Here is a 52,129-nt window from a genome sequence, read left to right as displayed (position 1 = left end):
TATTGGCTCCTCTAATACCTCTTCAGCAGCTCAAGTGGGTTGTCAGTGGTGAGTTGCAGGGTGATATGGCTGCTGGCAGTCCTGAGTTTGAAATTTCTGATTGGCACGGTAATAGTTTTGATTTAATTAGGCCTAAGCTGATATGCCCTGCGATATTCAATTATCAGAAGTCATTCTGCACAGGCCAGTGTACAGCACAGAATATGTCAGACAGGCAGAACAAGGTGAGACCTCAGAGTAACTAGAGAGACTGACACTGACTCACTCTGTTAAGGCCTTATCTGTGACTAAAATGAAAGGCAGATTACAGAGCATCAAGCCGTAAACTGAACACACAGCAACTCAGTGACCCCACCAGACTGAAAGGCTGAAACAATAAATATTTGTACTGGGAGATGAATTGGTGTTAATGTACGACAATGCATAGTTAACAATTAACTTGCTTCTGAGTCATTAGGGAGCAAGAAAAGGCCACACCTATCGTGATATAGTGGTTGTTAAACATTGTCTTGATTGTTTTTGTTAAGCTTGGGATTTTTATTGGTTAGGAATTGTACATTCTTTGGCAAGTGTCGCACTGAACTTCCCAGGAAAACTAGTAATCCAGTGCCGACTCCTAGTCCACAATGCCTTCTCCTCCAGCTTTCTCACCTTCACTGCTGATGCAGATAAAGACATTGTTATGGGGATTATAAGCAAGAGCAATCACACAATCTTATACTGTATACCTATGGTGCTTTATTTTGCTATGGTAGATATTATAATAGGTTTATTCCATGCTGAAAAAAAGAAGAAAGAAAACACAACGTTTCGGCCATGGAGCCTTCTTCAGGTGCCACCTGAAGAAGAAAAACGTTGTGTTTTCTTTCTTCTTTTTTTCAACATGGAATAAACCTATTACTTGTTCCTTTGCAGCCTACACATGCTGACGCAGCTTCCCACCTGAACTAGATATTATTATTATTATTATTATTATTATTAATTATTATTAATTATTAATTATTAATTATTAATTATTAATTATTATTTCAGGCTCACACCTGAAGAAGGCTCCACGGGCGAAATGTTGTGTTTTCTTTCTTCTTTTTTTCAGCATGGAATAAACCTATTACTTGTTCCTTATTATTATTATTACATATGATATTTGTGTAAAAATCTGCTAGTTATCTACAATTTACCATGGGCTGTCTTTGACGCCAAGACAACGCAAAGACTTGAAGAGATTGCATCACAGTGAGGGAATCTCCCTTACTTCACAATAACCCGCAGCTCCTCCGGGCAGTACTTCTAGACCTCAGCACTTCGCTGTCAACCTACAGCACATCAGCCGCCACCGTCTGAAATAAAAAAGCCAAAACAAATTATCTGTAAAGAGTTTTGACTGGCGTGCAGGGAGATACCTTGCTATAGATATCACTGTTAAAGAATGAGGGTTACAGGGGTAGTGATTCTCTCGAGAGAGGAATACCGTTGTGTTTTACATTTTACATACAAGTCCAGTGTCTACAACCTTACCATGAGACAGCCAGAGTAAAAAAAAACGATTATCTGATTAAAATCCCCTGTAGAAGAAACAATACCAAAGAGCAAAACCATTTGTTCACAATAGTCACTGACTGCGCAGTTTGTAATTGCCATCTGTTTGGACTCGTTATAGGTTTTTCTTAGGAAGGCTTTTAACTTATCTGGCAAAGGTTATGTTGTGCAGAATGCATCTACAAATTTGGCAGGGGAATTCGTGGTTTATTCTCGCTTCTAAAGAAATTTTCGATATTTGAATAACAGCCACGTCACGGTTAACAACAAAGATGGCCTTGCCGTGATAATGAAATAGGCGAGGCTGTAGTCTTCATTAAATTATTAACTTATGGTAGACTTAGAGAACTGCAGACAGATACTGTATTTATAAAAATGCAAAAATACGTTTTTTTTTTATCCCTAGCGCGGTTTAGTTGTGTCAGAGCCATAAGCCGCAGTGATGTTCAAGTCCAAGATCTTCGTGACTCAATATATTCTATTGACTTAATTCTGGAGTACATTAGTGAAGGGAGAAACCAGCGAAACCATGCACCTCTCTGAATGCATGACTATAACTATTGTTACGATACATTACTTAAAAGTAAAATCTTTTTTTTTTTTAAGATTCAGAGACAGCATGGGTGAGAGTTGATTCTTTTCCATCACATTTTATTTTGCTTTGCTTTCAGCGTTCTGGTAGTGGTCAGTAGCCTCTCTTTTTTCGTCTGGGATGTGATGTTCAGTCTATGAGACAGTTGCTCAAACTGAAACGTCGAGGGAGTGGCGCGAAGTGTTGCCTGGAAGGCAAGTAGGCTTTAACACTTGTGCAGTTTGTAACCTTTGGGACCCTGAAGATGAGTCACGATCCACAAACCCGTCAGTGCTTTCGATCTGACACGGGCTCCCTGTTGTTCACAGGCCACCTACCGCAGAGAGGATAATACGGGCAATAATAATTTCGTTATTAACAAATGTCTGTGAAACGCAGTCTAACAAGGAAAATAGAAAAAAAAACGTCACACGCGTTAATCTTTCACATTTGCCCTTAAACAACATGTTAATGAATCAACCCCTCTTTCACTGTCCTGGGCAGATTAAGTGATGCTGATTCACCCAAGACAAATGACAAATCAGCTCATTGGATTCTCCGCATGTTTCTACCCGGCACCAATAAACACATAATGGACGTCAAAGGTATTTTCATTGGCCCAAGATCTCAACAGGCTAAACATTGACTTGGAACAGATGTGAAATCATAGACCTTGTGAGTCTTTCGTTACATTTGCAGTTAGGATTCGAGTCTAGTCAGGGCCTTAATTATTTAAATGTGTTTGATAGTGCTCAATCAGGCATTGAAATGATTTGTTGGGGGGCAAAACCCTGTGTGGAGCAGACTACTGTACACACTGAGCCTGTTCAATAGAAACCTACAGGATTCTCACTTCATGTGATGTCCTATATCCTTGTGTTCGCCTGAGTTAGACAGCTCTGCTGAGGAGGCCCAGATGTGCCACCTTGAGTGAGAAGAAGTACTCGCAGACATACAGTATAGTACACACGAGAAGTGAAATTAGGACTGTGGACGCAGGGAATTTCTTTACACAAAGAGTTAATTGTAATTGATAATAAAAATGTGTTGCATAGGTCTTCACATAAGCACCTATTTGGTAGTGACCAAGCCCAGCCTTGCTTAGCTCCTGAGATGACGCGAAATGTGGCTGCGGAGTGGTACTGCCGATTGCCTGTCTTCTCAATCATACTTCACCGCCACGATTGTCAGGGAGCTGGGCAAGAATACGAAAGCAGCTCAGCACCATCTCATAAGACTTTTATTTAAACCGCCGAAAAGCAGTAATATATTACAAGAAACCCCCTTTTGATTACTGTAATGGTGGAAACCCAGACAGACAAGACCAGCCCCCTTTTACCTTTCCATAGCTGAGTGCAGCCTGTCCTGCCCCTATCTGGGGGGCAACAGGGGAGAGGAAGCACACAGGTGTCTTGGCCACTAGGGGCAGGCCATTCCAGCAGGAGAGCCGCCAGGCCTGGAGCTACACTGTGCGGAGCTGATCTAGCAAAACCAAAACTTCTAGGAAAAGGCCAGCAGGTAAGGTAGCAGTATAGGAGAAAGGAGTTTACTTTAACTCCAGTCAGCTATTACATGGCCATGAGAAGCCGTGAGAGGCAAGGGTACACAACAGTATGTCTTAGCTTCAGGGAATACTCAGTCATTTGAGCACCACTAGTAAGTATCTCTTTTAATATGTAAACTCCCTGATCTGGTGTTTGAGCCTCAGGCTGCCAAAGTATAAAAGTAGAGTGAGCAGACAGAGAGGAGCTCCAGAACCACACTGTCTTGAAGCAGATCTGTTGTAAATTAAGAGCCTGAGACGTGAGAGAGCCAAAGTCAAAGACCACTTTGTCTTTTCATTCCAGCCGCAAAACATGACACATCCAGCGCCGCGAGCTAATCATTAGTGGACCACAGACAGGGTAGCCAAAGTGCCCTTGTATTTTAAACTTAAATGTCAGTTTTGACCTTTACACTCCTGCTTCCATGTATGTCCCTGTTTGGAGAATTTAAAGCAATCACAAGCTTTGACTGAAAAAGTAACAGTATAATTGTCACATTACAATTTGAAAGGTCTGTAAAAGAAATTATTCCTGCTGGGACAAACAGTTCATTGCTCTGATGTATGTCCTTCTGTGACGGTAAATATGTATACATTTGTAGATATTTACTGAATATAACATTGAAAGCTTATTATGCATTCATGCTATATATGAATTAAAAGCATGGCTCTTTATGTGTTTATCATAAACAAATGTCGATTGCATTGTCATGACCAAACGTCTGGATATTCAGTGCTGGTCACCATGATCAGCCGTTCTTGTGGAAAGTTCAAAACACTGTGACTTTTCTGCTGACACTGTGGCTTAGTATATGACCCCTGAGGAATAGACTGAAGGAATCACAGCATTTAAATACCTCCCTTTTACGGACTTAGCTGTGCCGGATGAATGTGGTCAGATCAGTTCTTGTGATCTACTTACTTCCTGGAAAATCAGTAGGCCTGACAACAAAGCATATAGCCTGTAAGCCTGTTAGCCTGTTCAGGTGACAGATGAAGTGGGTCTCCTCCTGTAAGGAAAGAGCTTGGGGATTCTTTTTCGATGAAAAGCACTCTGTAAATGCAAGAAGTTATTTTTAGTAAAAATAGTTATTTTTATAAGTTCTAATTATGATAATGGATCTAAACCGTCAATCTAAAGGGATCAATTAACTTAACCCACTTTCATACACACTCATAGCGTTCCCAGTTCAAATTAGTTCTTGTGTCTCACAAAAAATGAAGAACAATCAAAAGCAAAAAGTTGGTCTAAAATGACAAAAGGAAAAACAAATATAATAAATAAATAAGCTTTACACTCATATTGCTCTTTTCTGGACACTCCATTTCTAGAGCGTTACAGGTAATGGGGACTCTCTTCCACCACCAATGTGCAGCACCCACCTGAATTCATAGATGGGGAGTATTAGGAGGCCATGATTGGTAAAGGCCAGAGGCAAATTTGGCCAGGACGCCGGGGTAACACCCCAACTCTTTTTGAGAATTTTTAATGACCACAGAGAGTCAGGACCCCAGTCTTTACATCTCATCTGAAAGACGGCGCCTTTTTTAATATATAGACACATGTATAGATGACTGTAGAAAACAAAACAGTTAAAGCTACAGCTCCAGTCAAAACTGGTCTTTCCTTACTCATCAGGAGACTCATCATTCTCTGGGGGAGCCTAGTCATCAGAGGGCAGATGGACAGCTCTTTTTCAACAGCTTCTGTTTCTCATTAGGATTGCTAGAGATACACAATGTTTGTAAACAGCAGAAAAATATTAAGCAACAAACTTGACCGATGAAGATACTTCAGCTCAGAATCACACAAATAATCACAAAACACAAACCTACAATGTGCAGTTTTCATAGTATATGATTGTGCAGCAGTTCCTTTACTAAAAAAAACAGTAAGCCTGTAAGTAGAAAGGGAACTAGTTCCTGCTAATTTCAGGCTATTGCTTAGAAGACAAAATGTAATTCTTTAACACTTTTATGGCTCTGGTAGTTTGCCTAAGTTCTTCATATGTTGAAAATAAGATAAGGTAGCAGTATAGGAGAAAGGAGTTTACTTTAACTCCATTCAGCTATTACATGCCCATGAGAAGCCATGAGAGGCAAGGGAATTTTAAAAATGTGAAGTGACTTTGTAGCTTCATATATACTGTATATATAGTGGGGTAACCAGTACCATGTATATCCAGTACCATATAACCAAGTGCTGTAGTTATACACAACAATAAGTTTTATCTTCAGAGGACAGTCAGTTATTCGAGCACCACCAGTAAGTATCTCTTTTAATATGTAAACTGTGTTTGAGCCTTCTTCAGTCTAGTATTTTTAACAGATAAAAAAATCGAATGGGTAAAATGAATCATTCTCCATCAGGGCCAAATACAAAATGAAACGTTTTGAAGGGCCCAACAATACTCACTGACATTGAAAGATCATACGTGAACACTGAAGACTGGGTTAATATAAAATTCAAGAGCTTCTAGAAATACAAAAGAAACATAACACAATTCTTAAACATTGAGACATCAGACATTTTCTAACATCACCACATTCCAAAAAAGATATTGCTGTTCTGGAGTCTATCCAGAGAAGAGTAACCAGATGTATTCTGAGACTTAAAAGAATTTAGACTTAAAGCAATGTTCTATACAGACTGGCTGAAAGAACTAAACCTTTTTAGTCCTGGACAGACAGGACTGCGACGGGACCTGATAAAACTATTCAAAATCCTCAAGGGCACTGACAAAGTCCACCCAGCGGACTCATTCAAAATGATCAAAAGTAAACTGCGACCCAGAGGTCACAAGTGGCAAGTATGTGGAGGTGCAATTACAAACAAGAACTGGAGGTACTTCTTTACCCAGAGGGGTGTGGGAGAATGGAACAAGCTACTCAGCCATGTTGTTTAAACCGAGACTTTGACTTCATTCAAGATGTACCTGGATGAGATTCTTCAATCAATCACCTACTAATTACCAACCGGCCTATATGTGCCAAATGGCCTGCTCAGAGTTGTAAGCTTTCTTGAACAGAAGCCAGAATAGTTATATAAAATCCGACTTCATGAATTTTTCCTTATCTTTCTTGGTCAAGATAGTGACTTTCAAGAGGAGAAACCCAAGAGTGCATTAGACTGTTCCATTTTCAGTGGAAATGTCTGCAAATGCAGAATTCATATCAGACTTCTGGGCTTTGGGGCTGAGTTTGAATTTTTCTGTGAACAAGGTTTCCAGGAGATACTGGCACAAAGTAATTCCTGGTGGTTTGCCTCTTCACGGTTGACTCAGCTGCCTTGAGGACTGTTTTTAAAGGCTGTTGGCTTATACAAGTAAATTATCCCATGTGCACTTAGTCAGCCACTTTTAAACTAACTGGAAGAATAACTAGCAATAATCATATTTACAGGACTGATTCTACAGTAATATTTTGTGATTGTGTTAAATCGCTCAGTACATTTCACTAAATAGAGCACTTTGTTGTTATTTTTTCAATAGAAAACAATAAATAACGCTGCTAGTTCTAGTTAGTAAAAACTTCACAAGAAACAAAGAAACACTGCAGGAGCGCTTTCTAGACGAAACTATTTGTAATCATGATGTATTTGGAGATAACTAGTCTGAAAATATTTGTGTTCCAATGAGATCCATTCGATGTTACTAATGAACAAGCTGTTGTTTTAGAGCTTTGTCATAGGATTTTTTAAAATCCAATAACAATCTTAGCATGAATAAAATAGTTGAGTCAAATGCCACAGACTACTGCAGACTGAGAGTAGAGCTGAGTGGAGCAAAAAAGCAATTCTCTTCGGGAGCTTTAACACAGCACCTGTCGTACATTAAATAATCACGTAATGCAAGGATCATCATTACAGCACACAATTCAAGCAGAAGGATGAAATCTATCCATACTGATTAAAAAAGTACATTTATCCGATGAGGACCTGTAAAATTCCACTTCGCCAGCTGCATTTTTACCATCTGCATCTGACTATTTTCACTTCCTGATGCTGGGAGTCTAAAATCTCAGTGCACAGGAGATAAAGGATGAAATCTAATGTAATGAGATTTGAAGGGAAAAGCTGTTATGTCCCTTTTAGCTCAGAACTGCAAGGCTCCAGCCAGGACCCGGTATCCAGTCCGCAGGGTGCAGCATGCAATTTCTTAACCAGAACCTAGAAGCAGATGTTTTGTTACTTTTCCAGACCTCGGCCTGTTCCAGTGTTCCTGGAAGAACAGTCTTCTTCAGCAGGTTCAATACAGCTGTGAAACGAACTGTACAGAGCTGTTGACTCTGCTTATCCCATCAATGCAGAGGGATCTTTCACCCTCTCACTGCTACTTTACTTCCAACAACTGCCACCGTCACCACCCCTTCCTCTGAGGACAAAATCCTCCACTTCATTTAGAATTCCTTACTCTTTACTGCTTTTCTGGACACTCCACTCAAAGCGCTTTTACAGGTAATGGGGACTCCCCTCCACCGCCACTAGTATGCAGCCCCATCTGCAACGGCAGCCAGAGTGCGCCAGTATGCTCACTACACACCAGCTCTCAGTGGGGAGGAGAGCAGAGTGATGGAGCCAGTTCATGGACAGGGGATTACTAGGAGGCCATGATCGGTAAAGGTCAGGGGTGAAATTGAGCCAGGAAATCCAGGTAACGCCCCTACTCTTTTCGAGAAACACCCTGGGAGTCAGGACCTCATTTTTATGTCTGATCCAACAGATGGCGCCTTTTTACAGTATAGTGTCCCCATCACTACAATGGGGCATTAGGACCTACACAGACCTCAGTGTGAGCGCCCCCTACTGGTCCCACTAACACCCTCTTCCAGCAGCAACCTTAGCTATCCCAGGTGGTCTCCCATGCAGGTACCTTAGCTTCAGTGGGTCCCCAAATGTGAGTTGCCGGGTGATGTAGCTGCTGGCAACATAATACTTAAAACCAACTCTTCTGCGAGGGCAAAATTATTTAAGTGGTTCCTATATAAAACCAACTACTTAAATACAAGTATCTGAAAGCATTTCTTGTTCACATCTTTGGTCAATAAAAATAATAATACACTTATATAGCACTTTTCTGGACACTCCACTCAAAGCACTTTACAGGAAATGGCGACTCCCCTCCACCACCACCAACGTGCAGCCCCACCTGGATGATTGGGGTTATAAATGAGAGGGGGACACGTATCCTATTTGGCAAACAATAATTAACTGATCCAAGTATCTCGTATAGTAGTTTTTTTTTTAAAAAAGGCCACAGTATTAGATTAGAAGGGACCTCTTCTGAGTTTTAAATGCTGTTTGGCATAATTTCCACTTGTGTCCTCTCGTTTCAGTTTAATTTAGTCTGTTACTTTAAAATCGAAAAGCAAAACATACAGTATAATGAAAATGCAGGAAAATGGCAGAAACAAATAGAGAGAGTATAAAAGATAATAATTTAAGAGCATATATTAAATAAACGTTCACAGCTAAACAGACCAACAGTTCAATTGCTCCTCCTTCTGGACGTAAGAATACTGCAAATGTGTAATGGCTGATTTCAGTGTACTGGCGTGCGTTCAGCTTCTTAACTACATTAGACAGACTCATTTATCACTGTTATGTGCAAAAAGCAACAGTCAGGCTCCCTAATTATTGAGTCATACACACAGGGTATTACTCCCACCACAAAAGTTATTTTTAGTTTTTTTACAGTAAGTGCTTAAATTACAACAATCCTTGGACCAGAGTCCTTTAATAAAAGAGCGTAATAGCTTTGACCTAAAGATCTCACTAGTATGTATCTTTTTACTTATTTTACAGTACATATTAAGGGTCAGTTGGTCAAGTTAATTGGTTGTGTGGCTGTAAAACAAAAGGAAAAAAGGGGCCGTCCTTCTCATTTGTGAGATTCCGTTCAAGTTTTAAAGCGAGCAAAAACGAAAAACTTGTGTAACGTAAATGTCAGTGCAGCCTTTGAGAAACCCCTGTGAACAGCACACTGCAAAATCTTTTTTTTCCCTCCCGATGTCACTCTCGCCAGTAAATCTGAACACGTTGAAAAAAGAAAACAACAGAACATACACTTGAAAATCCCCTGTGTGGTGTAAGTTTACATAAACCGTTCGCATAAACTACGGTTCTTTCAGGATCATCGAGGGTGCAGTCCGAGCTGCAGGCAGGTTTCCAGAAATGGAAACTTGTGCTACCAGAGGAAAGCGATTTTTCTTTTATATGCTGCCAGAGAGAAGTTGGATTCAGAAAGGCCACACAGGAAATACAGCAGACAATTTATTTATTCCAGAGAATGAGAAAGAGAAAGCCAAGAAGGAGAGCCGACCGATAGGTCCCTCTCAAAAGGTGGCTAACTCTATTGCTGTGTTTGCATACGGGAAACACATGTGTCCATCACACAGGCAAGCCTACAACAAAAACAAAACACCAAAATATTGCTGCAATAAACCCAAGACTACCCTGTCAGTACTGTTACGATTCTGAGTGTGTGGGTGGATAAGAATGTATTGTAAGCATTCCTACTTGGAGTAAGGTGATTTTTCTCATCTTTTCTGGCGAGCGTACAAACTGGACCACTGGAGATTTTAACGTTGGTGTTCTGCTGCTTTTATCTGGCCCCCCCTTGTGGTTATTAAGGGGAACTGACCACTAAATCTATCACAATGTATTGCTTTGCTATTGTTGTCACTCAGCTATCAGTTGTTGAGGAATAATAATAATACCTTAAACGTATACTGCGCTTTTCTGGACACTCCACTCCCAAAGCACTTTACAGGTAATGCAGACTCCACTCCACCTCCACCAATGTGCAGCCCCACCTGGATGATGCAAAAGCAGCCAGAGTGCACCTGTATATGCTCACCACACACCAGCTATCAGTGAGGAGAGCAGAGTGATGAAGCCAGTTCAGAGATGGGGATTATTAGGAAGCCATGACTGGTAAAGGCCAGAGGATAATTTGGGCAGGACACCGGGGTAACACCCCTGCTCTTTTCGAGAAACACCCTGGGATTTTAAATGACCACAGATTCAGGACCTGGGACTTACATCTCATCTGAAGGACGGCGCCTTTTTTACAGTATAGTGTCCCTGTCACTACACTGGGGCATTAGGACCCACACAAAGAACAGGGTGAGTGCCCCCTGCTGGCCCCACTAATACCTCTTCCAGCAGCAGCCTTAGTTTTTCCCAGGAGGTCTCCCATCCAGGTATTGAACAGGCTCAAGCACGCTTAGCTTCAGTGGGCTGCCAGTTGAGTTGCAGGGAGATATGGATGCTGGGGAATGTTCACAATAAATACATATATAACTTTACAATCAGAATGTCTAATTGTATAAGAGGCAGACTGGAGGAATACCATAAAATCATTCAAAGTCAGGCGACTGTTTGATCGAAATTCTCCATGCTGCTTAGAAATAAATAAATTAAGCTCCCAAAAACGAACTCTTTGTTTTTGCGACTTTTAACGGTGATGTCATTTATTCATTTTTACAAGTATTCATCTACATTATTACAAAAAATACAGTTGAGAAAAAAATAAAAAAATAAGATTCATTGTTGGTTTAAGTGTAGAGATTACTTTGAGATTCACTGGATTTGACCACTTTCCTGAGGACGTCAATACTAGGACTGGAGTCCAGCTGGAAACAAAGAAGAGGGTGAGATTTAGCAATGCAAATGCAAGATGTCTTCTTCAGAGCTAAACTGAAAATGTCGAGTTTTAGAAGCAAAAGAGGCGCGAAGGAACATGTTGGTAAGCAGGATGACGTTATCCCTGGTGAAGAGAATCTTTTACTCACCGTTACTAACTTGCTCAGACAAGGCAGGGCTGGCTTGTAGGTCTCCATGGTGATGGTATCAGGACTGATGACATCACTGTAGCACTGATACAGGACAGCTGGGATCTGATGAACCTGACAGTGGCTCAGAACTGAAAAAAAGAATGCAGACAGGATCATAGAGGAGTTCACAGAAAACATTCAACTGTAACAGATGCTTGTTAAGGCTCTGGTCTGTCTGGTGTTGGCAATATCACGTCTGACACTAACAGTCCTCTGCCTGTTTTAGAACAGTCCTCACCTTTCCCAGATGTTCTTGAGGGAAAACAATACCACAGAAATAACTAAAAAAGTGAAAGACTAATTTAAGATGAAGTTGTCGCAGAAATGATTATTTCTGAAGAAAACCGGAGGGTCTTGAATCGAGCAGGTGTCCGAGGATGGATGGTTTGAAAAGCCGGGACACTGGCAGTACCTGCAGCAGGAAGACCGGTGACGATGTTGGGCTGCTCCATCACGGGACAGTGTACCGTGTTTTTATATGCACTGGACTTCAAGGCTCTCAGGAAGGGCACTGGACTGGCAGAGACGGGATCTGCCGTTGTGTACTCGGACACAGACGCGTCCGACAGCACCAGCACCTGCAGGCCTCTTGTCTGGATAAAGCCGAAGACCTGCGGACCACAGGGGAACAGAAAGAGTCTCACAGCCCCCTCTTCACCCGCCTGCTAAAGCAGAGGTTTCACAACACCTCTGTGGAAGCCTGAGTAAGTATTTTTCCACTAGCTCTGGCATGTGTCTGAACCACGTGCGAGTAAACACTTTTAAATGGCTTTATCTGCCTTCTGTCATCAGAGACTGGGCACTGAATAACCTGTTCTGTGCCCTCGGACAAGACCGTTTCAAATCCAGCACTCAGTCAGCAGAAGGTCTATGGCTACCATACGTTAGGTCTGTGAAACTCAACTGAACTAAATGTCTGATTGGCTAGACTGGCTAGACATGGCTAAAGACTCACTGTCCCCTCGGCTCGGAAGCGGGCTTAGAACAAACTCAAGTCGACGTCTAAAAGAAATTAAAAAACGACATTATCTTACCTTTTCAGTCCACTGGAATAACTGGTCTTCAGCTACGAAGCACGTGCACAGACATATTAGAACCTTATAACACAAAAGAGAGGAATGCAGAAACGTAAGTGAATGTTACCTGACCAACAAAAAACCCCGTCTTCTTAACTTTTTTAGTTAGCTGAAATAAAACACAGTACATTTTCAACGATCTACACCACGCCATGTAGCCGCCTGACAGTGCACTTCGACTGCACACCCTGACACTATTTCCAGGGCCTTCCTCAAAGCTCGGCACTCGGCCTCAAAGTCGCACTATTCCTGCCATCCCTTGGGCTCCGTCGGAAGGGGACACTCACCGAGGAGCAGCCCGCCGACCTGTAGAACCCACAGGAGGGCTCTCCCGCCGGCTGGCTGGAGCTCCTGCTCCTCTCGTTCCACAGGCTGGCCGACCCCACTGCCTCCCAGCTCCCAGAGCTCAGGACAAAGGCCGAGAGAAACCCTGCAGAAGAGAAGAGACCGCGTGAGCCGAGCCACGCAGCCCAGCCTGCTGCTGTCCCAATCCACCCAACGCCCCTCTGTTGTCCGTGCTTTGGCACAAACCACTCCTGCATCACGACACCGATCCCGCTCACGATGAATCAAAGAGCTGTCTGCACTCACGTGCTACGGTGGCGGACAGTTTGAGACGACCCTGCAGTGTACAAAGTTAGTCTCATACCCTCCAGACCAATGCAAAATCTTCAACAAAGTTGAGTCTAATAGGGTGGATTGAAAGTAAATGATAATATCAACAACTGCAGGCAACAGCTAGTGGGAAAACTGCCTCATATAACGCTAGAGTAAGACATTTCATTTTATTGCGTCAGGAGGCTATTCATATTCATCATGTAGGCCCGTATACTGGAACCTTGATTTAAACTATTTATTTCTGCTTTTCAGCTAAATGTGCCCATCAGAAAAACCCACTTGAAACAGGTGCAGTAACTGGTTTAAGCAAGAAGGGGCTGTTTTGCCCTCTGCTCACCTGTTGCATTGTGTCCCACTGCTATGATAAAGTCACTGCACTGAAAGGGTTTGTCTGTTGACTTTGCGATCTCTGAGCTCCAGTGAACATGGACTTCTCTGCCAAAGCAAAAAGACAACAGAAACTGTTGGTTACTGCAACCAATCTAAACAGGAAAGTTGTTCATATTATTCCCTCTCGGGCTGTAGGTTTGCCTTGTGCCCTGTGTTCATGGGATAAGCTCTGGGCTTCAACTACCTTTACCAAGAGTCTCTCTGATGATGGACAGATGACTTTTTGAGATCTGACATGCCTTTGAACATACAGTAGCTTTGACGGATTTAATCGTCCAGTTCTTAACGCGTTTTTATGCAAGTCGGTTTGGAAAAGGCTGTAAACTCAATATCGATCACTTAAATAATTTTTATTCTATGCGCCCGGGACCGACTCTGCTCCTCGACACGCAAAATCCAGCAGGTATTGTGGTTTCACTTAAATTTCAACGGGTTGGTAAGAACCTGGAACAACCGAGGTGCAATTTAGTTATAGGTCCATTAAATCAGCTACGTTTCATGGTCCTCAAATCAGCCATTAAGAGATATCTGAGGAGTGTGGTAGAAACGACGAGAAAGAACTGAAAGCGAAAGTTAAGAGACCTCACATGTGAGATATATGAATGAAACAGCACAAAAACAACACGGAAAAGCACCGCACTCTGCCCAAGATCCTCCCCACAAAACACCTAACGTACATTAAAAAAACATCCATATTAATGTTATTGTAAATCTCTGTCCATATCGTGTCCATATGTTAGAATTATCATGACAGCGGTTAACAGAATAGCACAGTTAGTGTAAAGCCGTATCAACAATGTAAAATCGTAAAAACACCACGCAGAAGTACGCGTTTTCTCTTTGAAAGGGGGTGTCCTTTATTTAATTTTTTTTTCGTACGCAGGTATCATCTACCTCTTGTTTTCTATTTCTCTCCGGATTTGCATATCCTCTTCGCTTTCATCTTCTAATTCATCTTCATCCTCCTCCACAGCTCTGGAGTACACAGATAAGACTTCCCCGAAAAAGGTGGCCATCGGGAGGTTTTCTGTGTCAACGCAGCAATACACGTTTTTCCACCAAAATCACCGCTTGTTCTAACTTCCCTGCTCAACTCCGAAGGCGGATCTGAGCAAGTAGGCCGCTGGGCTGTGGCCAATACCACACCAGGAACAGCAGAGGGCGCTGTCCGAATGGCTGTGGGTAATTCACAAACTATACCATAGAAACAAATTATGATAAACTGATGACTTGTGTTCTCTCATCTCATCTAGTGGTTTCATGAGACATGGCACTGAACTATTAACGATGTAATAAAATATTAAATAATATTTAAATAATTAAAATAGTAAGATTAAAAAATGAACAATTAAATAAACTCCCGTCAGTTCTCTGATGCAGTGGTGTTAATGTTAGATATATTACGGATAAACTGATGCTTTATAACATGAAAAATTCAAGTATTTTATGTCTGACTGTTTCTGCCCTGCTTTTCTTGTTTCTCTATGAATCCTGTTGTTTTCCAGCGGTGGCTAATTACAGAAAAATGTTTTTTCTTTCATTTTACATAGCGTGTTACTGCCTGATAACTTGAGATTCCGCATATTTGTAAGTAAATCCTGTTTTCATACGTCGTGTGGAGTTGTGCCTAGTGGTATGCAAATCGCCACGTCACTGCCGTTCAACTGAAACTGTTGTCACTTGACTCCTAAAGTGGCCACCTGATTGCTAATAATACATACAATATTTCTGGCCTTGGGAATTAAATAGTCCAGGTTCCTTAAAATCTGTGTAACTGGGCTCGTCTCCACGATACCTTTATATTTTGTATGTAATGAAAATTATTGGTGCGTCATCGGTGACCCTGAAAAAAACCCACACATAACACTAATACTTGAGTATGTGTAGACGACAAACATGCGTTTGCAAGCTCTACACACACACACAAGCCAAAAAGTTCAGTGGAGATAGTAACCTACTATTCCTGAATGACTAAGGCGCTTTCCTACAAATTCATGATGACATTAAGTCGGTTTTGGAGGCTTGAGTTAAGGTGTAAATAATGGACTGATCTGTGCGTGGTGTTTTCTGTCTGATGTCCTTACCAGATAAGAGAGCTCCTTGGCTAACACAGCTATGGTTATGACGTCTGCTGGAAAAACTTTAATTGGCATCAAAGGAGTCGCAACCAACTGTATACATCCTGGAAAAACGAATTCTTCTGGGATACGATTTGTTGACAGAAAGATACGATAACGCCATTACAGAGCAAACAATTTCCCCAAATAAGCCTTCGCCGGAAGACCAACCCTTGTCATTAGTCGTACATGCGATATATATATATATCTTGTTTTGTTGTTGTTAGTCAAAATGTTTAGCAAGGCTAACAGAAATTTAATCAGATTTTTATTGATTGATTCTTAACAAAATTGTCTACTTGTATGTGACCTGTTTTATTGGAAAGCATTTTTCTGTGAGAGACTTTTACACTTAAGGTATAAGCCTTTATAGCTTGACTGAACCGCATATATATATATACATTTCCTTCCTTTAAGGCTTCGTTTTTGTTGGTCATTTTGGTTTTGGTTTCCACAGACAGCAGCCAGAAGACCTAACTTTCACATCTTTCGTCAATTACGGCTACTGTCCAGCAGAGGGTAGCGCGTCGCCTTGTGCGGCTGGCTCGGTGTTCACCGCCGTGAAATAAGGAAAGATCACACCGAATTGTGTTTTTAATCACTCGTGCGCTTGCATATTGCACAAACCACGATGCACAGATACAAGATGTCTGCTGTAGAAGTCTAGTTTCACAGTGCTGTGAACCACGTACGAATGTTGCATTATTTACAGCGCAGGGACACATTTGCAACAAGAGTGGTAAGCATGTAATCGGACATGTTGGAGGTCTGAGCTTCCTCGAGCAGGCTGTCTTAATTTTAGGGACTATAAGGAACATAATACGTCAATTAATATAGCACACGCACATGTCACGTCACCGATTAAAGAGTGTGGTTCAACGACTAGTCGCGTAGCGGCTCGTTGGTCTAGGGGTATGATTCTCGCTTCGGGTGCGAGAGGTCCCGGGTTCAAATCCCGGACGAGCCCGTGTTTATTTTGAAACACTTTGTCATCTGACTTTTTTTTGTTTTAAATATTCCTATATTTAGGCATATTATTTCTTTCATTTAATGTTTTAAGCATTTTGCGATTTTATTATAAACAATTGGTTTATGTGTACCAACATTTAAACGATTATAAATATAGCAAAAGGATACTACAAGTGTTCGACTGACCTCTAACTGTTTTGGTTGAAACCAAATTTTAAATTCACCAGCTTTCCAGAAAAAGGAAACAAAATGACCGGGCTCGTCCGGGATTTGAACCCGGGACCTCTCGCACCCTAAGCGAGAATCATACCCCTAGACCAACGAGCCACTTGCGTAAAGTCCCTCTCCCAGTGCTTGATCTCAATTTCCACGTTGACACGTTTTTTTTCTTGCATTCGTGGTCTATTTTAAACTTAATCTTTTGTTTTCCAAATTTTGCCTGGGACGCGGTTCTTGCGTGACTCTTGAACGAAGTACCACTCAAAATGACAAAAACGCCCGGACTGGTGCGCGGGAGTGCACTAGAGTTTGTTTCTCGACGCGGTTTCTTGTTAAATTAAAAAAAAAAAATTCAGTCCCACCCAACAGAAACCCACAGGAGTAAAAGTTATATTTTAACTTTTTATTTCGACAGCAAAATAAAATACAATACAAGCAAGAGTACATGTAACATAACATATACATATCATCGTCATGGGAACATATTACAGTACAAATACACATTATGAATAAACGTTTAAACAAAATAAATAAAGATAAGGTCCATGTTCATGTTTTTACATTTCGAAAAAGTCTGCAAATACGCCTTTACATCTATTTAAAAATGTTCATAGGACAACATAGGAGTCTTCCCAGACCCCTTCACTTTATATAAATAATAACGTGCATGAATAATAATGAAGTCAATTACAAAGGATATATTCGTGTCATTTCCAATGGAATTGAAGCTTAACATGATGTCTATTTCTTTTAAAAAAATAATATCAATATTAGCTTCTTTTTTTAATGTAAGTTTGCAATTCAGTCCAGAAGGTTTTTTACAATAGGACACAACCAAAATAAACGTTGAATAGTATCAGGGCTACTTCCACAAAAGGCACAGTTATCATCTTTATTAATTTTAAATCTCTGCACAACAGCTTCAAACTCCTCATGCTCACCTATAAGGCTCTGTAAGTCTTGGCACCCCAGTACCTGTCTGATACTATTGTCCTACTCCCCACCTCGCAACCCTCACTCAGCTCACTCTTCTAATACTGGTCTCCTATCTGTCCCCCAAGCCCAACTACACTCTAGGGGTGACAGGACCTTCTCTGGCTGCACCCCAGAGCTCTGGAATTCTTTCCCCAGGGATATCAGAGAGCCACCTTCTCCAAACTCCTTCAAATCCAGACTCCAACCCTTCTTCTTTATTAGAAGAGCCTTAGCTTAACTGGTTCTGTTCTTTACCCCTCTGCTCCTACTGTATCCAGTACCCCCCACACATCTACTGTCTCCCCTCACTATGTATTCGCATCATGCGAATCTTATTGTTATCGTTGTTGTTGTTGTTGTTGTTGTTGTCATTCTGTAAAGCGCTTGGAGAAGCCACCTTCAAAGGCGCTTTACAAAATAAAGTCTATTCTTATAATTATTTACTGTACATAAATACTATTGACCATGCACAGCAGAGTGCAGCAGTCGCCATTTGTAGGGCTCCGGAAAGAGGGGCTGCCAGGGCCTGTGTGATTGGCAGGCCGGAGCGCCTATCGGGCTCCCCCAGCCGGTCAATCCCAATCCCATTCCTATCCATCCGGGAATCCCAATCAGTGCCGGGCACTGTCCGGGATCTCGGAGGAGGACAGGGGAAGGGGGGTGGGCCTTCCTGTTGCCATGCAGGAAGAGCGAGAGAGAGGGGGAGAGAGGAGCGACTGTTGTTGTGAAAGGTGGGGGAGACACACATACACACCAAAAACAGGGACGGGGCGCAGCGTTTTGGAGTCGCGGAGAAAGGAGACTCGCGAATCCCTCCCGTCTTGGCCATGGAGGGCAGGGGCTCGGACCCGCGCTGTGCTTTCGCCTGGATCCTCGGCTCGCACCTTCTGTTGCTCGGTCAGTATCGGCGCAGGTAGAGTATGGCGGGGAGGGAGGCAGATGAGAGAGCAGGAGGGAGGAATACATCTAAAAAAAAAAATCACTGACGAAGAGGTGGTGATGGGGAGGAGGATGGGGGTAAATTTCTGTTTTAGCGGTGGGCCTCCGGCGTCTGGTAGCTTCGATTTCTTTATCGCTTTTAAAAACGCGTTTTTTCCCGGATGAAATGCTTCCGTTTAGTCACGGGCTCTTCGCTGGCTGGTTTCAGCCGCCGGAGCCGATGTCGGTGTTGGCTGCTCCTGCACAGGTGAGGCAGGTACAGCCGCCGGCCCCCCCCCGGTTGAACGGGCAGGTCCCCCGGCATTTTTTTTTTCATTTCTTTGAAAACGAAAGATTCACCTCGACCAAAATCCGAGCATTGCCGTTTACAGTGGGTGTGTGTACATGATCAGAGGTTACCCCTCCACCGCTCAGTAGCAACAGGCAGTGTTGGACGGTGCACACGCTATTGTAAACGTTTGAGACGTGTCTTTGCTAACGAAAATAAAAAGACATACTCTTTTATGGGCGAGAGTCTTGCAATATGGGTGACTCATATGGTACTGCCCTGAAAGGAATTAGATCTGTGCTTCTGATATATATATTTCTACATCTGAACTGGTGCTGCGTCAGTTTCTCGGCGTAAGAAGAGTTCCTTCCTTCCTTTTACTGCGGTTTCCATTAAACTGTTGTTTCGTGAATCGAGCCCGCACACATGGATCGACTTTGTAAGGAAAGCTATGATTTTTCTCTAAATGGACACAATAGCTGTAGTTCTCTAAGCCAGTTACCCATCCTTTTCTTCTGTAATTATTATTGCGCGGATTCTCAGAACAAACCCGCCCGCCTCTAGCATCAGTAAATGCTACAGCTTATTTTTAGAATGGTGTTGCCTGCTGTTGGTCTACTGAGGCTTTATAATCGCGTAGGTCACATGATGTCCTGTGACAAGGTGTCTTTAAGCCTTACACCAGGCACAGAGATGAAAGTAGCCTTTATCCGACTACCCAAAAGCTCGCATCTTTTCATCAAAGCTAGCTTTGATCAGCGCAGGGCTACAGTCCGCTGGGAAGAATACAGTGTATTTGTCAGGAAAGAGCACGAGCTTCTCTGACAATTCTTCTGCAATTTCCCTCACAGGATCAATAAAGTATCTATAACAATGGTGCAGTGAGGTGCTGAGACTCATACACCCCTTTCCTGTGCTGATTCTAGAAGGTTACATTTTGCAAAACGTTCACTTGGATCGGCTAAACTAAAGATACAGGGGAAGGTCAGCATCTTATGTGCTTTTTCAGTCATGTATAGGTTTACATAAAGAAAAGGGGGTTTCCTTGAAGTTCGTAGTGTGCCTCAAAGAGCTGTACAGTAAACTCGTTTACAGTCGACAGTGTGCATCATGTAGTCTTTCAGCAAAGGTGCAATTTCAGGAGAGCTTTGAAGGCTGATACCTGAATCCTTGATTCTGTACCACAGTCTATGCTTTAACATGCAGTGTCTGTAGCCTTTATCAAGGGGGCACATAAAAGAGCAGCTTCAGTGTGGGTTTATTCCATCAGGAGGTCAGAAATATTAGGAGAGGATAGACTTCTTTCATGGCTTTTGTAGTCAAGAGCAGTAATTCAGTAGGTTTACTGCAGGGAGTTCAAGACCAGCTTTGCCGCAACGAAACCTAGTCAGAACTCGGGCTTTGAACGTGCGATAGTTTTTGTAAGATGCTGTTTGGAAATTTGGAGAACAGGCCATTGCACCAGCCGAGACTATACAAAACTGAAGTGTAAACCAGTCTTTCGGGTTGTTTTCGGAATGGAGAAACCGCTGGAGTGAATTGTTTTCAGCTTGTGAACACTGCAAATAACTTCCTCAAATAGGTCTGAAACATCTTTTAGGATACATTTATAGCCTCCTGTTTTATTGTTGTGGAAGATTAGTTTTTCATGTTGAACTGCAGTGGGGGGTATTTTGAACTAATGGATTGTTTCTCTGATTGATACTGAGAACAGGTGGCATGTCATCTCACAACATGAGGAGGGATTTTGGAACAGGCTGCACCTAAGTTGTCAAAACCGATTACATGACACGCCCCTCAGATCACAAGGCTACTAGCAGTCAAACAAGCTACTGTAGATGGACTTAATGTCTTTTTCTCATCTGTAACGTTTCTCATCTGCATTCACTTAAATGTTTATCAAAATGTTCTATTTTGATACTTTGCTACTTATTTAGCCAGACACTAAATCCCATAAAAATCTAACCCTTTAAAATTACTATTTTAAACTGATTATTCAGCACCTCCAGATCCACAGTGTGGGAGAGTAAGGGTAAATGCACAGAAAGAAATGTGCAATCTTGCATCTTCTGGCACATCTCCCAGATGATCATACTGGAATCTTTTAATTATGCTGTGTTGGAGTTTAGGAGTCGGAGGAGTGTCTGCAGTGCTCTGAAAATTAAATGAGCTGTTCCTCATGGGATCTGAGTCATTTCAAATCTGTATTTACACTAAGAGGAATGTTGTTGTTTTCAGTTCCAGCAGTGGTTTTATATGGTTCCTTATTCCACGCTTTTACTGCTGTAACTACCAGCACAGGGGCTACCGCCTTGGAATAAAAACTGGCTTCACTTTATCCTTGGATAAGAGCGTCGCAGACCATTCTAAAAAGTTGTTTACGAACTCGGTGTTACTCTGTTTTGTCAGGGTTGTGATAAGACCAGGCAACAGGGCAGTAAGTTTCTGTATCCTCAGAAGATTAAGTGGATGCTACAATGTCTGGGCCTAAACTAACTGTGTCAGGGTGTTCCATTTTGCATGTGGTTGGGGAGAAGACAGGGAAGCAGGGGGCACAGTTGAAACCGTTTTGAGGAGGAAATAATTTTTGTAATTCTGATCGTCTTATTTCCCGAAAAAGGTGCCATTTCATATGAAGCATGCCTTCAAACCCTGATTATCCAGCAGATTGTTTAGAGGGATGAGGTTCCACCGAAAGGCACTGTGTGGGAGTTTCTGAAAGATGCCTCTTTGCCGTTGCTGGTGAACCTCTGTGTGCCAGCACGCTACTAGCCTTACGAAGGAAGGGACAGAGGTTCGGTCTTACTAACACCTGCTGGCAAAGTCTTCACTTCAGGGCTGCACAACTCCAGTCCTGTAGGGTCACTACCCGCCTGCTTTCAGTCCACCTCTGCGCTTGGCCTGTTTGAGCTTGACTGGATCAGTTTAGTCAATGTTGCAGGTTTGAACCTGTAGAAAGCCTGCTGTGTTGAGGTGCTTGGTAACTATAGCTGTGTGGCGGGGTAGCCCGCAGTTGATCCTGAAGGGCTGCTGTAGGTCTTCTTGAAGAGTTGGAAGGAGTGTTTATATTCAACCCCGTTAAGTCAATAATGAGCTGGTCTAGGAGGTCATGAAGATGCACCAGTCATCCTGGCCCAGGATTGGACACAGAATAATGAATGCTTAGCCTTAGGCACTCTCATCCCTCTGTCCTTGGTTGGCATCTAGACAGTTACTCGTAATGAGTGAAAATGGCCTTGCAGGAGTGGTCTACAGGACTATTGCAGAAATACTGACAGACACTGGGCGTCATGTAGTGACTTTAGCACAGTCTCGTTTATGCTGTGTAATTTTCATTGCGTTGTTAAATTTTCTTTTAACACTGGGAAATGCATTGTTCATACTACTGTAACGCATACGGCCTCCATTGCTTGCGAGAGCCGGCTTACCAGAGCGATGACGTCACCGCCCTTCCCTATGGATAGCAGGGACCGCAGCCGCCAGGCTGACGGGAGATCTCCCTTTGGCTCAAGGGGCTGGGTCCCTGTTGAGTGACGCTGGCGGCCCGGGTTCGAGTCCCCGACGGTGGGGGGCCGACCTGATGCGGCAGCGGCGAGGGCGCCCACTTGAACCCCGTAGCGTTACACTACTTTAAGGAAAGGCGGTGCCTGTTGCTTTGGTAAACGTGGGGGTCATAAAGTTTTTTTTTTCTTTCTTTACAGGTACATTTCCAGCCGCGGCGTTAGACGTTTACACGCCGCCTGAAATCTTCGTCGAGAACGGGACGGCGGGGACGCTCAAGTGCACCTTTCGGTCCAAGGAGGTGATCAGCAGTGACGCCACGGTCTCCTGGAGTTTTCTGCCCGCGGGGGGCGACAGGGCCATCAATGTAAGGCTGTGCTCCCTTCCCGCGGGCGATGCAATATGACTCGTGTATTGCGTTTCGCGCTTTTTAATTGGGCCGGATCGCACGGGACGAAACGCAGAGATGACCCGTGCTGTTCTGATAATCGTGCGCCCTTTGGGTTTCCTTACGAAAGCAAAGCGGCATGTTTTCTCACCGACTGTCTTCAGGGTTTGAGTTAAAAAAAACCTGTGTTTCAGACAACAGTATGAAAAGACCCTCTCGGCAGATGTCCGGTGATGTGCCTTTTTTTTAACTTTTCTCTCCAGTGGCCCTGCTTCCTGGCTTGTTTGTTCTCAGCTGAACCTATATCTGTGTCTTCACAGAGGGAGGCTGCTGGCCTGCAGGGTCTTGTCAAGATTGAACATTATCCCAGAATAACAGGAAATGCAAAGTCCCTTTCAACATTTTTCAAGAAACCTGTCACTTTGCTGCCCTTGCTTTCAATTTTGATTTCATTTCGATGTAGATGATGCAGAAAGGAGGAAAATGTCTTAATGGTTGTAAGAACGTTTATATTCTGTCAAATTCCTGTTTCTAGAGCACTGTATGTTCTTTGCTGGAAAAACCTAAGGTCTTATCCCACTCTGTACACGAAAATCCACAAATTTAAGAAACCAACCAAAGGGCTTTGAACTTAGGCTTTTCCTAGCTGTCAAGCTCCTGATCTGAATCGATACCAAGAGCTTTGTTTCTTTGTTGAGTACAATATTTAGAGATTCTGTTAACAGCTCTTATACTCGCAGTTTGCCTGTGGGAGCCTCACAGTTTGAAAACATCCTTTCTATTCATGCATTTAATCCTGATGTTGTACTGGCTTCACAGGATGTCTGCTGCGATGTACTTTAAAAGCAAGGAAGTCATTCCGCAACTGTTTTCTTTCCTTCTGTTATCTGTTTCACAGTGTTATCCAATCCATCCTGAGCTTTTGGTAGCTGTTTGAATGCTTCTCTGAAAGAACAGGAATAAGGGGTTAAAGAACACTTCACTTGAATGAAGCTAAAATCCATCTTCACTCCTTCATAAATAATTAAATCTGTAACTAACAGTTCAGAAGGCGCCCGGTAGGGAGAGATCAGATGAAAATGATGGATGAGACCTGGCAGGGACGTTCTACAGGAGCAGATCAGTAACTGTGCTCTTAGTATGTTTTTGCAACATCTTATTCCGCTGTATTGATTTTATGCATTGTGTTGTTATGAAGGAATAGGAACAGTCTTGTACTAAGTCTTCAACAATGCTTCATTCCAGTAAAGCATTACCTGAAATATCCTGAAGCTATTAGATTTGGTCTTCATCTTACGGATTCCTGTAATTTCACTTTCTCAACAGTTCTTCTACTATTCAAGGGGAAAGTCTTATCCTGGCGACATACCCCAGTTCAAGGGCAGAGTAACATGGGTTGGAGACCTCAATAAGAAAGATGCCTCGATCCAGGTCAATAAAATGCACTTCAGTGATAATGGCACCTACTCCTGTGATGTGAAAAATCCCCCTGACATAGTTGTGACTCCAGGACGCATACAGCTCTACGTTGTGCTGAAAGGTAAATATGGCCCTGCTTTATCGGTGCTCTGCAGTCAAGGTCTGATAGGAACAATAATGTTATATTGCATCAGCAGAGGCAGGTACAGTTTATAACGTAGCTCTTTGCATCTTTCAAAAGATTAGTTCTGAATACCTAGGTATTCCTAGATGGCAGCAGTGAGGTTGTTGGTGTGTGGTTACTGAAATGTAATGTTACTGATTTTTTTTTTTTTAGATAGCTGTGGAGGTTTTGTTTGGGATGTTTCACTTAAGTTTTAACAAGTCTTTCAAAAGATCAGTTCTGAATACCTAGATATTCATGTATTATTTTATTAACAAACCAATTCATTTCCTGTGGTATTCACACTAGATTTTAATGCTTGTAATTTATAATTGAAGCTTGGGAAATTGTAATTCATTATTGCTATTTCCTTGCTATTTGCAGCATAGTTCTAACATTTCATGTTCAAAAGCTTTCAGCTCGTCGTGTCCATTTATAGCCTAAAAACTGTTTCTATTTTCAAAGTTAACTGTGATCTAGAAGCTGAAGCAGAGCCAGACTTTCCAAAATGAATGTTATTCAGGTGTAGGAAAGTGAATTCTTGCTGTTTTATTGTGAAATGTGAAAAATGGCCCCATAAATTTGTTTTATGATCTTGATCACTGTGGGCGCCCTGTGCTAGAAGCATGTCTTTCTAGTCATGCATGTGAAGGGTAAAGATTCGGACTTGGTCTCCATAACTCAGTGTCTTCAGATCTTGTGCCAGATCACTCGTGCAGTTCTGTTCCTGTGTGGGCAATCTTTCTTCTCTGTGCATCGTGTGAGATGGTACTAATTCAATTCTAAAGCACACCATTATGAAGGGGTGGCCTGGCTGTAGTGTTCTGTGTCAATGTAAGCTGTATTATGAATAATATAAGGGGAGACTTTCAATTTGGGCTGTTTCTGAAAATCATACAGGCGACTCATTATGGTACATTTTATCTGTACAGTTTAATGCACTTTTTTTGCTTTGATTGAGAAGTGGAAATGGACCCTGAATTATGCTTGAATTTTTGGGATGGGTTTCAAGGCTGTGTCCCAGCTGGGGTCCACAGATTTGTGCATTGTTGCCCAGTTTTCACTCGGCTTATGTCTTTGCCTTGCAGATGCTCTGCCTCAGACAAATGCTGGAATAATTGCAGGAGCTGTGATTGGAGCCATTCTTGGCTTGATACTCATCATCATCGTTTTCTATTTGATCTTAAGGAGACGGGGATCTAAGCCGGAATATCAAGGGTAAGGCAGACATTGAGCTTTCTTTTCAATTCCACGGTATTGCATTGCATCTAAAACTGCAGGTCCATCTCTGAGAATGGAGGAGCACTAATGCTATCAACAGTCACATTTCAAAAGACCTTTTTTATCTGCCAGAAGGTGGAGATGGAAGCAGTGAGGTTGTAAGTGTGTGGTTACTGAAATGTAATGTACCTCGAGTGACTGATTTTGTTTAGATAGCTGTGCAGGTTTTGTTTGGGATGTTTCACTTAAATCTTAACAAGGCTTTTATCTTGCCTTCAAGAAACATGGCTCAGCATATTAAACTATTATCCAGCGGTAAGTTATTTTTTTATGCTGGTAGTTAGCTCTTGCCCTTTTCATTTAATACCAGAAGGACGATTCCACATGCATGAAGAGGCAGAAATATCAGATGAATGTAGATTACAGAGCAAAAGACTTGCTTTGTCAAGATCTACATCCGGTCTTAGATAGGATTATCCTTTTTCGTGATATTTCTGCTGGCATTTGTAAAAGTGTCCAGCCTTTAGCAAACAGAGTATTGAAGGAAAGTAACAGATGTACAAAATCATAATACATGTTTGGCATGCTGTATAAACAGTTAAATCTCATGTGGAGTTGTCCACTCCCAGTTAATGCATGGGTATACTTTCATTACAAAACTCTACTTTAAGGAGAAGGTATGAAAACTATAATCTCAGCTTGTTGTGTGATCAATAGGTTTTATCCAGGAAAAACCTCCTAATGCAAAGTGGGTCACTTCACTGGTGTTTTATGGTTTGGTATGTTTTTTTCTGTGGATTTTTTTTTAATGCTAGGATGGTTCGTGCATTAAACTACTCGATCTTTATTCCCCTGGTGTTTGGCTGAGTGTTTGGATTTGAGTTGCTGTTTAACAAAGAGTGGGAATCGGGGCTGCAGTGAAGGCAGTCTTGCATGCATCACACTCAGCCTGGAGTGATCCTGGGGCTTTTTTAGACCTGTCGTTTGAAATGCATCGTCTTTGCCTGTGAGACCTAACCGTGTCCACTTACAACTGCGTTGAACAAACAGTATGCAACTAACAGAAGTAAATGGTCTTAAAAATCCTGACCTTCAAGAAGCATTCACATTTTATGTTGCTTTAGATCTTTCTTAACGCTGTGCTCTTGGTTGTAATCATCTTCAAGTACTAGAGCTACAGAGTGGTTCTAAGCCAAAATCATTCGTTGATCTCATTAGAATCTGTTTCTTATTGGTAATTAATCAATTATCTCTCAGGGGGAAAAAAAATCAGTGCAATTCATGTTGGCTGTAAACCAACTTTGATCTACAGAAATAGGACTTTTAAGCTGCAAGGCATGCAAAATACGATCCTCTTTTGAATTTCTTTCTGGCAGATAAGTGCTTACAATCCTATTGCAGATTTTCAAATAACACATTCTTCACGGGTATTTTGCATTAGATCAACAGATGCAATTTCGTATGGAAATCATCACAGATGAGAACTAAAGATCTAGCTGTTTTGGTAATCTTTGAGGAACCCCGTAGTGTTTGCTTTGCGGTGAGAGACAGTTCACAAGTGAAATTCTGCTGCTCTGTTGAGTACCAAAGCCAAGTTGACTTTTCCGAAATGGTCAGTTTCAGTGCTATAGTCGATGAACGACAGCTTTCTACTCTATTAATTTATTCTTTTATTTAACCATGGTTAAAGCTTACAGAGAAACATGGGCCTAGAGTACGGGAAAAATTAAAGATCAGAGCTTGAGTAACCTTGAACTAAAACTGGCACCAGTGACAACCTGTCTAACACTTGGGTGGGAAACTAAGACTTCTAAAAGAGCTAAGTCTTCGTCATGACTTAGTGCATGTTGGATTTACAGCATCAGCACATTCCCCAAACCTCAGCCCATGGTATAAGACGGACTGCTGAGCCTGGCGTTTTGGCTAACGTACTAACTGCATCATCCATGTTTGTCTGGCATTGATTTAACAAAACTGTCCTTGGTTGTCATGTCTTGTTTTTTTTACTCGCTCATCTAATGAACTCACATCTATCTTTAGTTCGCTGTGTGGAACGTCTGTGACGTCCTAAAGGACTGTACTGAAACCCTTTTTATCCTTGAAAATACTGGCAAAGTCATTCCTTCGAACTTGGCACTGATCTTGCATGTTGAGAACAATTGAGCCCTAAAAGTCAGTTTATTTAAAGATCCTGAAAGTTGTCGTGTTTCCCTGACGGGCATATTTTCTGACATTGTAATCCTAAGTTATTTTGGATGTAAATATTTACTGCGAGACATTTTAGTAACGCTTTTAACATGTATGTCACAAGCATGTATTATTTGCGACTAACATACTAGCACTTAACACCATGGTTAGGTTTAATATTCTAGTAACTGTTTTGTGACGTTTGTAACCAGTATTAATGAGCTGATTTATAATAGAGGCACTGACATTGCACCATTTAGGGAAAGCTACTTAGCTGCTTGCATTCACTGAAGACGTATAGAGCCAAGCAGCTGCCTTTAACTCTCAGCTTTTTAATCAGATTAGAGCCTTTAGTTTCTTTTTAATGTTTCTAAAGCTTTCGGCTGTTAAAAAAACATGGAAAAAATAGAACCACGGTAGCTAAACACAGCCCTCAGCTGTGTTTTGGTTTTCCTGAAGTCATACATAAGCCTGTATCCCTTTTCTGTCCATCAGTAAAGCCACGTACAATTACTAAACAGTGTTAATTTCTATCTTGCTTTAAATACTGCTGCCCTGTGTACGTGATCCTAAAAGGCTTGACTCATTTTGTTTGAGTTGTAAGCCACCTCAGATTAGCAGGCCTGTCAAGTTCCCTTTCAGGTCTTTTAATGAGAGGCCCTAAAATGCAATGTGACTTATCTCAGCAGGCTTGTAATTTGTTTTGAAAATAATACCTTTTTGACTTAACCCATCTGATACCAAGGTCTTGAGAAAACCGTCTAAACATAGAAACTGTTTAGAAACAAAACAACATCCTTTATTTTATCCCCTCGGTACTACAATCCATCATCCGTTTATTAATTTAGGAAAATCTGTGCATAAGTACAACTACTAGATTTCTGTAGCGAAAGTCAAGGAACTTTATATGAACTGATTTTTGGGGAGATTTTTTTTGGGGAGAAAATGTATTTCTAATATTCATCCATCATTATGTTTATTTTTCGCCGGACTGTGTTAATTTCAGTCTGACTGTCAAAATGATGAGAACTTTGACACAGGATGCCATTTCAATGTGCGTCTGTTCTATAGGATTTGTGTCATTCTGTATAATCGCCTTGTTTTACATGACTGTCTTTTACCTGTCCTGTCCAGCTCTGCATACGCAGCTATATATACCAGTCGACACTCATGTGGAGCAGTCTGTGGGAGAGTCTGCCCCACAAAAGCAATATTATCTCAGAATCTTTCTCTAAATGTATTTTTAATGTGCAACATATTTGCATATTTGAAGCGTGGTTTGAAAGGGTGAACTCGGGGAATAATAGTCATAAAAATGTTATACCACCACCAAGTTTTACAGGAGCTTATAGCATAATTTCAACCACAAACAGATTGCCGCCAAGTCTCACTTAAAACCCTGAAGACTTGCGGGGCCTTGCACATGCTGGTAGTGCTCAGGACGTGGAGGCACAGAAGTGCTTTTTAACTACGTTCAAACCTTATGGTTTTTTACATACTTTATAAATACGAACCATACCATGGAACTCACTTTTAAAATGCCATGCAAGGTTAACGTGTGCAGTGTGATGGTAATGCACCACTGCAGACCTAATAAGCACGCTATAAGCACGTATTAATGCAACTTATCTTAACAAATATCCTTAAAATGCATTTGGAAAGAATGTGGCGCAGTGCTGTTGTGGATGTGTGAAACATGCTGTTTCTGATCAGTTAATGCAACAGGTGCTTGTGATTGGCCTGACAGCACTACATGCTGACATGCTGCTAACTACTGTGTGCTGCGTGTGTGTGTGTGCAGTTGCAGAAATGTGCTGAAACGTTTCATGAAGATCATCGGGACAGGCTCTTCATAAGAGTGTAATTTGTGTTAATTGTGCTCATCACTCATTGCATTTGTCTGTCTTCGTTTCTTTTATCCTCTACCTGTACGCCAACGCTTGCTTATGTGCTACCACCGCCATTCGAATTCTAAACCACCACCTCATCCTCGACCCCTCCCCCCCAAACAAAAATTAAATAAAATGACCACTAGCTGCACCTCTTCTGAGAGTATGATTTCACAACCAACGCGGATGGGGAAGAAAGCAGACTCCAGTACAGAAGGCTCAAGGTGTAGCAGTCCGTCCGGCCCACTCCAGGTAGGAATTTTAAAGAGTTCACTGGGGGCGGGCTGGTGTATATTCGGATTCTCCTCGGGTGAGGTCTTTTTTTTGGGGGGGGTTGACTGGTGTCACTTGGAATGTTCCTGAAGTTCACGTTTGCTTCACAACTTTAAGAATGTTAAAAAGTCTCGTTGTTCAGTTATTGTCTGCAAGAACACCACAGATCTTAAAGGGATCGTGTATACCTTTTCTTAGTTGTCGGGATCCCCAGTTTAATTTGATTCAATTAATCTCCCGAACGATTGCATTCTGGAGAGCACGTTCTAATGGTTCCTAAATGTAAATGTGTGCCTGTCATTTCATAGGCTACAGACTGGTCCTCTTCTCAAAGGGCTAACCTGCATCATGGACCTTCAGTGCAGTTCCAGTCCGTCTGATTACACATTACAAGTCGGTGTACCATTGTGAACATTATGTTCGTTGCTGAGAAAGAAAAACGGTGTTCACATTCGCTTGATCTTCTGAATGGTTGGTCATATTCTATGATCCCGTTTAGCCCTTTCAGGAGGAGCCAGTGTCCATACTCTCTGAATCAGTGGGCACAGGTTTGCACTTATAGTTTACTCTTTCTCTCTAGAATTGTATTAAATTATTTAGGGATCCTGCCGAGAAAGTAAACTTTGTATCGATGCACCTTAAAGGGTTCATAAGAGTTCAGTAGGTGACTGTGGCTGAAGAACCCTAGGTAATACGCTCCAGTGGTAAACAGTATTAAATGCATTGTTTCTGGAGCAAAAGAAAAATCTGGGTCATGTTGCTGAAGTGTATTGGATCATATGGGATCCTTCAAGGAATGGATTGGGGAGATCCTTGGATCAACAAGCTGCTGGCAACCCAGGGAGCAAGCTGGACTGAAATGAAAGGAATCTTCTGTGTCCTTAGAGTTCCTCGTTCTTGTTCTGACATCCTGAATCTTCAGGACAGACGGTGCTCGATCATCGTCCTTTAGCAAAAGCTGCTTCCTCCTGGGAAGGGTCTGGGGCATCGTGGCAGCACAGGGTACAAGACCGAAGCACTCCTGGGGCAGGACGCCGCTCCATCGCAGGATGTAAAACAAAGACAATCTAGAGACCCCACTTAGCCTAGTCACCGTGTGGGAGGCAGGATGAAATGGGGAGGACCTGGAGAAAACCCAGACTTCATGCAGAAGGCGCTCCATTTTAAAATCAATCCCAGAATGCCCTACCTTAACATTTCAAGAGGCTGGCCAACTGCAAAAGCCTCTAGGAAGGGAAACAAACTACCCAGCCATGCTGTTGAAGAGCTGGCTACTAACTACCATACAAATCGGATAGACCGAATGCCCTCCTCTTGTTTCATAAGAATAGTTACAAACAAGTCAGTTCTTTGTTTCAGTGTCCCTCTGCTCTTTTCTACTTTCTACAGAGGTCTTTTAGCATTAAGTCTGTCATCGGGCCTTACCGAGTTCTGTGATTTGTCTATGGTTCGCCTGACTAGATCACACTTTTTCTTTGTGATATTGCTATGTGCCGAAGAGACTTGTGGCAGCTGACCCCCGACTATTGATGGGGTTCTCGATATAATATGGCCTTTTTTTAAGTGGGGTGTCCTGTCTGCTGGGTTCGACTTGCATGTTCCTAGTATGATAGAGGACTTCTCGTACCCCATATGTAATTGGGGGTAACCTCGCTGACCAAATCACCCCTAATGCAGTAAACTGGGAGAGAACTTCACATCGCCCCAAAATCAGAATTCAGGACAGTCATAATGGAATTCAGTGTGATTATTCATTATTCAGTCCAGTAGAAATGGGAATGCAATTTATTGTATGAAATGATTTGCAGTTAATGCTTGACAGTTCCTCTTTGTTCCAACTGAACATCTGGAACTGTTCAGTTCCAGAGTTGGCCAGTTCCAGTCACGTTCGGAGTCGATCCCATCACCTCATGGTCCAGGATCTGCATCAGTGAGGGAGGTTAACACACAGATTCCATTGCACAGTGTCTCCATGCGTGGATACCACATCCCCTGTATACTGTACACAGGGTTGATGGTTTTTATGTTTAGGCTATACGTGTACAGATGGGTCTTCCTTTCGTGTCTTGAACTCGGTGAATCCCCCCTTTTTAGGAGGGGTTCTGATAAGGTCTTCATAGGCCTGTAGCTGCTAGCTCCTCAGCCGAGCAAAACCCCAGATGTCTGCAGTTTTTCTTCTGCTGAGTAGGATCTTTATTCTAACATGTAATCAGCAGGGTAAAACCAGCCCTTGTGGTTAAGACCGCCGTCAGCCGCGCTCACGTTCCATATTAGTGAGTGAACAGCTCCACCAGTTGGAGAGTCCTCTTTCCCAATGACAGCAAGAGGTGACATCGCAGGATCAAAAGGTGACATCGCTGTGCGCACATGGACACCACAAGCCAGTGGTTCCTGTGAGCAGCCCCACTTTCCCAGTCTGTATTCATACTGACAACCAAGATCATGCTCACTTTTGCTCCTGCTGCTGGATGTGTTGAGGAACTACAAGGGTGTGTTAGCAGGCGATTCAACCATTCCGAAAGAGTTTTCCTTTGTGTAAGAATGGAGTTCACCCATCAGGTTCATTTGACAGTTTCAGGGAGACTCTGAGACTTTTCACTCCACAAGAACACTGCAAAACGAGAAGCACTTTATCAAGCAAAGACTGTTGTGGATATTAAGTTCAGAGGATGACTGGGGGAAAGAATATATGTAGTAAACTGTATTGCAGTTGCGATTAACAATTGAAATTTACCTTCAGGTGATGTTACATAGGGTATTGCACACCACACTGTGGAGTTGTGGCTCACAGATTGTTTTCTTTTCCCAGGGCCCGGTGATATATGCCCAGCTGGACCACTCAGGCAGCAAGAGCTCAAATATATTGCACAAGTCTGAGCCCGTGGTGTACGCTGACATCCGGAAGAACTGAAGAACAACTGGAAATGGAAAAGACAAAGTTTTATGTTTTCTTATTTACTGTCATGGACAGTTTGAGGATTGCCGCATTTCTGCGTGAACAGATTTTATTTAACTGATGCTGAGAGCATTGCATGTTCAGAAGTTACAAGTGTGCACAGCAACAAAAAATGACTTAATGCCACAGTGCCCTCTCTTGCTTTTCCCTCGAACCTAATTCATCGGATTTTCACTGACAAAATTGCTTGCTGCAGGCAGGAACAGTCTCTTTAAATGGTAGCCAATGATAGTTGCTGTAGATTGTATCCTCCTCAACAGTAGAACTCCAGTGCTGCATTGTAGAAACAGAGTAATGGTCTCCCATGGGGAGCTGAATGACCACTTTCTTGGAATCCTTTCTAGAGTAATCTTCCTATCTCACCACATCTTCCACAATGTTCATCACAGTGAAAGTAAACTGGAGCGAGACAAATCATTTCTCAAAAATCACGTTTTTCCCCGAGTTGAGCAATATCATACATTGCGTTTGACTTACATCGTTGTGTAAACTGGTGGTAGATGTTATACAAATTAAGTATATTTGTGTAATACAAGCACTGCCTTAACTTAAATAAAAATAAGGTGTTTTCTAGTGGTTTAAGAAAATCTTGATGGAACTTAAGTGTGATTAGTCTAGTACAAATGTACATAAAATCTGCATGTAATTTATTCATAACCAGAATATTTTCAAAGCTTAGGTTTTTGTTAAAATACTGTTTGTCCCTGGTGCTTTGTAGTTTTTAGGTACAGGATGAAATGAATTATTAAAGCTGCCCTATAGTAACTAATCCAGGTAGACAAAAGTATGTCTGTGAGACTTTTGAATAGTTCTAATTACTACACAAACTGGAACATAAACTAGTGTTCATCTCGTATACAATATTGCGCAGGTGTTCCCTGTGCAGTTGTGTTGTTTTTGCTCATCCCTGAGCTAACTCTGACTACCAAGCTGTGCCCCACTTTTATTTTATTGTTTTGGCCTTAATTGTTTTTCCCGCTGCACAATTGTGTCCGATCATGTGACTGTGTAGAAAAATAGAACCGTTTTTGCCAGTGAACAGCTGTATTTCATAGGTGCTTATCAACTGCCAAATGAGATCCGTTTTTTTATCAGACGCACTTGTTTTAGAAGACTGAATTTTCTTGTGCCACTATTACTGACATGAGCAAAGATTGTGCCATAATTGTTTTTAGTTCTGTTTCAACTCCATAATATTTCATGTGCTATTTATGAGGTGCCATAAAGGGATTTTTTTTCTTTGTCCTTAAAGCCTTTTTCTTTTACAGTTTAGAACTAACCAGTAAAAAAGGGAAGCAGTTTTACTAGATAGCTTTCTAGAGCAAAAATACAACATTAGGAATGTAGCTGAATAGCATTATAGCATTAGCTCTTGTAACAAGACTGGCGATTGTCCGCCACAGATTCTTAACGAAAGCCTTTATATTTCTGCAACGGAAGCCTTTTTTTTCAATTCCCCATTTCCAGAATATTTTATTGATGAGAAAAGACCAAATGCAGCGATTAGAGAGTTTCAGAATGTGAGACGATGGATTAAAGTGCTCTGCGATTGGTCCTTTTAAAAAAAAATCAATGAGGATATCAAATGTGCTGTAGCAAATTGGATTCTGCTTTTCAGTTCGTAGTTTATTGTTGCTTTATGGCATCAGTGACTCTTCCTCTTTTAGTAAAGTTTAGAAAATGCAGAAATTATAATTAGGCATCTTGCAAGAAGGGGGAAGGGCAGTGGGCTGGAAACAAAAGAGCTGCTCTTTCCTTAACATCCTACTTTTTCTTGCGTTGACCATATGTACTCTGTATGCACTTCTATTCATTAGAACAATATATGCATCTGCGTTTATTGTTATTGGAAATGCATCTTTCTTGTTGATGCAGTTGTGTCGGAAGAGTTGTAGTGGCATACATCTCAACTGCTGTGTCCCAGGACACTCCTACAACCCATACAAGTGGGGATCATACGGAATCTGGGGCCTATATGCTCAGAATGCAGTTCATCTAAATCCGTTTGTAAGGCATTTCACGCCTTCTAGGTTCATTAAGACTACGCTGCAGTTCTTGAACTTGTACTCGGTTTCTATTAATAGTCTATTTGCTGACATTTTTAAAATGCATAATTTGTATCCTGACGAGTCTTAAGAGCGTGGAGGCCTTTGGAGTCTCACAGTCCTCATTGCTCTGTCTTCCACTGGTTTCTCATTGATGACATTTCCAGAGAGCACTGTCCACTCTCCTGATGAATGTCTGAGTTAAATAACCAAGACAACTTCCTAACATTCCTCAGTACATCATAAAATACTGTAAACTTTTGTCCCCCAGTTTTTTGCAGTGTTATCTGTAGTATTTGTAGTAACCTGTTAAAGAGTAAAAATAAACCCACTGTTTTGTTTCTTGCTTTCAGCATTTGAAGGACAGTGCTCTGTACAGTGCTGGTACTTGTTTATCAAACAGTGCTCACGGCTCTGTTAAACGTACAGCTGCCTTTAACACAACTCGGCTAAATTTCTAAGTGTTTTTTATGCTTGTGTTTTAATATCTTGTATTGCAAATCAATCTATGCTATGTGATGTGTATGAAACATGCAAGAACTTCTTCCTTTATTGTTTTTTGTATACTCTAAATGTTCTATGTCTTAAAACTGGAATGTAGACTTAAATATGGATGCCTTTGTGTTATGTGCTTTTTTTTTTTAACCCTGAAACTGGTACATGATCTCTGCTTAAAGATACAAACGAATTTGGTTAGTTTGGAATAATTCTGTATCTACTTTTACTTTATGCATAAAACTGTTGTACCTGATTTAATTTTATATAAAATCATTTACCTTTTTTATGGGTAAATTTAATCTGTTGTGGTTTGTTGTTTAGTAAGCGTGGATGTAGTTCAGCTACACGGAGAGCAAGCCAGTCTAGACATGAGATCGTTGAACTAGATATTGTTAGTGGCAGTTATCTCACTCCATAAGAGAGGTTGTTCATATACAGGTCTGTTGTAAATGGAAATGAAAGCTCTTGGAAATGTGCACCACTAGAGGGCACTGCTGTCCCTTTTTTGGTTTTCTCTAAAGCAAACTTGGATTGAATACCTGAATGTCAGGACGTATGTCCTCCCCTCCCCTCTTTACTATTAAAAACAATATTTGTGGCCCATCAGATATATCGGGCATATACATGCCTTAAAGCCTGTCGCAATGAGTGCTCCGTGATGCATAGAATCCATCAAATCGTACTGAAATCATGACACGAAGGCACGTAAAACCGTTCAAATGTTGATGAAAATATTGTTCACCAGACATTTTTTTTTGCAAGAAGTGCAATGAAGTAACAACGATGTCAAATAAAATTCTTAACTGTGCTTCTGTTTATAGATAAGAAAATAAAGTGTATATTTGTATCCACCGACAAACTAGCGTTTTCGTGAATTGAACCATGGTGATTATGGGGTATTTACTTCACAGTTAAATTTGGTTAGAATATCAAGCTGCTGTAACAATCCTATGTTGCACATTTCTGTTTTTTGAGAAGGTTAAAGCAAAGTTTGCGCAGTACGAGCAAATGTTGTACAGCTTTCTCTGGGGGGTCCTCGCAGATACCAGATCAGATTGAAAGGGGCTTGTTGACTAAAATAAAACTATGTAGGAGTAGTTACACATGTCCTTTGGAGGTATGCAAAAGAAAACCTGCATTAAAAATATACATGTGACCGGGTGCAGCATGGTTCAATACAACACCAGTTTAAAAAAACATAAATAATGGTCTATGTATTTTGAATTGAAGTACAGAACTTGCATTTAACGGTATTGTAATGCAATGCCATTAGCAAGACAGAGCAGAGTAACATTCAGATTTGAACTGTGGAAATATGTGCAGCCTCCATTATCCTGCTGTTGGGGTGGAGGGAACTTGTTCATACTTGTGTATTGCTTTGATGCAGAAGCTCTTTATCTTTAGAATTTAGGATGGGGCAGAGGGTGGCATATTTTGAGCTCACAATATAAGGCTTGTGCCTCTGAAATGCTTCTGTTCCATTTAAGAGCAATGTTACTGAGAACAGAAGAAATTAGCTGGTGGCTAACATCTTCCCAGTGCTGCCAAGATATTACTCCTTTCCTGTTCTCTGCGTGGCCCCAGTCTCTAGCCAGCTATGGTTTATCAGGGTACCCCAGGTCTCAGCCTTTACACATCGGTCATGAATAAACCCCCTCAGGTCACCACGCTCCTGCACGACATGCACCTGTGAACAGACGTGTCTGGTAACCCTCCCCTCTCCCATTCCTTACACAGGTGAATTCATTACTGTATGCCTTTCCCATAGGCCAGGCAAGGGAATAAAGAAAATCTAGAGAAGAGTATGGAGTCAGTTTTGTTGATTCGGCTGCCAGTATATTATCCTTGGACATCATTCTAGTCATTTCTTTTACTCTGCTAGGAATTGGCTTCAGTGTTCCAGACAACCACATCTCTTTGTGTAAGATGCCACTTTCTAAGGTGGGTGGTGCTTAGATGCACATCCTCTTGGTTTCCATTTGTCATCTCAGGTCCTAGGCTGATGATCCTTTTGTTAGGGAAGTATGACCCACTAAAATAAGATGGTGCCCCTCGTTACTGCAGCCTCCCGTAGCTGAAGAGCGACACAGACACCTCTCTCCATGAATTCAGGATGACAGGCTCTTTAGAATACACAGTAACAGGAGGGCTACTAGGGTTTGTTCTATGAGGATGAACATTTTCACCACACAAGTGCTCTTAACTCCTTGTGTTTACTTTGGCTATGCTGAGCCACACTCGCATGCTGCTCCTTTGACAAACCAGTTTTTAAGATTAGCTCATATTTGCTAGAATTTAAAAAGTCACATTTCCTCATTTTTCTTCATATCTACAGCTGGGGTCTGATGTTTTCCACAGAAAATGAAAACGTAAGAGAAGGAAACAGCCCAGGAATCCCAATATGTTATTATTTATAATTCGTGTGTTTCTATAAATATTATATTAAGAATCCTTGACCTTTGTCGCATGCTGTTAGATGATGCCTTTATCTGATTTTACAAAGATTCTTCATAAAGGCGATTTACATCGTGGTGAAAAATTTTCCTTTCTGTGTTTTTGGACACTTTGCTGTAAAAATCACCCTCTCCTAATTGCCAATGTTTTGCTACCATATTTTATCCGTTTTAAAAAAGAAACGTCCCTACTTTTCGAATACAATCCTGTGTAAACCGAATGAATAATTTTGGTCTCTGCTGTTCCTTTCGAAATGCGTTCATAGGAAAACAAAACTGGGATTTGAAGGTACTATAATTTTAAGATAAGCTTTTGTCTTAATTTGGGAAATTGCGAATGCTACATTTTAAAAAAATGCATCTACCTGTACACAGAGACATTCCTAGCGCAGTGAATCACCAACTGGTTCACCGAGAGATTCGGTCACTTGTGTAAATGAGATCATTACAAATTGTGCCCTCCATAACGGCCACGTAGAAGACTCGATCCGTTTTCCTTTTGTAGGGCTCACTTCAATTTCCCTGTCACCTGCGGAATGCCGCTCTGTTTAAAATGTGATTTTTTTGTAATATATTGAACTGTTTGATGCCGCTTTAACAGTCCTGAAGGATGAAACGTTTTGCTGTGGAGATAACGAGGCTGGATCCCCAGCGAGGCGGGTTTTGGGGGGGCTGTTTTACAGCACCACTGCGGGGAGGCAGATGGCAGGTGCTGAGGGTTGATTAAACCCCAGATCAATGGTTTCGGGAGCTCAGCTGGCTCGCGTGTTCATCTTGCCGTCTCTTTGTCTGACTGGAGGAGGAGGAGGAGGAGGAGACCGCCGCGATTACCCCCTGCCGCCTACTCGGAGTTGATTTAGAAAGGAGTATCACTTGCCCTCAGCGATGAAAAGGATGTAACTTCCGTAATCTGAAATCTGCCGACCTCCAAAAAAAACCCACACTATTTTAGCCCGTTGAACAATTATAAAAACAGGATATACAGCTGGCCTGAGACTCAAAACAGGCCAATCAACTAAATATAAAAAAAATACACTGCCAGTGTTTCCATCTCGTTTTCTCTGTATATTTTATATATAAACAGTGATCCTTCCCAACGAACTCCTATCAAGGAACCTGAAATCAGAGCTGACGATAAGGGCACAAGTACCGGGTTTTTGTCGTAGCTTTGAAGGTTGCCATGTTTCTACTAAGCCTCCACGAGAGTTCCTAGGAAGCCTCAAATACTTGGAACTCACTTACCGCTGAAACAATAGGTGAAGTATGTTTGTATCCTGAATGATTTTGAGTTGTCCCTCTCCTGCTGTACTGGGCAGACTGCGGTCTGTTCAAGGGCCCGTTTACACAATATCGTTGTCTAATATAAGATTAAAGATTCCAGACTTCATCTTTGGTCTCCCTCTCCGGCACAAAATGAGCACATTCCAGATCCAAATTTGAAATTCAGCGAAAAGTTTGAAAAAGCGCGTGTGATGGACACGCCTGGGGCTGAAAGCCACCGAATTCATCTCCGCTTTCCCCCTCGGGATAAACTCTAATCCTTTTATCATCACTTTACAACGCGGTTTTTACAGAGATCGGGTGCCGACGTCTAGCATCGCCTGCAGCCTCAGCTGTGCAATGCTGCTCATTAATTAGCACTTAATGGACTTCGAAGCCATTGGCCCATCTGATTTTCAGACAAGGGGAAATTACATTATGAAGTCTGGAATTCTCAACGCGCACTTTGATTCCAGAGCGATCTTTCCATCACTGTCAACAAGAAGAACTCTGGTTAAACCCGGCAAGAGGAATTGAATATAAACGTTAATCAGATTAAAAATTGGATATTTATTTGTTACAGCAGTTTTGACAGAATGGTACAAGGCATTAAAAGAGTTGATACCTTATCCACAATTGCACGTACTCGGGTGCATTTTGATCCTCCGATATGACAACGTGCAAGTGCGTGTATCCATCATCAGTAACGCAAGGATAACGTGTCTACGATCAAATTCGACCGTTCCGTTTGTCACTGTATAAAGTTACATTGATAAAAATCTTATACAAATAAATATGATAGAAGGTGAAAAGTACACAGTTCACACACTTTAAATATTAAACTTTATATAAAAAGATTCAGTTCATAAGAACATTTTAAAAAAATCACAGTAGTGTTTTTCACATAACGGGGATTTCCACTTCATGTGATAAGATAATAGCAAATGACCTATAAGGATACACTAGCTCTATCGAGAGTATTCACAGTTTATGAAGATGCTTAATTCTGCAAACTGCATTTCAATCACAAATGTCAAACTATTTAGCCTGCAACTCGGTCAGGAGCTTCACTGTCAAAGCAAAGTGTTTTTGAAACGAAAAAAAAAAGAATAAAATCACTTGGTTATTTGACAAACCTGTAAAACAACACAAAGTTAACGCCCTTTCCCGGCAACACTAGAGTAAGCACTATTATTATAAGCGAATATACATTTTCCTAACTGGAATTGTGCTGATAGTGGAATTGAATGCAGTAGCTCCGAGTTTCACTGTAGAGAATATTTTCACCCTAAAAAGAGTTGGAACTGGAAGGTAGCGCTACTCTAGAAGACGGTCTTTTAAGGTCTACAAGCAACTTCTACGGCTGTGTTTTTTCCATAGCTAAATGCGGATTGTGTAGTTCTTTCTAGAATGAAACCGCTAACTAATCATTGCTGAGGAGACGAGGTATGGACCGCAGAGTCAGTGGCAGTCCAGTGAGGGAACCGGTAGACCTTGTTTGCTTTTAGAAGACTGGGCCTTTTTTAAAGTCCAAGTAACTTCCCATGAAGCCCTCGCACCTTTTTCCTTTTCAATCCTTTAATTCTTCCTCGATTTGCATGTTGCAGTTAAGGGAAATTTTGAGGAACCATAAACTGCATAGGATTAGATAAATGTGTTTTTTTTGGGAGTGTCAGATAACAATTCTGGAAACAGAATTCAGTGGATTATATCCTTAGTCGGGGTTGTGTGAAAGCAAATGACTACATTTAGCTGGGGGGATTGAAATCCTTTCATTCCTTAATCAAAATGTGCATTCCAACCGAAGACAGGAATGTCTTCGGGAAGTTATTAACGGGAAGTTAATAATGAAGCAAAATGTATTTCAAGCTCATTTCCCAACAAGACTACACAGGAGTCAGAAACGGAATGCAGACAACTTTGGGTAATTCCTAAGGCTGATGTAACAAACAAATCGACAGAAAATACATTTTTGCATGAGCAAACCATTTGGAGAAACTTTTTCGGGTTTCCCTTCCAAAAGTATTGCTAAAGGACGCTTGCAGCCCTCAAACTAAGACCCGAGTGGGATATATTGTACTACATAGCTTATGTTACCTCTTCTTCGTTGTACATTTAGGGTATTAGATACTGTATAGCAACAGCCCCATGCTACTCCTCATACAGAGGTTTGTGGGGGAGAAAATAGATTTGAAAATAAAGATTAAAAGCAACAATATAGTCATCCACGGACCTGGAGCAATGCCAAAAAGAGACAGCAAACAAAAAAAAAATTCAGTAAGCTCAGAGATGAGCAGATCAAGATTTTTAAAGATTCTCTGGAAAGATATATCCACTTCAAAGGGTTTCTTCTGAAGATACGTCGCGTGTTATAGAAATGTGATGATTCTTGGAGATAACCGAGACAGGAAAGAAACTTTTGACTTAGTGAGGCCCTTCCAAGTTCCTGGTTGGAGGACCTCTTTCTTTCCCCGCCCGAAGAGGCCGAGTCGAACAGAGTCGGTCTTGCAGGTCAGAGAGTTCAGGTGCACGGCGAGCTGGCCACCGGGTGCAGAGGGCACGTGCGGCGGACAGGCTCAGCCCCGCCGCGGCCAGGCTGAACACAGCAGCAGGAGCAGCAGCAGAACAAGGGTCTTTCTGCCCGGCGGGGAGCGCGGTCAAGGCTTCCTTGCGACGTGCTGAGTGACGGTGACACAGCCGTGGTAACTTACACAGCGGGACATGGGCGGCTCCTCCGTCAGGAGCCCCGTCTTCGGACTGTAGGACCAGACCCGGTCGGTGCCGAACCCGTATTCGTTCCGCCCGCCCAGAATGTAAATCGTGGAGTCGCAGACCGTCAGACCGCAGCTCTCCTGATTCCAGAGGACAAGTGCAGTTGAAATAACCATCCTCATTTACGCCAACACTGGCGGCAAAGTCACCGCAGACCATGCCACCGCGTTGGAACAGGTCAAGGTTCGTTCAGCGCTGAAAGAAGCTTTCTTCAGGTGTGACATTAACAATCCTCACTCCCCAAGAAGGATCCACAGCCAAAACGTAGTATTTCTTTTCCTTTCAGCACGGGATGAACCCTTACCCGTTCCTTTGCTGCCTACCCTTGCTGATGCAGCTGCCTGCTCAATGGATTCCACTACACAGAACGCCTTAACAACTGCTGGAGAGCAAAGCCTCCCTGAGCTCCCAGATCCTGCCAGATAGGCAGGGGAGACCCCATAACATAAAAGTGAATCCAGATATTAAAAATAAATGACTATTAAGTTTGAATTAAAGAACTTATAGCCAAAGATCTCTCATTCAAAAGTATCCTTTATATACTCTTAGAGAATACTTAGATTTTTTTTGCACACAGATGCCTGCAAACAAGCTTTCACAGTTCCTGAAGGTACATGTATGCCTCCTTCAAAGAAGGAGGAACTTTTCTGAAGCTTTGGAGGAATATGCTTTGCAAGCCTAGCATTAAGTCACAAGGGCACCATAGTCTGTACTCTGAAGGACAAGCTCTTATGCCAACTGGGCAATGACTTATTTCCCTGTTCTGAAGATGGCCGGGTCACTTACCACTGGGCCAGGCAAGTCTACAACCTCACTCCAGGTGTTACTCATTGGGCTGTAGCTGTAGATCTTATCCATGAGACCCCCAGCAACATAAATGATGTTCTCCAGCGTTGTGGCACAAATGCATCTCTGAGTGAAGGGACTAGGGGCCACATAACTCCACTGGTTTTCCACAGGATCATAGCACTGCACCTGCAGTGGAGTAAAACCAGATCTATACTGTGTACAGAACTGTGGTATTAAGTTTACAGCCACACACAATGCACACACCCACACAGAAAGCAGTTTGAGATCTTGAGAAGGTCTAACAGGAAATCTTAAAATTATTCCCCAAATACTCCTCAGCACACGTAGAGCAGCTTTTCTTTCACAATTGCTGAAATGAAAATGAATGTTTTATCAAAAAATGCAGTCGCATTCTTAACAAGACTTTCTGTTAAAGTGAAACATGTCCTTATACTAAACCACTGCTATTTAGCAATCCAGTGTCACAGTGTCTTCCTTTCCTGTTCCACGGCAAGAACAGAAACAAACATCTCAGCTGGTCTTAAACACAAAAGACGACAACTACACCATAAAGAAAAATGGGGCATTCCAAGTGTAAATACCAGTTCATAAAAAATCCAGAGATTTAAATGAAGAGTTCTTTAAGCATGTAACTTCTGCCCTGTTAACCATGTACACATCTGCAGACTTTGTGCCATTGTTACATCTAAAAATCATCGACAGATCAACTTATATGAAAGATCAGTTCCATCAAAAATGATTGAAAAAGCAGCTTCAAGCTTGGAATAAGGACTCACTACCCCACCCTGAAAAAGGGGGCTTCACTTTAAATCAGAACTTATCCCTCACATGTCAGAGAGCCTCTTGTCCTCAAGAGGGTTGCAACAAGCCAGACTATCCCCGAAGCACAAAGAGGAACCTGCAGCAGACAGACCCTCTCTGCCCCGATGTGAGAACAATCCATCGTAAGGCCGTGCAAATCTGGAATCGCCAATTTTTTTTTATCGGCATGGCTCAACCAGCTTTGCACAAAACAGAGTTGAGACTCTGGCATGTAAGAGACTTTCCTCACTCCCTTCAAAATAGGCGCTTGCTCATTAACCTGCATGGTACTTGGGCGACCGCTGCCTACAAAAAAAAACTAAGGGTCCTGCCTAACCCCAGCTCAGTAATCAGCAGCAGATGTGCAAGAACAATTGGGGAATCCTGGTTACAGTCTGCTAATGTCACTGTCTGGGCTCAGACCAGCAGCACCTGGACAATATGGCTCGACTCAGTCTCCTGAAAAGGCGTCTGTACTTGTTGAGCCAGCCAGGGGCTGCGGCACATTCATTTTGGCAAGACAAGAGTGACATCGCGTCCGTTTCTGCGACGGACATAGGACCTGCAGGCTGGCTAACTCCATTGCTCTTCCACAACGTTTTGAAGGCCTAGGAGAGAAGCAACACACGCTTGACTTGCCTGGTTTGTGTTGGTGTCGTCACTCATGGCACCTCCGATGACATACAGCTTCCCGGCACAGGCCGTGAGGGCAGCAGAGCTCACTGGTCTCAGCAGAGGAGCCATGGGCTTCCACTGGTTATCGAAGGAACTGTAGCACTCCACTGTGGGCAGTCTTTCCGATCCATTAAACCCACCAACCGCATAGATCTGCAATGAATACCAGGCAATAGTGATGCGCGGGTCACCTTTTTTTTTTTAACCCGCACCCAACCCGACCTGAAACATTTTTTTTAACCCGAGCCCGCCGGACCCTTTGGTAAACCCACACTCGCGCGCGGGTGTTAGTCAACCCATGCATCACTACCAGGCAAGCTCGTGTTAGTGTTCGTGTTCAGTTAAGCCTGTCTGGACGCTAGAAAGACTCATCTGCAAGGATCAATAGCTTCCTTACAATCCATGCTGAAAAGAGAAGAAAAGAAACAATGTTTCAGCTGTGGAGCCTTCTTCCCAACACCCAAAGAAGGCTCCACAACTGAAACATCATGCTGTTTTCTTCTCTTTTCAGCACGGAATTAACCTTTACTTGTTCCTTGTTCCAGCCTATGCATGCCGATGCAGCTCCCCACCTGAACTACTTCTTTACAATCCATACTTTATGGAGTTAAGGAGCTGTCGTATGTCCCTGTAGTACCTATAGTTTATCAATAACATGTTAGGTTATTGGGAATTCTTGGTTGTTTCAGCTTGCATTGTGGGTTTCCATTTTTAATAACTGCAATAGTTTAAGTAACAAGAATTCCTGCAGCAAACCACCTCCACAAAGGGAAAAGGAAGTTGTGTCAGTAATCTTCCCCAAGACTGTAAATATAGCAGTAAGGAATGAGCTGTTTATTTTTTTTCTGCTATCTTTCCATTTAATATATACTTTGAAAAAAGATATGCCAATCAAAATGTCAAAAACGTCCCGACATGATAAGTTGTCCACATTTCAACACCACAGAAACCACATGTCGGTAAACAGCCAGCTAGGAACCCTATATTATTTGATACTTGAAATGAAAAGCTTGTCTTTTGTGCAGATGGCTCAAAGCTCAGTCAAAAGGCCAGTGACATTTTTCTGCAGTGATTTATTGCTGTCGTGTTGAGCTCCACAGTTATGATTTGCTTCACTGGCTTTTGCAGAACAAATCCTGTGAACTCACAAATTATCTCAAGTTACACGACTGAAGATTGAATTATTTTTGAAAATAGACCACACTAGTGTGCAAACAAGAAAAAAAAGTGTAGCTCTTCCACGTTTCAAATACACTGTACAAGATTTTAAATTCACGCTTCTCCCCCCCCCCCCCCCACACTCAGACAACCTTGGGCAGAACTTACCCTCCCATCTAGTGCAGCCATCTTGTGTCGCCACCTGCCCTTGTTCAAAGAGGCAACACGCACCCAGGTGTCCAGCTGAGAGATGTACCTCCACACATCACAGCTGTTTAACTGCCCACCTGAACAAGGAACAAAAGCAGACATTCTCATTGGCTTAATTCGTAGATGGCAACTACAGATCATGTAGACAGAGTACAAAATTGACTATTTAACTTGTTGTTATCACTCAACAGCATGCATTTCTCATTTCAACTTTTTCCACTTCTCTTTAAAATTAGATACATTTTCAGAGACAATCAGACCACACAGGAATGTGAAACTGACTGTTGGTGCACAAGGCAATGGATGTTGTAAAAAAATATTTATGTGTAAAAAGCCTTTCAAGGGGCTATCCTCTTAGCAATCCATTTAAAATTGATTCAGGTTGTGACCTCTACAGCTCTTTTTTTGCATGCGGTAGTTTAATATCGATTTAAATGTAATCATTACATAGGAAAGTTTTGCCCACAGATACTTTGATTTTTATAAATTACATACATTCTTCACACTTAATTAAAAAAAATTCAGAAGGGTTCCTGCTTTTCAAAGAAACAGGTCCTAAATATTTCAAAATGATATTTGAGTGCTTTTAAAAAAGACAGATCAGCAAAATATTCTTTCTTCTTTGAGTAATGCATTTCTTCTCATCTTTAAGCTTGGATAAAAAACAGGCTATGTTGGATATTTGTTAATATGGTTATTTAATTAAAACTAAACTAAAAATTAAGGAATAAGACATAAAACCGATTTTCTATCTAGTTATGGAAAACCTTTAAATAGATCACATTTTTTTTCCTTTCAATAAATATCTTAAATAGAATGAAATACAGCCTGAAATGAAAAAAAGCTTTTGCTTGACTTTTGAAACTGTTCTCTTCAAAAGAAGGTCAGTGATTTATACTGCACATATTAATTTGAGAAGTAATGGAGACTTGAATATTCAGTCAACATTTTTTATCATGAAAAACAACAATTCAGCAAAAATGGCAACAATGACTAGTATTTGGCTGGTATATGCAACACCATCAAGAAGATTGACTTGTAACCTAAAAAAAACATCATAAAAAGTTCACATTCAGGTGAATTTTGTAAGGTATGCTTTACCGTACCACAGTATGTAGAAACAGCAACATACATGCATAAAGCACGTTTGATTTTTTTCTCAAGTAACCTGAAGTTTTAATTGAGTACCTCAAGACAAAGCTTTTCAACAAGCCAAGTTGTCATCCTCTCCAAGAAAACGCACAGATACATCTCCAGTACATCAACGGATTGTGTTTCACATGAACATGCATTTTTTTCTCCAAAATAATGCATTCTGGGAATTACATTAATATCAGTTTGGCTCCATCACCATTGTTGTTGTTGTTCCCCTTGTTTTAGTCTGGGGAACCCACATGATGATATGAAACCAGTTGAAGTACAAAGGATGTGGCAGGACTCCAGCTGGGTTAATACCACAGTCACCAAGGGGCAGGTTGAAAAGATATGAATAGGCACACACGCTGCTGTTTTTGTGTCTGTACTTGTCTAACAGGTGGGTGATGGATAACTTTAACTGAAGAAAACTTTCGCAAACTACCAGCACTGTAAAAAAACAAGCACAGACAAACAAACACAACTGTTTGTGTCTTTCAAACAATTACTGTATGAACAAATGCAGCCAGAGATATTTGCGGGTAGCAGGCACCTTCAAATCCGATAGTCGCTGGAAAGAGAACACTGATCCTCTACTTTTGAAAAGTGGTGCATACCTGATACATAGATGTCATTCTGAAGGGAGCAGGCAGCAAATTCGGACTTTGAGTATCCTGGAATGGAAGCAGCCAGAATCCACTCTTTCGTGTGAGGGTTGAGCTTCTCGGTAAACGATAGCCTGGAGTATCCGTTTTTGTCACAGCCTCCAATCACCACAATCACCTCGGCTCTCCCCGACGACCTGCAGGGGGCGAGCCGGAGCGAGAGCGAGGGTGACTGCACAGCCCAGCCTTGCCCAAGCCGAGCAATCATGCTGTCACAGGTTTCTTCACAAAATGGGGAACTTCAGCACGGGCCACAGGCTGCACTGCCATACGCATTTTAAAGCCCCACAATCGTCTGCACGTGACCAAGGGCTGACTGTATAAATCAGAAATCCCTCTTGGACATGAAACACATTTTCAGAGATGATTAGACCACACAGGAAAGAGAAACTGAGTGTATGTGTAAAAGGCAACGCATGTGGTAAGAAATAAAATCATATCCATGACTAAAAAGACTGTTTGCGGGGCTATCCTCTTAGCAATACTTTTAAAATGAATTCAGATTGTGGCCTCTACAGCCCTCATTTTGTCTACAAAAGTGGTTTCATGTAGATCTTCAGCTTAAACATTGTGGATATATAGGAAAGCATTGCACTCACATGTTTTGATATTTATACATTAGATGAATTGTTTTGTAACTTTTACACTTAGACAGCAAACAATCTAGAAGGGTCTCCTTTTTAAAAAAACTGGTCTTAAACCTATCTAAATCCTGTTAGAAGGTTTTCTGAAAGGCAAGCCTTTCCCCTGTAATAGCTTTTTGAGGAACGATTTCTATTTGCAGTACATTTGCAATTATTAATATTATTTGGAAAACCGACTATCATGGGTGACTTCTACACAGTGTTCCAGTATGCTTAATGTCTATTGTGCCATTTCATTAATACTTTATGAGAATGCGTTTGCTACAATAGTATTTCTATCTGTGCAGAATGCCAGCTGTGGCTTTGCACCAAAACCCACACATTAAGTGAATGCCACTCTTCTTTTCGAAAACTGGTATGTCCGGTTAACTATATATTTTTTTAAACAAGGTTAAGCAAAAGGAAGTGGGCATGGAGCTACTGTACCTCCTGGGCTGGGTCCGTGCCGAGTTGACCTCGTTTCCAAACACGTGGTATCTCCTGGCCTCCTGGAGCAAGGGCCGGCACTCCTTGCAGTCCTGGACGAGGTCATCCGTCTCCACGGTGTTGACGAAGAAGACGGGGTCCACCAGGGGCAGCCGGACGAGCTCCAGCAGCTCCTTCATCGCTCCCTTCCTGCCGCTGGGGTCGTGGTGAACCCACTTCAGCACGGCCTCCACCAGGACCTCCTCCCTCTCCACCAGCAGCTGCTCGCTGGACAGGAGCTCCACTATCTGCTCCTTGGTGAGCCGGAGGAACTCCTCGTGCTTGTAGACCTCCACGAAGTCCTGAAAGACCAGCTTCTGGCACTTCTCGGCCAGGGGGCGGATGAAGAAGGAGCTGGCGAAGTTCATGATGCCCAGGCAGTTGGAGTGGTCCACCTGCGTCTCGAGGAACTTGATGCAGGCCTTACTGAGCACGGAGATCCCCAGCAGGTCGGCCGCCTTGAAGATGTCCTCCACGTTGTCCTCGTGGACGTCCACCTTGCCCTCGTACATGAAGTTCAGCAGCGTCTCCATGGTGACCGGGGAGATGTCGTGCAGCACCACCAGGGACTGGCAGCTCTCCCGCAGCTGGCTGTGGAACATGGTGCGGAAATAGAGACTGCTGGCCGACAGCGTGGCCCTGTGGCAGGGGAACTCGTGCCCCCCCACCTGCAGCACCACGTCGGTGAAGGTGCCGCTGTGCCTGTACGCGTTGAGGACCTGCAGGATCTGCTCGGCGTGGCAGGACCCGGAGCAGAAGTCCGTCTCCTTCCTCTGCTCCGCCTGAGCTTCGCTCTTGTTCCCGAAACCCATCCCCGGGGCGTCTCTGTGGATCGGACGTCAGACAGATCTCAGCCCTCGCGAGCCCTCCACACAAGAATTTCAGAACTGCAGTCCGTTCCTGCGTCTGACCTACACAAAGTCACATACAGCGTGGCACTAACCCGATTTTCCTTCCCGAGCACGCCGAGGCGTTGCTGTACAAATGAATTGTTTTGCGTCCTTTACAAAACTCCAGATTCTTTTAATCAGCTATTGAGAATAGGTCAGTATTGACTTGGTTACTAAACGGACACTGAAGCAACTCCAAATTTTGAAATTATAGCTCTTCCCTTTAGTTCTCAGTACACTGTGTACAGCCTCTCTCGTAAACTCTACACCGCACGCGAAACTGTTTCTCTTCCCAGTCCCCCTAAGCCACTCTATTACTACGGAGAGTATTCCTCCTACATGGCCAATATGAGAAGCCTCCGGAGAACACAAAAAAAAACCACAGGGCAGAGGTATTGTCGCCGCCAAGCACATTTTCACTCTGAAGAATACAGACTATCCTTTTGACAAAACACACTACAGGAAAATGAAACGCGAGATTAAGAAATTAAGGCACACACGGACCTTATTCCCTTAATGAATTTATTCAATGCGTTCAGCGGAGCTCTCTGCAGGCGACAGAGACAGATGCAGCTCACGTTTTGCGATAACACACTAGGAGCGATTCTATTGTGTCACTAATCGCACAGAGATTTCGCTCTGTTCGCATCATTTTCTCTTGGCGTGTGCAGCTGACGATTGAGAGCACAATTAATTAAAAACAGGATTATTGCATAACATATATATTGCCATTTGTGAAGAGAGGTAGTCGAAATTCTTTTGTTTAAAATACGTCCGTTCTAAAAAGACAAATGTCGTTATTCTGATGCATTTCTGATAAGTGGACATTTTATCTGAATGATTAAGAAGTTAGTTAGAATGTGCTTCCAACATTTTAGCTATCAATCTGTTATTTTTGTCCACGTCGACAAGTGTTCGAACAAAAGCGTCAAACGGGGAAAACAAACCCCATCAAATTCTGCACCTTACCTGATATCGATGAACACCTGCCGGTTCACGTGCGACCGCGTAAAAGAAATATGCAAATAAAACAAATTTTAAAAAGAAAAGGTTCCAGTAAGCCGGTGTGCTTAAGTCAAAGTTTTCGAGGAGAACGCACGATCCTGCAGAGAGGATTGCTGGGGAAAAGCTTTATAGGAGAAACTGAAGTAGGCGAGTCCTTCCAGAACCAAAAATACTGTTCCTAGGAAAAGCTCACCGCCTGACCCCCCCCCCTGACTCCGCAGAGCCTGGGTTTTGCGGGGCGGGGCGATTAAAGGGCAATTATAAGCGAGCGCTGTGCGTGCGCCTGTGGTAAACACAGAGGGCGATTTCCTTGGAAGTCCGTAACAGGGAGAGCACAGCTCAGATATCTGCGCGGCCTACTTCCTGCTAAAGGTTCTGACCTGCTGTAAGTTCATACCAGGATGCGATTTTTATTAACGACGCGTATGGGTGGGAATGTGTGGACTAATGTTAGCTCATAAAAAAAAAACATACTGTTCATCATCTATTATCCCAATTAATCCATGAAGTCTTCACAATCCTCAATGTCCCGTCTTTTTGTCTGACTTGTTCTCGGGGTTTTTTTCTTGTTGCGTTTTTCAATCGACGTTCTGCCCCCATCGTATCCAGCAGCTCAATCACCCTGCAGTTCACAACTGGCAACCCACTGAAGCTCAGCAGGTGTGAGCCTGGTCAGTACCTGGATGGGAGACCTCCTGGGGAAAAACTAAGGTTGCTGCTTGAAGAGGTGTTGGTGGGGCCAGCAGGGGGCGCTCACCCTGCGGTCCATGTGGATCCTAATGTCCCAGTATAGTGATGGGGACACTATACTGTAAAGAGGCGCCGTCCTTCGGATGAGACGTAAAACCGAGGTCCTGACTCTCTGTGGTCATTAAAAATCCCAGGGCGTTTCTCGAAATGTGTAGGGGTGTAACCCCGGTGCCCTGGCCAAGTTTCCCATTGGCCCTTACCAATCATGGCCTCCTGATAATCCCCCTCTATGAATTGGCTTTATTACTCTGCTCTCCTCTCCACTGAGAGCTGATGTGTGGTGAGCGTTCTGGCACATTAGGGCTGCCGTCGCATCATCCAGGTGGGGCTGCACGCTGGTGCAGGTGGAGGGGAGCCCCCATTACCTGTAAAGCGCTTTGAGTGGAGTGTCCAGAAAAGCGCTATATAAGTGTAAGCGATTATTATTAATTATGTGAATATTTCATGTTGTTTTTAAATATACTATTTATACTGTCGATTCGAAACGACGTTTCCGCCGTGCATACAGAACAGTGATGTTATTAGGCAACATTAATTACAGGTGCTGGTCAAGATCCCCTTTAAAGATGTTTGTTGAGTCCAGTTCCCCTTCAGGGTATCACCGTACGAGGATGAATGATCTCTTTGTACTGTGTATAGACCGGAATACAAAGCTTTCAAGCAAGCAACAGGCTAAATGTTCACATCTGATACAAGAAGAAACATTGCTTTTAGCACAAATTCACACCACGTATCTGAAAATAAAAGATCACAATCACAGTTATTAGTTCAGATGGGACATTTGCTTTCTGTACCGCCATTAATATACCATAACGTCGGCTTTATTGATTTATTTTTGAT

The 52,129-nt window shown here is 42.3% G+C and overlaps 3 protein-coding genes and 2 non-coding genes across 8 annotated transcripts; 2 read left to right on the top strand and 3 right to left on the bottom strand.

Annotated features, from left to right (window-relative positions):
- Nucleotides 1-11,091: 11,091 nt before the first annotated feature.
- On the bottom strand, nt 11,092-14,722 carry psmg1 (proteasome (prosome, macropain) assembly chaperone 1). Its single transcript, XM_088920062.1, has 7 exons — nt 14,465-14,722; nt 13,518-13,615; nt 12,850-12,992; nt 12,521-12,583; nt 11,899-12,097; nt 11,445-11,575; nt 11,092-11,285 (listed from the first exon to the last, which is right to left on the bottom strand). Exons 1-7 carry the CDS (start codon nt 14,584-14,586, stop codon nt 11,208-11,210), a joined length of 834 nt encoding a protein of 277 aa, XP_088776188.1. The 5' UTR covers nt 14,587-14,722; the 3' UTR covers nt 11,092-11,207.
- A 1,860-nt stretch (nt 14,723-16,582) lies between these two features.
- On the top strand, nt 16,583-16,654 carry trnap-cgg (transfer RNA proline (anticodon CGG)). Its single transcript has one exon. It is a non-coding gene; the product is annotated as a tRNA-Pro (tRNA).
- Nucleotides 16,655-16,911: 257 nt separating this feature from the next.
- Nucleotides 16,912-16,983, bottom strand: trnap-agg (transfer RNA proline (anticodon AGG)). The gene has a single exon. It is a non-coding gene; the product is annotated as a tRNA-Pro (tRNA).
- Nucleotides 16,984-18,496: 1,513 nt separating this feature from the next.
- Nucleotides 18,497-36,456, top strand: mpzl1l (myelin protein zero-like 1 like). Of its 4 annotated transcripts, XM_088920061.1 has the most exons (7): nt 18,531-18,747; nt 22,759-22,925; nt 24,273-24,486; nt 25,617-25,746; nt 29,972-30,077; nt 31,026-31,100; nt 32,908-33,104. In XM_088920061.1, exons 1-7 carry the CDS (start codon nt 18,678-18,680, stop codon nt 33,007-33,009), a joined length of 864 nt encoding a protein of 287 aa, XP_088776187.1. In that variant the 5' UTR covers nt 18,531-18,677; the 3' UTR covers nt 33,010-33,104. The 4 variants fall into 4 exon arrangements, with proteins under 4 accessions (XP_088776184.1, XP_088776186.1, XP_088776185.1 ...); XM_088920058.1 differs by lacking the exon at nt 31,026-31,100 and having other exon boundaries at nt 18,497-18,763; nt 32,908-36,456; XM_088920059.1 differs by lacking the exon at nt 31,026-31,100 and having other exon boundaries at nt 18,523-18,747; nt 32,908-36,456.
- Nucleotides 36,457-39,869: 3,413 nt separating this feature from the next.
- On the bottom strand, nt 39,870-50,720 carry klhl35 (kelch-like family member 35). Its single transcript, XM_088921080.1, has 7 exons — nt 50,504-50,720; nt 48,606-49,469; nt 47,488-47,672; nt 45,695-45,813; nt 44,333-44,521; nt 42,869-43,057; nt 39,870-42,162 (listed from the first exon to the last, which is right to left on the bottom strand). The coding sequence occupies exons 2-7, from the start codon at nt 49,454-49,456 to the stop codon at nt 41,968-41,970; spliced, it is 1,728 nt and encodes a 575-aa protein (XP_088777206.1). The 5' UTR covers nt 49,457-49,469; nt 50,504-50,720; the 3' UTR covers nt 39,870-41,967.
- Between the last annotated feature and the right edge of the window lie 1,409 nt (nt 50,721-52,129).

This window comes from Atractosteus spatula, chromosome 7 (genome assembly GCF_055471065.1).
Source record: "Atractosteus spatula isolate fAtrSpa1 chromosome 7, fAtrSpa1.hap1, whole genome shotgun sequence".
NCBI lineage: Eukaryota > Metazoa > Chordata > Actinopteri > Semionotiformes > Lepisosteidae > Atractosteus > Atractosteus spatula.
This window is presented reverse-complemented; position numbering and strand designations above follow the sequence as displayed.

Excerpts from the sequence above, each read along its gene's own strand:
- klhl35 (XM_088921080.1), bottom strand. The coding sequence starts at position 49,456 with ATGGGTTTCGGGAACAAGAGCGAAGCTCAGGCGGAGCAGAGGAAGGAG. Across the intron at positions 45,814-47,487 it reads GAATGACATCTATGTATCAG|GTGGGCAGTTAAACAGCTGT; the intron begins GTATGCACCACT and ends TTCCTTGTTCAG. Across the intron at positions 42,163-42,868 it reads TAGACTTGCCTGGCCCAGTG|GAGAGCTGCGGTCTGACGGT; the intron begins GTAAGTGACCCG and ends CTCTGGAATCAG.
- psmg1 (XM_088920062.1), bottom strand. The coding sequence starts at position 14,586 with ATGGCCACCTTTTTCGGGGAAGTCTTATCTGTGTACTCCAGAGCTGTG. Across the intron at positions 13,616-14,464 it reads AGAGAAATAGAAAACAAGAG|AGAAGTCCATGTTCACTGGA; the intron begins GTAGATGATACC and ends TTGCTTTGGCAG. Across the intron at positions 11,576-11,898 it reads CACCGGTCTTCCTGCTGCAG|TTCTGAGCCACTGTCAGGTT; the intron begins GTACTGCCAGTG and ends TCTTTTTTTCAG.
- mpzl1l (XM_088920058.1), top strand. The coding sequence starts at position 18,529 with ATGCAGGAAGAGCGAGAGAGAGGGGGAGAGAGGAGCGACTGTTGTTGT. Across the intron at positions 24,487-25,616 it reads GCTCTACGTTGTGCTGAAAG|ATGCTCTGCCTCAGACAAAT; the intron begins GTAAATATGGCC and ends TTTGCCTTGCAG. Across the intron at positions 25,747-29,971 it reads TCTAAGCCGGAATATCAAGG|CTGCACCTCTTCTGAGAGTA; the intron begins GTAAGGCAGACA and ends AATGACCACTAG.